We start from the raw sequence: 68,977 nt of genomic DNA on the forward strand, positions 1-68,977 counted from the left end.
GAGCGGAACTAGAAATGAAACCTAACTCGGAGTAGCAAAATTTCTCTTACAATTTTATATTTATGCTAGGATTTCATATTCAAAAATTTTTGGTAGTAAAAAATGTCAACCTTATGAGATCAATAATAAAGACAAGTTTAAGGGTTTTTTGTACAGTTCAAACATTTATCTTGATTCTACTACTCCACATAGATCACACGTTTGTTTACCGATTCTTGAACACGATTTACAAATTATTTACACTATAGTTAGTTTATAATGTTTTCCACTAATGCATGACTATTTCAACAAACGCAAATGTTTGTCTCCATCGATTCTATGCTTTGTCTATTCTTCCGGATTTCCTAATTAAGCCTCTCCCTTTACATCTTCAATTCCCCATGTGTAAGAATTAGAATCATTAGTTTATAACTTTAAACATTTAATTTAGGGGGTGTTTGGTTGACATAATTGAAACCGATTTGATCCATTCCAATGTTTGGTTGGAACATTTTAGAATGAGTTAGATACCCAATGGATTCTAACTCCATTTCAACCCTTTGGAATCCCATACCCACCTCCTTCCCATGGATTCAAACTAAATATCTTTCATGTTTATTTTTCCAATGAACCAACAAGTTTAGAAAGGTGTGGAGTTGGAACCCCATACTTCTATGGTTTCTCATTCCAATCCATTCCATTCTTAAGCAGCGAACCAAACGACAAATGATTTCATCTGAACCTGACAAATAGGTCAACTGGATGGATTTGGGTCAGGTTAGTTCATGTCCGGTTGATTTTGGGTTTGCAAGATTTCGAATCAGTTATTTTCATTTTAACTATTACCAAGTTATTTGTAGATAATAATTAGTATGCAACAATAAACATTCGGATGAAGTTTTGTTAGGTTGGGTCCATTCGTGTTTGGATGATTGGTCGGATCATTTAGGTCGACTCAATTGTGGCAGATCTAGTTTTCTCACATTGGGTTCGTTTGGTTCAACAAGTCGGAATGAGATGGAATGGACTTTGATAGTATGGTGGTATGGGATTCGAAATCCACACTTGCCTAATCTTGTTTGGTTCACCATAAGTTATAGAAGGGGGAAATTGAGTTTGAATTCAAGCAGGGAGGCTGGGTATGAGATTCCAGGGGTTGAGGTGGTGTTAGAATTTATTTGATATCTAACTCTATTTGAAATCTTCCCAACCAAACAATGGAATGGATCAAATCCGCTCCATTCCATTCCAATATACACAACCAAACACCTTAGATCTGATAAAATTGACCTACTCCACACTTATGACTTGACAAAATTAACCCGCCTGAATGACTCAATACGAATAACCCAACCTGTACCTTAACCGACAATCGAACTAAGGATCCGCGATTGACAGACGACCTGAATCATATGATCCAACCTGGATATTTATTGTTACAAACTAGCCTTTATCTCCAAATATCTTGATAATAACATGCTCAAAATAGGCTCGTATCCGAAATGACCATTAACAACTTCATTTGATCTGAATTCTTGCAAATTCAAATTCAAAAATGACGCGACCCGATCTTGACATGCCGACCTATTAACCAGGTCTATCCACACTCACCAAATACTTTGACTAGCGACTTCAAATTAACCATACCTCATCCAATCCTACCCAAATACTATACCAATATACTGAGCACCATCCTTAAATAATTTGATAACACACTCTAAACGACTCGAATCTCAAACATCCAAATGAGATCTAACCAAAATTCTTACAAAGGCAATACTTATAATCCAATTCAATTCAATCCAATCTAACCCGACCTGATTAACCCGCTTACCATAATTACCCCCCAAAAAAGGCCAATGGACAAAACTGAAAAAAGATTGGGAGAACAACACAATAAAAAGTGGACCAAAACTAAACAAAGTCCAAGAAAGAAACCATATAAAGACGGGCTTGGACCATAAATGATGAAAGTTTGGGTTGACCTTAATAGTACAACAAATCATAACCCTAATATCCTCTAACCCTAAACCTCCCCCCTATAACTTCCACCACCACCACTCAACCTTTCTCTACCTTCTTCACCTCTCCTTTTTTATTTCCTTCAAAAAATATATTTTTTTTTTCTTAATTTCTATCATTTTTGTTCATCTAATCCACAAACACTCTCGGAGTTTCAGTATATGATATACTCCCTCCGTTTGGTTTTATTCCATACGTTTGCTTAATATATGTGAGGCGTATTTTAATGAAACGTATGAAATAAACCCAACGAAGGCAGTGATAATCAGTTAATCACTTTCACAATCTCTTTTTTTTTTTTTTTTAAAAGAAACTTTTAATTAATGATTTCTCGATGATGATTCAATATAGATGACGAGTCGGATTATCCATTCTTTTTTAATTATGACGACGAAACGAGGCATTTGTCTGAGAGAAATCTTTCAATTTTTTTTTCAATGATTTTCTTTAATTTGTTTATATTTTCAGTTAATCTTTTTATCTTTAATCTATTTTCCCTGATTTTGTAAAAGCTAATACACACTCTGTCTCAATGCTTTATTTGCTTTTTTTTTTTTTAATTGACGGTGGATATTTTAATTAAATGTAAATAAATGATTCAGACAATGTGTAATATTTTTGGGTTTTGCTAACATTATTGTTTAAGATGGACATACCTGTCTAAAATGTCGATAGTCTAGCAACAAACTTATAATCATCTATCCAACTACGACTCGTTTTAATCTTAAGATGGATATATCCGTTTAGTAGTTAGTGACTTGAGTGCTAATCATGGTAGTAGAATATGGATTGCAAAAAGTTAGATCAAGGTTATTAGCTTGAAGGAGAAGCAAAATAAAAATGCAGCAATGATGAGAAAATTTAACAAATTTCATATGAAATGAGAGCTTAATGCTATCAATGATTACCTTTCAAGCACTTTTGAGCTGCATTTTTTTTTCTCTGTTTTTTTCACCCTGAATGATTTATGATTTGTCAATTTTATGATTTTTATCCAACTTTGCAATATTTTTTCACTTTTATAATTATATATCTCACGTGCTTTTTCTGTAATCATATTGATATCATGAGTTGAACATGGTTTCAATAATCAGTTTTCATTTGATTGATTACCTACCTTAATATTTGCTTATCTTTGTGTAATGAATATGTTTATCGCAAATTCTTGTTTAAGATTGTAATGTTCCGACTTAAACTCAAAACGAGTTTGTTAGATGAGACAAAAAGGAGGATGCTTAGGTACAAAAGTTGTCCTATTATACAAGTATTGGCATACTGACTTGTTTTCATCTTAAAACGGATACAACCGTCTGTTCTGAGATGTACATGACGAAATAAAAACAGAATATTGTCGTTATTTATTTGAATCGAATAGAAGATTAAGACGGACCGGAAATATGCAATGAATGAAGAGTAGTTTACATGATGTAGAAGAGCATAGCCCAAACAGGGTAAACCAGTAGGAGTAATAACCCAATTGTATTGGAAATTCCATGTCTTTATGTGAAGGAGTTTCGAATTCCACCAGTTGCTCTGATATGCTCTTGTAGAAGGTAGCACCTATTATTAACAGGACTGCAACTCCTGCCCAGCTTTCCTTCATTCTGTACGCAATGAAATCTGGTGCTGCCACGAGCAGAAGTATCATAGACCCGGGGATTTCAAGCCAATCTGCGCGTTTTTAGTGTGATTAGTCAATAATGAAGCCTGAATGCAACGTTAGTACAATGAGTTTTGTATGAGACGATCTCATATCAGTTGTCTGCGCGTTTTTAGTGTTATTAGTCAATAATGAAGCCTGAATGCTACCTGGGAAGTGGCGGGGCATGAATAGCCGCAACTTCCCCACATCACCTCTGTTGCAAAATCATAGCAAACATTCAGGAATGAAGCAGATTACAAGTCTGTATTAATGTGAACGATCTATATAATGAAATTGTTCTGGTTTTGCGGAATTAAAGAGGAATAAGATCAACCTGAAAACATGGAAGAACGAATTGGGAAGACTGAGGAATATGTAAGGTACCAAAAGCGATGTAAGCATGTTGCTTCTCCAATTTGTTCGGTCTAGGATCAGCAAGTAACTGCAGGAACATCAATACAAACCCATTGAGCTGTATATTACAAGTGATGTAAGCAAATGCATGTATTAGATGCGATTGGTTTTGTTGAGATTCAATGTAAGAAGTCGTAAAATGTGATGGGGATCAAATGACCGCGCAAAACATAAACTCTAAAAGAAACCGTTAGTCTTGTATGAGACTGTTTTTGTTGTAAAATTGTGTGAAGTCTCACATAGCAGCAATAAAGGCAAGCCACTTAAAAAGATGACCAGCAAACCCCATTCGGCCAAGCCTAGCCGCGTCATGAATAAGTGTCGCGACAGCAATTCGCAGTTCATTCATGTCAGCATCTATCAAATTAGCCAAAGCTAAATGATCAGACAAAACTTCAACTCCTCTAACCATTTATCTTTTTTCTTGTGATTTTCAATGTTCACAAAGATACCAAGAACAATTTGTCGCGAAAAAAGAGATAAATTGTGTAATAATTGGAGTAAAGGAATCACAAAACCATGAAAGTTGAAGTACAAGAATGATGCTACTTAATAGTTCACCATAACCTTAAAATAGTCAACACATGTTGCTTATATACATTGGCGAAACATCAATAGTAGTGAATTATAATATAGGACGATCTCATATTAAAAAAAAAAGGATATTAATATACTCTTGTTTTGGTCATGTAGTAAAAAAAAGGCTCGAGAAAAAAAAACAGCATACGGTCTTGTACTCCGTCAACAATATCCTTGTACATTTCTTATCAGTAATGTAGCCACATAAGTTCCTCTCGTATAAATTTTTGTAAAACATTATTGACCCGAAAACTGTAATGACTCATTAACTAGGCCATTTTCGATTAGGGATGATCATCTTTGTTTCAAACATGGCTAAATGTAATGGCGAATAAACCCAAAGCCATGCACGTCAAATTAGTACATTCACCACGCTTTCTTCTCCTTCGTCTCAATATCACAGGGTGGCCTCATTTCCATTTTAAAAGTACATCAGAAAAAAAGTTAATTGTTGCCTTACAATTAAGCTGGACTGATATGAGCCATGACCCGAACCGTATTCAAGCCAAATGATATTTTAGAATAACCAAAAGCAAGCAATGTTTTAATATTCTGGAATTCTCAGAAATGTCATACAAGTTCATTTCTTACATCTGAAGGTACTCAAGAAGCAGGGCTTCCATCAACATCTGGTTTAGGATCAAGTGCAGGTTTTTTACTGGGGCTTGATTCTACACCAGCCGTGTTCATATTCACACGCTTTACTCCTCGGCCCACAACACCAAGATGCGTGACCCCAGAGCTTCCATTGGTGTGACCGGTAGAGACGGTGGAAGAATCAAAACTTGTGTTGTTAGTAGCAACACCCATACGTGAAGAACTTGCTGCAGCCTGTTCGTTCGCCTTTGATTTAGCAGCCACCAATCCTAGGATATCCGACAGGATGGATGATGGGTTGGACACCAGCTGCTGCAGATCTTCAAGCTGGATACAGATCTAACATTAGCTTAGAAGCCTCACAAGACTTGAAAAAAAATTAAAACAGATTTGCAGCTCTACAGCTAAAATATTGGCAGATAGAAAAGAGCAGCCCCCCGCTACCAGTCTACAACCAGACATAAACGAGTACATGACCTGACAAATGGGTCATCGGGTTGGGTCATTACGGGTTTGAGTTATTCAGAGTGTGCGGTTAACCGACAAGTTTACGTGCAGATCCATTAGGGTCATTTTCTGGTCAGTTAGTCCAGATCATTGGGTTTGAGTCATTATGGGTTGAGTTATTTAGAGTGCGGTTACCAAACAATTTCTAGTGCAGCTTCATTAGGATCGTTTTGTGGTCAGTAGTTTCAGATCCGGGATATTAAAATTCTGTTTAATATCATTTAGGTTAGTTGCAATTCAGGTCTTTTTAGGCGCAAGTCGACTCAGGCTTCTTGTCGGATTTGGTTCCGGTCAATTTTCCTAGATCTACTCATGGGATAGGTGGGGGAGAGGTTCTTGTCAATTTTGCTAGACTACTCATGGGAAGGGTGGGGGAGAGGAGAGAAACTAGAGGCACTTGCCTTCTTCTCCAGGTCACCAGAAAGGCTCGTCAGTGTTTCAATCTCTGCTTGTATGTCAGAAGTTGAATTATCAGACTGAGAAACAACTGTAGAGTGGCCCCCATCTTGAACTGTTTCAGAAGCAGCTGAGGTAGTCGTACAAGCTGATGCGCTTTTCATTTCATCCATCAGGCGCTGCATCCTTAACTTGCAGACAGATACAGCCTTCTGGCAGTATGGAATAGCTTCTTCAGCCTTTGACCCAACTTCTAGACAAAGGCAAATGCGGAAGTTTCTGACATTTATAGTTAAGGTGATACTTAAAACAAAACCATCAAGGGGATACTCTAATGTCTAACCAGTGCAGAAAGAAGGTATTCTAGCATATCAGTCAGTTCAGGTCTGAAAGAGCAAGAGATAATACCAAAGCCAGATGGATTTTGCCCAGAAATGATGAAAATCACTTAAATCATTTGAGACCATAAATGCAGATTTTTTTTTAATTCGCTGATGGAGTGATGGCACTTGCCAGATAAAAACGCGAAGAATGCCAAATTAAAAGATTTTCGCCCTATTTTCAATCAACGGGGTCAGCTAATCACACTATTATTTGGGTTTAAGAATATGATGAAATAACGGAACATGACCCATTTAAGTGTCTGGTTTTTATATAACGAAGCAGAAGTCAATATATAAAATTCTCTGCACAGTTTTCAACAAGGGTCATCCCAAAATAGCTTCTCCCTATCAACAAGAGAGATCTGCGAACATAAGGATGACCCACCCCACCCTCACCCCCACCTTATTTATCCATAGACTCGAGTCTTTGAGGCGCAACTGCACAAGGGTAGACAAGTGGAGTTTTTGTTGCAATTAAAGGATACAATTCAGCAATGCGGCGGCTATCTGGTTCAACCAAGCTCTCTAAAATTGAAAGTGCTTTCTGATAATCACTGAGTGATGTTTCAATATCCTCTGCAGAGATAACCAAATCATAATGTCAGGCCTATGGAACTTGAATAGAAGACAAACATGACAGCAAGTAGCCAAAAAGGGAAAGAAATAGACACAGTAATATCTCAACCTCTTTCAAGAGAAACTTCTGCTAAAGCTGACAATATGTCAACCATGTCCATCGTGTCCTTGGAATGCTTTTCTGAAATTGCCCTTGCAAGATCAAGCATTTTCCAAGCGAGGTCTAAGTCAGACTCATCTTCCTCATCTTCGCCAGGTTCTTCCGTGTCACTCTCATCATCTTTTTCATCCTCTGATTTGCTCGGAACTATTACAGGATGTAAATAACTTGTCACAATTAAACATCCCAACATAATGTTTCTGCAATTCGCTAGCTACTTCTCTTTTATTTTAAAACATTGCAAAGTGCTCAATGCTCCACTTGCTTAAAGGGAAAATCTCAAACTGACGTGTATTTTTAAAACATCAATTCAACTCTTCACCACTAAGCCCTCAGAAACCAACGACAGTTCTAGTTTTGAATAAAATAGTGTCAGAAACCAAAATACAATATTAGTTGTCATTAGCCGCCTGCCCATATCCAGCTGAACGAATAAAGTTACTAAAACGTTTGTATAGATACAGAGACATGTTGTAATGTCAGTAAAATTACCATCCTCGGTGCTCGGCTGCTGACTTGAACTTGCACGTTCATCAACTTTACTTGATACAGAAGCAATAGAAGATGAGCGTTCAACGGTGTTTTTTGCAGATTCAATTTTAACAGAGCCCTGCTGAGATTCAGCATCCTTCTTTGGCATTGCTCCCAAAGGATCTGCCTCTTCTTGTGCTTTGCCCAGCAATGCAAGACCGAATTTATAATACAATTTCACACACTCAGGTGCAAGCTCACCATAATGGGCAACCCTGAAACTCAAATGTAATGCAAATACATTGAACAGCCAGCAGGAAAGAAGCAAACTTATACTTTATAAGTACTACTCCATATCTTGCACAATGTACACTATGTACAGCATTACAAGAAGGAAAGTAAATATGAACGATAAATCCAAGTGTAGAAACTGGTATAACAGACATCCTCCTGAGCAAGGTAGATGAACACTCATCTTACGCTTGACTATGTAACAAAGCAAAATAAGTTTGTTTTCGAAGAGGAGAGAATGCAGGATAATTTATTTATTTTTTTGACAAGAAAAATGTAGGATAAATTGTGGTGCTGGTACATTCACATATATAAAGCTTGCCAAATAAAAAAACCGTTTTCAGATTGCTTCAAGCTTCAACATTGTAATTTTTCTCCCAAATTACACGTTGAATAGCCTGAAACAAATAATGTTAAAAAATCCCATCTTTTAATATGTTCCAATATATCAGAGTGAAAAGCAAGACGGTACAAAGTGCTCAACTGCTCATTGCAATCATTCTCATCCAAGGGAAGGCGCAAGAATCTTAAATCCCATGAACACTGAAGTAGAAAAATGCTTCATCTAAAGACCTACCTCTCATAAATCAGCAAATATTACTTGCACCAAAAATTACACTCTTGAATAGGACCTGTATTTAAATCATGGTTACCAGATTCGCTATGAATACGCCCTTACTGATTCGTGATTCGCTCTTATAGAATGTGTGCTACACGTATTTTCAGTAAGCGACAAGATAGAATTCGCTCTTAACAATTCGCTATTCGTAGGGTACCCGAGCGAATCCGGTAACCTTGATTTAAATAGACAATAGTCAACTATAACACCTAAATTCGGAAAACCAACTCTCCTAATTCCATTCTTCTTAAGAACACCCTATTAAAATGTTTCTACTAGACCGAACTAGTAAATTACCACCAAATACAATCAATTCTAATGCCTCATTTTGGAAACCTACTCCTTCCCGCTCAATCCGATTAGTATATGCTTCTAGTAGAAATAGTAAATTCCGAGAATCATCAGGTCCAATTAATTCTAATGCCTCATTTCGGCAACCTGCTCTTTCCCACTTAATTCGATTAGCATGCTTCTAGTAGACTAAAATAGTAAATTACCATAAAATACAATCAATTCCAATGCCTCATTTCAGAAACCTGCTCTTTCCCACTTAATTCGATTAGCATGCTTCTAGTAGACTAAAATAGTAAATTACCATAAAATACAATCAATTCCAATGCCTCATTTCGGAAAACCTGCTCTTTCCCGCTTACTTCGGATCGTCTTAGCATACATTCTGCCTACGTTAACACATTCAACCAAAACCCTAATTCTTTCAAAATCCTAATTCTTTCAAAACCCTAACCTACAATCACTATCAATAAACAAACTAAACACTATCCCTAACTAATCCCCTACAACTTTTATCTATCATTCAAAACCCTAATCAATCAATTAATACCACGATTAACAAAGAAATTAAAAGTAAGCATAAAGTTGAAACCTGATTTCCAGAGCTCGACTGAAAAGCTCAGAAGCCTCCGGAAAATCGTCATCTTTGAGAGCTTCGTTGCCTTTCACTATCAACTCCTCGGAAAACTGCAGCGAGTTTTCGTCGGCGGCGGTGGGAACTTCGGAAGTTTCAGGGATTGGGACAGCAGGTTCGGAAATCGTCGGTACAATTGAATCGATTGTGGCGTCGTTTGTTGTCATTTCCAACTGTTCGACGTTGCTAGGGTTTTCTCCACTTTCCGCCATTAATTCTCCCAAGTTTTTTTGAGCTGAGAGTGTGTTTGTGTAATTGTCTCTCTGTGTGTGTGCAGGACTTTGTTTGTTTATGTTTGATTTGGGCGTTTTACTAGTTCAATTCAAAATAGAGATGAGCAGAGCTGTTTTGAACTTAAAATGGATTATACGGTCTTATTTAAATTGTTTTAATTTTAAAATTAATATGCCTATTTTAAGAGAAATCGGTTATTTAATTTTTAACTACTTTTATTTTTCTTAGATAAACCAATTGGCTGAAAACGGTTTCATTAGAACCCGAAAATAGTGGCTGAAACCAATTTCATTATAACCCCAAAATTGGTTTATGAGCATTAAAAAAGTTCGTAATTTCAAAATCTTCTATTTTTAATTTCAATTTATCGCATTAATAGAATAAATAAATGACATTCCATGGTCGTGTCTCAAGCGTAGTTTTATAAGCAAAATCCAAGTTCTTTAAAGTGCTGCAAATGAACTTGCCAATTCGGCACGTTATATATCACTTCAGCTTTGATAAAATCTTACTTCATACACATAAACACATTAGACTGTAATGTACGTAGTGGTAGACTGGTAGACATTGTTTCAATCCCGGGTTCACTTTCGCCCTGGGCGCTACAAAGACGACTGCAAGTAGAAAAATGCTCTATTGTTGACGTATACCCCACCGCTATTATATGTGCAAATTATGCTCTCATATTACTGCGTAGATAGAAAAATCAAGTACTGGCTGAGTTATTGAATAACGTTGCCCAACAAACTGTTTGTTGAAGGCGAGCTCTGTTCACTGAACCAACCATCATTATTGACCGATACTGGTGAACCATCTTTCCCCTCTTCAAGGGAAGCAAGACGGTCCATTGGTTTTTGCTGAACAATAAGTCTCTGGCTTCCTAACCCCTTTTTTGCTGATATTCCACTTAGCGACCGTTCACTACCATTAAACGGGGAGGAACATGAAGATGCTACTGATGACCCCATGTATATGTTCTCTTCTATGGAAGCCCACCCACTTAACCTATTTTGCTCAAGCTCGTGGGCCACTTCCATCATTGACGGTCTCATATCCCGATGATAAGCAAGGCACCTGAAAGCAAGTTCTGCCACTTTGTGAACAGATGCAAGGGTCCATGCATCCCGGTGTATCTCTATAAACGGATCAATTATTTCGTCTATACGCCCTTTACCTATCCTATCAACGGCCAGAGCCGCTAAATTCACCTCTAGATGAGGCCGACTGAAATCCACCACTCTCATTGCAGTTATTATCTCGACTAGGACTACTCCAAAGCTGTAAACATCACTTTTATCAGAAAGATGAAAGTTTTGATGATATTGAGGATCAACGTATCCTGGAGTCCCCTGAGGAGCGGTTGAGATATGCGACATTTCTACCAATCCTAGTCGGGAAAGACCGAAATCTGCCACCTTTGACCGGTAGTCAAAATCCAAGAGTATATTGCTTGATTTTATGTCCCTGTGGAAAATGGGAGGATTCATGGAAGAGTGGAGATATGAAATGGCTTGGGCAGTTTCAGATGCAATGGTAAGACGGACAGTCCACGGGAGCCCGTTTCCCCTCTCTCTGTGAAGATGTTGGGAAAGGGTTCCATTAGCCATGTATTCATACACCAGGATTTGCTCACCGTTCTCTATGCAGCAACCAAGAAGACGGACTAGGTTCGGATGACTAACAGAAGACAACAGCTTGATCTCGTTCATGACTTGGTCAATACTATCTGTATCCTGATGTTTAAGCTTTTTTACGGCGACATACTCGTTGTTGTGAAATTTCCCAGCATAAACAGTGCCATAGGCACCAGTCCCTAACCGCTGTTTTTCAGAAAAGCCGCTAGTGGCTCTCTCAATTTCTCTGTAAGGGTACATGGGAACTGTAGAGTTTCCAGCAGCTTCAAAAAGAAGCCGCCTTGTACTCACTTGATTTCTCATATAAGTAGTCCGCCGTCTACAGAGGTAGCAAATAGCAGCTAGAATTATTGTTGAACTTGCACCAGCAACAATCCCTATGAATATTTCAGCAAATGCATTTCAGTGTCTCAGTGAGCCACTCAAATTAAGAAAACAAATATTGAGAAAGACAGACTACCTCCGACGAGAATAGCAGTTTTGTATCCTCCAACAGCATCGTAAGCATATGCAGGAATTTTAGCATTGGAATCTGAAGCTGTTCAAAGAATAAGAGAAAATTATCAGGCAGCACAGATTATTGAGCATTTGCAGACAAAAGTTAACTAATGAAGTCATATGATCTGAAATTCTGAATCATGGACAGAATAAAAAGGGTGGAAACCAGGTCAGAATAGAAAGGGCGGAAACCAGGTCACTGTTCTACGCGTAGGTGAAACTTTCATGATTACAGCCGGTTTGGGCTGACAAAAAAATATCTCCTGCAGTCAACATCTGTATGACTTGCAGTGATTGCAGACGGGTTTCTACGGGACCAAAATGTTCTTCCAAAATGTTCAACCAACTGTTTCATAATACTCAGTACTTAGTCTATCAATTGTTTACTCCGTTTTCCCTTATCCATCGCCGCTTCCCTTGACTACTGCTAGATGACAGACAGACTAATATTCGCGCGAGATTTCAGGATTACTCATGGCAGACGTAACCTCTTTTTGCAAATCAAAAAGCAAATCATATGGCAATGCCAAATTGTCAATGACAACTTGGGATTAATCAATTAAACAATGCAAGCCGACGGAGACCGAATTCACACATTTCAATTCTTCATTATTCTAAATGCAATTTTAGTCAATTAATTCTTATTCAATTAGGTAGTAAGACTAAATCTTCCATCAAATTCAAACCTAATTTCCTCCATTTTGTCCTTTCTCATAACAACTACACTACTTAACCTAACTATCAAAATTAAAACAAAATATGACAACTCATGAAATAATTTGGATCCGTTTCACAATTAAAACACGTACAAGGACGTTTACGTGACAATTTGTATAAATGAAAAGTTTTAGAAAAGCACAAACCGTTATGACAACCTCCACCATCTACGAACCCATCACCAGAAAACCCGGGATTACACCGGCACTGAAACCCGTCTGACCCCACACGGTTACAAACCGCATTGGGGTCACACTTACACGTACCAATGACCCACCACATGACCTGAACCGTCTTAAACTCGATCGAAACATCACCATCACCACCACCACCAATACCATCATCACTAACAACAACAATTGAAGATAACAAATACACACACCCATTTTTCGCAACATCGTCATAACTCAAAATACTACTACTCCCATTTCCACCACCATTATTTACACCAAAACATTTTACGTTAACAATACTGTTATTATGTTTACGGTGACAATTCTCAACACCAAATCTCTTTTCCACCAAATTCGGCGAAACCAAACACCCTCCACCATTAAACGACGTCGTTTTACCACTACAATTCCGCATTAATAACCCGTTTTGCGAAGTTAACGCGTAATTCTCCCCGAAAAACCGTCCCAATTCCGTAATAGAACGATTGCATTTCGCCGGGAAATTAAGCGAAATTGTTTCCCACGTTATGTTGCGTATAGTATACCCTTTGAACTCCATTGTTCCGTTTGTCAAACAAGTCAACGGAAACTCGCATTGACCGGAGAATCCGAATGGATAGCTCACTGTCAAAGCACCGCACGTTCGCACGCAATTGCGCGTGGTATTATCAGTAATTGCTTCTGTTCGCCATTGAAATGGCGGCAGAAAGTATAGTAAAAGTAGAAAGATCGTTAAAGCCGACATGGAAAATGGTCGTCTTAAACTTCAAGACATAGTTTAAGACGGTTTTAAATGAGATTTTGTAACGTTCACATGTAATGAATGAAGAAAAAATGTTGTTTTGAAAACCGAAGAGGTATTAGTTTAGTGGTTAAGACAGACCTATTGTGATAATAGGTCACGGGTTCAATCCCCCTCGGAAGCCCTGCCTATATACTCCGTATTATACTGGTTTTACCGGTCAATAAAAAGGTCAGGTCGTCTACTGAAGTGTCATTAGCCTAGTGGTTAAGAGTTAAACAGAGGTATTGTAATAATGGGTCATGGGTTCGATTCCTCTCCCTAACTGACCTTATGGCTCAACAATAGAGGTCGTCTTAAATGTAAAACTTAAGACGGTCCCGAATGAGATATTGTAATGTTTATGTGTGGTGAAGGAAAGTGTAGGTGGGGGTGTCTTATATGGGGAGGACTAGGAGGAGGAGGTATTGTTGAGAAAACCAACTGTAACATTAAATGGTAGTCATGAGAAAATAAGGGTGGTGTTAATGAATGCAATTATGGGTGTGCGCCCAAATCTGTGGGGGAACATTTGTGGACAAGTGTTTTTATTTTGTGAAATTGACGGGTTTAGGTTATCTTCTTTCTGGTTTAATTTTAGCAGTTCAACTCGACTTTATTTCGTTCAGTTTAGTTTTAACTTCGGTCAGTTCTGTTAAGCTCATCTCTTCACAAAATTGACTCATATTTTAATTTCATTCACTTTAGCTCAATTCCATTCAATTTAGTTCAATTCAGCTCAATTTCATTTAATTCGGTTTGTTTCAACAAAAAAAAACAGGGCCTTAATTGAATTTTTGGTTTGATTTTTTAGGTTTGTGGTGAAGGAATTGGGTGATTGAAGGAAGAAGGGAAAGTAGTCAAGTAGGAGAGGGTGATAAAGAGAGGAAAATGGAGAATTAATAGACGCACAATAGTGGCCTAGTGGGGGTGGATGTTTGGGTTAATAACATGATCCAACGCGATGCTCGACCCGTAAACGTTCCTCACTTTACTCCTTCCATTTCGGTAGAGATGGAAGTAGGTCGTGCTGGATCGTGCCTCGTATCGATCCACCGTGCATGGAGGAGAAAATGGCATGACACAGACACGTAAAAGTGGGGTCACGTACTCACGTGTTGTCTCGTATTGTGCCAGTGAAATGAAATGGCGACTAAACACGGCCCATGAAATGGCGACTAAACACGTATTCACTTCAGCCTTAATTCTTTATATTTTGAGCGTACCTTAGCGTGTCGTGTCCAGATGGACCGTGTCGTACCTCAGCTAGGCACGGACTTCTTTCCCAAACTTCACCGAGGCAAGACCCATAGCGTGCCATGGCATGCTAACCCCGTGTCATGATAAAATGGGACATCAGCCATACTGGAACATGCCAGCTTAACGGACCCGCATACCCACTTTCATCTGACATTCCGGTTAATTGTTGGCATATGAAGTATTTTCTAAGAGGATAACATTGTAGCAACTTGTTTGATGACAACCCCAAAATTGGTCTATAGTGAAAGTCCAATTAGAAATTTTATTCGGCTTATATACCCAGATCACACAACTTAAAGTTCATGGGCTTGAAGTAAGCCCAACCTTATTTTGACATACTTATGGAGTCATGGGTTTGAAGTAATAACCAAGTTGCTATTTAACTCCACTAATCTCAATTACAAGTTACAAGTTTCAACCATCAATAATAAAACCGTTTATGAATTACCTCACTCTTATACTTCCTCTAATTCTTGATAACCCTCCCTACCTTCTTTTACGTCAATTTACAATAATTTCACTATTTCTATTTTTGTTAAGTGTTTGTGTGATCCAAATTTAATTATATGGTAGGATAGTGTGTTTGTGTGATCCAAATTCAATTGTATGGTGGGTTAATGTGTTTTCTTAAATTTTGTGCATAAAGGAATAAGGAAAATGGGAAAGATTATTAAGAACACAAATTCTCACTTTAGACGGACATTATCCGTCTAAAGCTGTAGACGGATAGTATGTCTCTCACAAAATGAGAGTGAATAGTGCAAGTGGGTGGGAAATGGATACCCTCACTTGCCCTCCCACTTGCATTTTGTGAGAGAACCACTATCCATCTACAGATTTAGACGGATAGTGTCCATTTACAATAAGACGGATTGTATTAAGAATTGGAGGGAGTATTATTTAATAATTTTCACTTGACTTGCCCAACAAGTCGGACTAGTTTCACTTGACTTGCCCAATAAGTTGCAAATTAATTAAACCAAGAACACATTTTTACTCCAAACACCAAAATACAATCACCTACCTCATCCCTGACATCATCTACCCCTGATCTCCAATTAATTTGCTCCAATCCACGCCCCTTCATGCTTAAAGAAACAGTCCATGCATGATACATTATCCTCTATTATTAATTATATTCGTTCACTATATATACATTATTACTACCACTCCCCTTAACATATATCACCATATCCATTATCCCATATATTAACGTAATTGCTAAATCCCGCACTAATTATAATCATGAGCAATAATTCAGCTGAATTAGTGTTTATTCCGTCCCCAGGAGTGGGTCATTTAATTTCCACCGTGCAATTAGCCAAACTTTTACTTGAAACAAATCAATCTCTTTCCATTACTATCCTCGTTATAAAACTTCCAATTCATGCTTCCAAATTAGATGCTTTTGTTGAGTCAGAGTCACGTAACAACCCGTATTCGACCAGACTCGTATTTGTAACTCTCCCGACCCCAACCAATTCCCTTGAACCGACTTCACCCGCTTTCTTCACTGCGGTCATTGACCTTCATAAGCCGCTAGTCAAGGAGTTGGTTGATGAACGGGTTAGGGTCGGGTCCCCGAAGCCGGCCGGGTTTGTTCTTGACATGTTTTGCACCACTTTTGTGGATATTGCTGAGGAGCTAGGTGTGCCTTCCTATCTTTACTTTACTTCTGGGGCTCCGCTCTTGAACTTCGTGTTTTGGGCTCAGACATATGCTGAGAATCACGGGCTTCAGGCCCGTGATTTAGCGGTTAAGTTCAGTGAATCGAATAGTTCATTTACCGTATCTGGGTTCAAAAACCCGGTTATGAGTAAATATATTCCCGAAGTTTGTAAAGATGAATTTGGGAGTGAGATGATTCTTAATTTTGCAAGGCAGTTTAGAAGAATGAAGGGTATTTTGGTCAATTCGTACATGGAGCTCGAATCGTCTACTATCCAATCATTGCAAAATAGCGAGGACAAAACAATTCCACCTGTTTACCTGGTGGGTCCCATTATGGATCTCAAAAGTGGTGGTGGGACCCAGGATAAGGAGAAAGAGTCAATTATAAAGTGGCTGGATGATCAACCTGAATCCTCGGTGGTGTTCCTTTGCTTTGGGAGCCTGGGAAGCTTTGACGAGGAACAAGTCAAGGAAATCGCCAACGGTCTAGATCGATCTGGCCATCGATTTCTATGGGCCCTACGAAGGCCGATAACCCCAGGAAAGCCGGGGTCCCTTAGCGATAATGAGCCCTTTTTAGAGGCCCTTCCAGAAGGGTTTCTCGACCACACGGCCCAGAGAGGGAAGATTATAGGGTGGGCCCCACAAGTCGAGGTATTGTCCCACCCTGCAGTAGGTGGATTTGTGTCGCATTGTGGGTGGAACTCGACACTGGAAAGTCTGTGGTTTAATGTCCCTATTGGCGCATGGCCAATGTATGCTGAACAACAACTAAATGCCTTCGCGTTAGTCAAAGAGCTGGAATTGGCGGTTGAGATACGAATGGATTATAGTAGGGATTTCATACTTGGAAAAGCTGAATTTATAGTGAAAGCTACAGAGATTGAAGAGGGGATTAAGAAATTGATGAGTATGGATAATAAGAAAATAAGAGGAAATGTGAAGGAAATGAGTGATAAAGCTAGGAAAGCATTAGAAAATGGAGGATCTTCTTATAATTCATTGGGTTCTTTTATAAAAGATGTCTTAAGCAACGTTGCTTAAACAATAATGCAGTGAACGGAGAACGAGTTTATGGGATTTTTTTTTGAACATGTAATCACGGTGCTTAGCTTGTGTCAAAGGGTGTTTTAGTTGTGAGTTGTGACTAATTGCTTTGACATCTTGTCTTATTTGAGCTTTACATTATCACATTGCTTACTCTTCTTAGTTCTTATTATGCGACTACTTTCTACGTCCCGGTCAATTATTATTGTTTTTTTGATTTTTGCCCAAAGACCAAATAAAAGAAAGGATGTTAATTATAAGATGATAAGTGAAACAATAAATTGAAAGTAAAGAAACCTTTAAAAGTTAAAATAGATCAGTTTTTTCCAAACATTATGACGAGGTTTAATCTCCGAGTAAGATTACAAGATATCTACATGAAATAAAATCCCTCTCAAATATTGGTAAAAACAAATGTAATTTATCAAACGTACGAACATAATATTGTATTTGCTCGTTATTGATCGGGTTGGATGTCGAAATACGTGCGAAAAAGATGGTGTTCTTCTTTGTATATTATTTGTCCCACATTGAAAAATAATGTGGGTGTGGTGAATATACTACGTATAAATAGTAAAATTGTCCCACATCGGAAAATTACTATAAGGTGAGTTGATCCTCTGATTATAAATAAGAGTCATCCTTGGAACTTAGATAACAAACCAAAACCTTTGAGTTAAGTATAGTCTTAGAAAGCTCTTAAGAGTTTGTATTATTATCTTCACAATAGTGAAATTTATTATTATTTGTCTTCTCCCAAATCAAAAACTTTTGATAACAACACGCCTCAATTACAACAATAACAAACAAATATTAACCACATAAATATTTATAAAGAATAAACAAACATTAATCACGTAAATATTTATAAAGAAGATTACATATTAGTGATCTTAACAAACGATATTGTAATATGTTTATTTTAAGACAATCGATAATATAATAACTTTATTTAAGACAAAATCACAATTTAAAATAAAATGATGCTATATATACCTAAATTGGTTATTAATATGTCATCAATAATTATACACTCTACTAAAATATAAAATTAATAAATTCTAATAAAATTATTAATAAATAATATTTGGTCATATTATTAAATATAACTACTATTAGCTATAATGAATAGCAATTGTCCGTATATGGGATTCGGGTTGGATGTCAAACTAGGTGCGAAAAAGATGGTGTACTTCTTAGTCTGTTATTTGTCCCACATTGAAAAATAATGCAGGTGTGGTGAACATACTACATATAAATAGTAAAATTGTCCCACATTAAAAGATTAACATCCTATAAAATAAGTTTAAAGTTGAAGATCCAGTAAGTTCAAAACTCTAGTTAATTCATACTTGGTTTCTAATAAGTTTAGATTATATAAATTCAGTTCAAATCATAGAAGTTAATTCAAAAAGAAAAAAAGAAAAAATAGATCTCGTAAGTTCAATTAAAAAAATTAAGATTTTATAAATTTAATTCAAATAAATTACTCCCTCTTCCTCTGTCCCGGTAATTTGTTGTCCTATATTATTTTTGGGTGTCTCGATTAATTGTTGACCCTTTTATTTTAAAAATAAATTTGATGAACAATTTAATTATTTACACTCAATTTAATCCACTTGTCATTTGGTTTTGGCCCCTTTTTTTTCTTGATCTTTGTGCAAAAATTAAAGGAAAACAATTAATCGGGACGAGACGGAGGGAGTAGGAAAAAGTAAATCCAAAAGTACATGCCCTTACTCTATCCCCACCGAGCACGAACACATCTTAGCTTGCTTGTCCAAGAATAAAACAATCATGCATCCACCTCACCCCTGACATCATCTACTGCATGCAATCCAATCAAAAGTTGCTTCATTCCATGCAACTTCATGCATGAAACAATCCATGCATGCATGAATGCATCCACTATATATACTACTATACCACTGCCCTAACATATATCCATCAACCAAGCAAATTCCAAATATTAACAACGTAAAATAATCCTTTCATCGTATAATCTTCTTCCACAAATTTAATCATAATCATGAACAATAATCCTACTGAATTAGTATTTTTTCCGGCACCCGGTGTGGGCCACCTAATTTCAACCGTGCAATTAGCCAAACTCATCCTTGAAACAAATCAATCTATTTCCATTTCTATCCTTTTGTTTACACTTCCCGTCCATTCTTCCAAATTAACTGCCTTTGTTGAGTCAGAGTCACGTAACAACCCGTACTCGACCAGACTCGTATTCATATCTTTCCCTACCCTAACAAACATGCCTGACCCGTCTTCACCTGATCTCTTCAGAACAGTCATTGACCTCTATAAGCCGCTTGTCAAAGAGATGTTTGATAACCGGGTCAAGGCCGGGTCGTCCAAACCGGCCGGGTTTGTTCTTGACATGTTTTGCACCACATACGTGGATGTTGCTGATGAGCTAGGCGTACCTTCTTATCTTTACTGTACTTCTGGGGCTTCGACCTTGAACTTTATGTTTTGGGCCCAGAAATGGGCTGAGGATCAAGGACTCCAGGCCCGTGATTTAGCAGTCAAGATCAGTGACCCGAATGGTTCATATATCGTACCCGGGTTTAAGTATCCGATTGCAGCTAAGAATATTCCGGCTGTTTTTAAAGATGAGTATTGGGGTGAAATACTTATTAATTTTACAAGGCAGTTTAGAAGAATGAAGGGTATTCTGGTCAATTCGTATGTGGAGCTCGAATCGGTTGCTATCCAATCATTGCAAAATAGTGAAGACATAACTATCCCACCCGTTTACCCGGTGGGTCCCATAATGGATCTTAAAAGTGGAGGTGGGACCAAGGATAAGGAAAAAGAGTCAATTATGAAGTGGCTTGATAGTCAACCTGAATCCTCGGTGGTGTTCCTTTGCTTTGGGAGTATGGGAAGCTTCGGTGAGGAGCAAGTTACGGAAATTGCAAACGCCTTAGATCAATCCGGCCATCGGTTTCTGTGGGCCCTACGAAAACCGCCATCCTCGGAAAAGTCGGAGTCCCGTAGTGACAGCGGGACCTTCTTAGAGGCCCTTCCTGAGGGGTTTCTTGACCGCACGGCCAAGAGAGGGAAGGTTATAGGGTGGGCCCCACAGGTCGATGTGTTAGCCCACCCAGCAGTAGGTGGATTTGTGTCGCACTGTGGGTGGAACTCGACACTGGAGAGTCTATGGCATAATGTCCCAATTGGCACGTGGCCCATGTATGCTGAACAGCAGTTGAATGCCTTCGAGTTAGTTAAAGAGCTGGAATTGGCGGTTGAGATACGAATGGATTATAGTAGGGATTTAAAACTTGGAAAAGATAATTTTATAGTGAAAGCTATAGAGATTGAAGAGGGGATTAAGAAATTGATGAGTATGGATAATAAGAAAATAAGAGGAAATGTGAAGGAAATGAGTGACAAAGCTAGGAAAGCATTACAAAATGGAGGATCTTCTTATAATTCATTGGGTTCTTTTATTAAAGATGTCTTGAACAACTACTCTTGAATAATGCAGTGAAGGGAGAACGAGCATGCTCTACTTGTTGGCTACTAATATCATTTACTGTTTTTTTTTTAATTGTTTACATTGTTTGTGTCAAAGAGTGTTTAGTTAACTACTCGTATTTGAGGTTTTACACTATGCTTTGAATCTTGTATTATTTTGTGACTTCTATTTATATATACACTCATTCCTTCATAAACGTTTCTTATTTCATATTCTTTTTTCAACTTTCACTATCAAAATAATAACGGTAAAAAATCATGTATTATCCCTCAGATTTACCACTTTGCATGTAATTCTTGTCCTTGTTAACAAAATAAAACTTTGACCGCTGACTAAAACTCTTCACGAGGATTTATAAATAAACAATAAATATAGTGAGACAAAATTTTTTTTCAACTTTCACTATCAAAATAATAACGGTAAAAAATCACGTATTATCCCTGAGATTTACCACTGATGGGGCATATTCTGCACCGCTGACCAAGTCAACATATTGAGCAAGGTCAAAGATATCCACAAAGAAGTCAACGGCTTAGGCGGCCCTAGCCGATCTGACCCATCGGCTGTCGGCTGGTCTCGGATGGCAACTTGCCGGTACCGGGCACATACCCGCGTACTCACATCCAAGACCCTCGGTGGTGAGTCTACGGGGCCCGCCGGCTCGCCATAGGTCCCTCGGCCGAGGGGTAGATCGGTCTTTCCACCTGCTTAGCCACTTGGCTACTACGTGACAAAAGGTGAAAGTTTATAAATACTCCTCAACCTTCATTGAGGAAAGGATCCACATCTTAACCTAAAAAACACTATTCATCTGGTATAATCTTCCTTATCTCTCTACAATATACATTTAGCCAAGGAACAACTTATCCCCTAAGTTACCGACTTGAGCGTCGGAGTGAGTACGCTGGCACAAAGCCAAGCCCTCGCCTTCGTTCATTGTTGCAAGAGAGGCCGAGAGGAACGATAAAGACAAGAAGGATTCAAACAAGGACATCATTCTACAAGCTACGGTGGCAACGAATATCTCGCTCTGAATTACACCCGGAATAATTGGCGCTGTCGTGGGGGAAAACGCTACTAGAAGCTAGTCACATTCATTCCCAAACAAAAAAAAAAACAACAAAAGCCCACCCAAAAAGCTAAGATGTCAAAACAACAAGACGTAGCAAAACCGAAAATGGTCCGGACCTAATTAGTAATACGCCCGCTCACACATCACGCCGACAAGAGCGGCGGAAACCGTCCAAGAGACCAGGGCCCAAAATGTGACTCCGAGAAATTTGAACGGAGCACTGGGAGAAGCTGACCCGGCCAAGTCGCCGGGGGAGCCCAAAGTGGGCGTGGTAGACCTAAGTCCTTCCCGCTCATGGGAGGACAGCGTCCCCGCAAAGCACGAACGAGGCTTACCCCAAAGGAGCCGAGGAGGAGTCCGACTCAGCAGAGTTGGAGAAGAAGTCCGAGTCGAAGAAGGAGTCCTTCCCGCTACGAGGAGAGGAGCCGGATTAGGAATGCGAGGAGCCGATCGCCGCGTGTCGTTCGACACGTGGTCGATGACGACCCCTCAACGCCTACGTCCTAGAAGTCCAAGTGCCAACTAAGCTCAAGTTGCCACCCCTATCATACAAAGGAGATAGTGACCCACCCGACCACGCCGAGGCTTTCGAGTCTTACATGTCGGTATGGGAGCAGCCCGATGAGGTCAGTGCGAGTTTTCCCAACAACTCTGCATGGGATGGCTCAAAGTTGGTACAAAGGGCTTCCCGACGGCTCGGTATACTATTACGCCGACCTAAGAGACGCCTTTCTAGCCCAGGACTCTTGCAACAAGAGAAGGGCCGTGGAGACATCGGACCTCCTAACTATCAAACAGGAGGGGGCGAGTCTCTACGAAGCTATGTGAAGAGGTTCGATGGAAAGGTCCAGCAGATTCGAGAAATTAATCCCGAATCGCGGCCTTGTGGCGATGAAGGGCCTCCCGAGGGGAGACTTAAAAAATGAGCTCATCAAGTGCGGAGGCCCGAGCTTGGATGCCGCCAGGAGGATGGCCGACCAGGCCATCAAGGTAGAAGACTATCACAAGACATGGGTAGGCCCCAGCGAGGCCAAGCCCTCCGAAAAGAAGAGCCACCGGAGGACAACCGGATGAAAGACGCCGTGACAACAACGGGTCACGGTCCGATGAAAGACGCCGTGAGAATAATAGGTCACGGTCGGACAAGTCTGCCAGAAACAGACTCGACGGCGCGCGGGTGGAGTTCGGGAACGTACCACCAGAGGCGGTATAGTGATAAAACCCCTCTCGTCGTATCGGCCCGCCGAGGTCTTCGCCCGAGCAAAAACGAGGGCCGAAGTGGGAGACCCCCAAGCCAAAAAGTGACGGTGACACGAGCCGATCTTTGTGAGTACCACGGCCACACCGCCATTTAACCAACGATCGCTGGCATCAAGAATGCCATTGAAGAGCAGATCCGGAAGGGGAGCCTCGGCAAGTACGTTGCCAAAGGCCAAAAGACGACGCCGACGATTCGGGTAAGAAATCCGTCTTTGAACGGATAGGAGTGATCCATGTAGTCATCGGGGGCAACGAGAACGGAGGGTCCGCTCATGGGCACAAACGGCACCGAACGAGCTATATCGGCCATCAACTTTGTGCCCAACACAAATGATCCCCGCCTCCAACATCCCCCGATATAACCATTGGAAGGAAGGACTACGAAGGAGTCATCGCTCCTCACAGCGACCCACTTGTAGTCAATTTGGACATATCCAACCACCTGGTCAAGAGGTGCCCGATTGACACGGCGCGTACACGGACATCATGTTCGGGAGTGCTTCCTCGGCCTCGGCACGAAAGTCAAGGACTTGAGCCCCGCACCAACCCACTATACGACTTCTCTGGGCCTACCTGGTACCACCGGGATCAATCGGACTCCGGTGACATTCGGCGAAAAGAATGCGGCTAAAAATGTCCTAGCCGAGTTCGTGGTCATCGACGGCTCGTCCGCCTACAACGTTCTCATAGGCCGAGTCACCCTGAGTGAGGCAGACGCAGTGATGTCCATCCGGGCCCTAACACTAATGTATGTCTCGGACCGGGGGGAAGCGCATAAGCTTGTCTCCAAAGACGAGAATGACGAGGTGGTCAACGTCCGGATAGCCGCCGGAGGATGCAACATGCAATCTCTCAAAGTGGCAAAGAAATCGAGAAAAGGGAAAAGTCTATCCTTACAACAGGAGGGCGACCTCATGGATGTAACTAGCGGTGACCGATCGGGAAGGTGTGCCTTTGACAAACCATTAGGACTCGGTAATCTCGGAAAACTCTATGTAGCGGCGGAGGTGTCCAAAACAATTTGTGGGCACCCCGACGCATGTTTTTACCTAATGAAAAATCGTCCAAGTCTTCCATCGAATGTTCAATTTGCCCTTAGTCACTAGGAAGCGCGACGACGCCGTCTCACGCCGTCATACCGACAAGAGCGGCGATCTCCATGAAGAAATAGGCGCCGTCGCAGCCACCCCCAGCATGAAGACGCCACTAGCGATCACCCCAAGAGGTTTGACGCCGTCGCAGTCACTCCAAGTGGTAGACGCCACTACCAGCTCCATGAAGAAATAGGCGCCGTCGCAGTCACCCCAAGTAGTAGACGCCACGGCAGCCACCCCAAGAGGTTTGACGCCGTCGCAGTCACTCCAAGTGGTAGACGCCACGGCCTCCATGAAGAAATAGGCGCCGTCGCAGATCACCCCAAGTAGTAGACGCCACGCGAGTCACCCCAAGAGGTTTGACGCCGTCGCAGCTCACTCCAAGTGGTAGACGCCACGGCGCAATAACAAGAAGCATGCTGGCTCACACCGTCACACACCGACAAGAGCGGCAATCACCACCGAAGCGCACACATCGATGGTAACGACCAGCGCAGGTGATACTCGCAAAGCGTTCAAAATGCCTCAAGAAGCGTTAACACGATTGAGATACGCACTCTAGACCGCCTCGGCCAAGCCGAGGCAGAAACAAAAGAGACACTCAATTAATAACGTAAGGAGACAACCCAGACGAAGACATAGACGCTAAAGTACAATTGAGACGCTCAAATACTAGCGCAAGAAAAAGAAGTGAGGTAAAAACCTCGGCCAGGCCGGAGGCGGAAGAAACGAACTCTTATTAAAAATGTTCAACGAATTACAAGAAATTACAAGGATAAGCCAAAAGACAAAAGGTTACGATATCATCTCCCTATGTCCGTTGTTGCTCGCCATCGCCAGCGGTAGCAAAGACCTTCTTCGATGAGTAACCCAACAGGTTCCCTTAGCGGCCTCGGCCTTCGCCCCCTTAGCCTCGGCGGCCTCAATCGCCCTTGCCCAATCGGCTTCCTCCTTGGCCGCTTTAGCCTTCTCGGCAAGAAGAGCTGCCGCCTCCTCGGCCGCCTCTTGCTCTATCTTCACCCTCACCGCCTCCTTGGCCTTCTCCTCCACAACCTTCTCCTTAGCTTCGAGCTTGTCGTCAAACAACTCGTCGAATTTGCTCCACGGAAAGGAACCTTCAAGAGGGAAAAGCTCCTCAATTGTTTCCCCCGCGCTTTGCTGGTCGGATCCCGGAATTCGAGCACATGTCGGGAGCATTTTGGTTTGGAGCATCTCAATGTCGTCCTCCTTTTGCCTCGATGATGGCCTCCTTGCTCCGAATCACCTTCCCCGGATCTCAAACCGTCCCCCCGAATTCATTCCTCTGCTGGAAATAGAGGTCGGCGTGCCTCGAACGAGGTCACACTTCGCCAAAGCACTTTTCAACTTCGGCCGCAGCGAGTCTCGGCCTTGACTCTCTCAAAGAGGACCTCCTTTTCGGCGTCCTCCCCCCGAGTTTTCTCTCGACAAGAGCGCCTCCTCGGCCTCCCCCCTAAGCCTCTCGCTCATTGAGAAGATCCGGCCGCCTTCGCGCCACCTTCCTAGTGGCATTAAGCTCAAAAGCGGATTGAGCCACGGCCTTCTCCCGCTCCATGATACGAGCACCGGTCGGCTCGTTCCACCTCGCCGATCTCTTGATCAACCTCGCGCTTTCCGCTACAAGCCGAGAGGGGAAGCCTTCTGGGATGAAGAGTCAATGGCGACGTTATGATCACCACTGCGGTCGGGAAAGGGAAACCTTCGGGATGAAGAGTCAATGGCGACGTTATGATCACCACTGCGCGGTTTCTCCTCCACCGGTCGCTCAACAAGAGCGGCGGCCGACAAAGAATGATCTACAAAATTTAAAGTAAGCGTCGTATCAACATACATAGACATGCGGAGAGCTCTGTCCCCGCAGCGCCTAATGAACCGGCTAAGTCTGAGGCACGGGATAGATCAATACCGTGCTTGGCCTTCTTGGCCGAAGGGCGCATTTCCTCGTCCAGCCGTGGCGAAGCAACGCGGTAAAGGCTGTCGCTTTCTTTTTACGGACAAGGGAGACCCCTCCTCCTCATCGGAATCATCCCCATTGGAGATGTAAACGATCTCCACCGTCTCCTTCGAACGGGGGGATGGAAGGCGGAGCCGATGTCGACGCCATCACCGCCGAAGGTTTTGTTTTTCGCGTATGGCGCGGCATGTTACTAACAACCTTCGCCAGGCCTCCACCGCATTCAAGCTTTTCAAGCACCGGTCCATAAGATCATTCGGCGACGTCCTACGGTCATGGGTCAGAGCCTTGGGATGCAAGTTAGCAACGGTTTTGTCTTTGTGCAGCCCCATTCTCCGGAGGATATCCTCAGACAAATCCGGTCCAAAGTAGTCTGCGAAAGAAATAAAAGCAAGAATTAAGTAGAAGAAATAAATCGAAGTTCGAAAAACAGGAACATTAAGAGCGGTGATGGGCCTCATACCGACCCCACTCACTCTGTGCTAGGGCCGGTATGAGGCCGACATGGCAGAGCGGCTCATCCTGAAGAATGATCTGCGTTGGGGGAATCCATTTTTTCGGCACCCCACCCTTGTCCGCCTCAAAAGCCTCATCGCGCTTTCTCATCCTCTTTAAGAAGGACCTTGCTGGCATCCATCTTGAGCTTCTTCCGGTGACCCATCCGTCATGCTCCGCCTTAGTCTCACACCGCAAATTCACTTGGTGCTTTGAAAGGAGAGGGGGCGGATAGTCATCCTACCTTAACATATAACCACCGATCTCTCCAATCTTTGCAAGAAGTAAGTTTGTCAACAGAGACATAACCTTTCTCCGTGTGCACACCGTACCAACCGACGCGCCGAGATTGACGGCTGGAGATAATGAAGCCGGCGGAATAAATTCACCGTCGGGCCTCCCCTTGAAGAGACAAAGCCACACAAAGCCGACTATCGTCCTCATGGCCAACGGATGCGGTTGGGCCACACGACGTTCATAGCTTTAATGATGGCCATGACGTACTCATTCGGCGGAAACCGAGCCCGTACTCCAAGTGTCGCATGTATACGCCGGTATGGCCCGGCGGAGGGCAACAGACGGCCTGACCCTCCTCAGGGATAACAATCTTGTATCCCCTGCCAAAAAAGAAATGGCCCTCGAAAAATGTCTCACCGGAACAACTAGCCAACTTATGGGTCCAAGCTCGGTCAACGAGTACCTTACGACGTCACCGTGATCCATAACGCATCGCCTCCCCTCTTTGGGACGAGCCTCTTCAAAGATCATCGCCAAAATCGTCTCGCGTCATCATCGACATCAGAGTCATCCTCTCATTCCTCCAAAATTCGAGGATCGACTTCGGGAGAAGGAGACCTAGGGCCCCCGTGCCTTATCGGGAGGGCGTCCAACTTCTCCTCCTCATCAAGACGCGACGGGGAACCCCCTCGCGTCGGTTTGCTAGGCCCGGCATCGGCAGAAGACATGTTTACAATAATAACTTACAGAGTTAAGAAATTGGAAAGTTTGTTTGTTTACCTTGAAGAAAAACACCAGCCGGAGTAACAACTCTGAAAATTAGAAGACAATGAAACCCTTGAAAGTTTAGAGAAGAAAATTTTGGAGAATGAAATTGGTGGCCAATTTCACGGATAACTGCCCTATTTATAGGAAAAGCCCATGAAGAAGGACCAATCAGAGAACAGCCCATGAAGCGTCAACCAATCAGCATGCAGACACGTGTCGGACATGCAACCACGGGATGTCAATCGTTGCAACAGTCGAACGTCAATCAATGCAACAGTGACCAAGCGTCTTCAACACGCCCATTCGTATCTCTCCGCCTATTCACCTTCCTCAACAAATTCCCAAGCATCTGTTCTCCGCCGGCCACATGATCAACCAAGCTAAGTAGCGCCGGCCGGGGGCAATCAAAAACAATCGGCACTCTCAACCCTGGTCTCGGCCAGCGTCACTTTCTTTTCCACATCGGATGCCCTTTACGCATCCATGCGGAGGGGGGATATGGTACGGCCTAAGAATACCAGGCCGAGGTGAAAGAAGCCGCCGCAGAAGAAGCCGATACAGAAAATTTTTTACAAATTACTTGCGCAGAATATACGCTCAAACGTACATCGGAGCCCATACCACGGCATAGACTACGGCTGGGGCAAATTGATGGGGCATATTCTGCACCGCCGACCAAGTCAACATATTGAGCAAGGTCAAAGATATCCACAAAGAAGTCAACGGCTTAGCGAGCCTAGCCGATCGGCCCATCGGCTGTCGGCTGGGTCTCGGCATGACAACTTGCCCGGGGGCACATACCCGCGTACTCACATCCAAGACCCCTCGGCGGTGAGTCTACAGGGCCCGCCGGCCTGCCATAGGTCCCTCGGCCGAGGGGTAGATCAGTCTTTCCACCTGCTAGCCACTTGGCCACTACGTGACAAAAGGTGAAAGTCTATAAATACTCCTCAACCTTCATTGAGGAAAGGATCCACATCTTAACCTAAAAACACTATTCATCCTGTATAATCTTCCTTATCTCTCTACAATATACATTTAGCCAAGGAACAACTTATCCCCTAAGTTACTGACTTGAGCGTCGGAGTGAGTACGCTTGGCACAAAGCCAAGCCCTCAGTTCGTTCATTGTTGCAGGAGAGGCCGAGAGGAACGATAAAGACAAGAAGGATTCAAACAAGGACATCATTCTACAAGCAACGGGTGGCAACGAATATCTGCTCTGGAATTACACCCGGAACAACCACTTTGCGTGTAATTCTTGTCCTTGTTAATAAAAAAAAAACCATGACCGCTGATGACTAAAACTCTTAACAAGGATCGAGGAGCTTCAAAAACGGATTTTTTTTTCAAAGCAAAATCACATTTCCAAATTTATAAACAATAAATATAGCAGTGAGACAAAATTTTCTAATGCAAAAAGAGAGTATATATCATGTGTAAGATAACAAATCTCAAAAGTACTACATAATTTTCCGATTAAGAACCTTTTCATTTTAATCGGATGTAATTGACCGTGTTATAATTCAAGCTAAACTAAATCAAATTAAATACAGTTAATTACACTACCCAAGTTACAATATCAGTACGTAACTTTTCCTTAGTAGTCTTGCATAAGTAGACAACGACTCTATTCCCAGCCTAATCTTGTGTTTTATTTTAGTCGTATGAAACATGAAAAGCTTCTTCTTTTAGACAGATGGTCACTTAACTAGTCAAAACGAAGTCGTAGTTTGCCTGTGAATTTTAAATTCTCATGTATCAACAAAAATTATGTTTTTTTATTTCACTGCCCCAAGATAGACTCCTTACCACGTAAGCCATGACTTCAATACAAACCATTATATTTTACGAAAATACACGTGGTATCTCTTAACTTTGACACTTCAATTAATTAATAAAACTTGTAAATTCAGTGACCAAATATTGGAGCCTCATCCCCTGAGGATCGGAGACTCATCTCCTAGGGAAGGTTGGTGTCTCGTAGAGACAACGAGACGGGAACTGCTGGGACTGCCGCCTCCACAACTCCATCACCATCACCATTCGGATGATATTGCCGCTTTGAGCCTAACCCGCACGGTTTTGTATTTTGCCTCATTTCTAAAAGGCCTCATACTAATGAAATTGTGGGTCTCTTATAAAAGTTATAATCTAGCTAGGTAGAACTTTTCTTTTATTAATTTCAATGTGGAATTTGGGTTGGCCACCCCAACAGGAACTTCTTGAAGTGTTTCTTGATCACACGAACCAAAGAGGGAATATTATAGGGGCGGCCCCAATGGTCGAATATACTCGCTCCTATTTTAGATAAACCTCCCTATTCATGGGTGACACTAAAATTAATGAGAGGGATTAAAATAAGGTAAAGTATTATAGTGGGGTTTGGTAATTGGAGAGAGTGAAGGTATTGTGGGGTATTATTGTGGGTGAGTTGATTAAAATAAGTATTGTTGTGGGGTGAGGTGGAGTATTGTTGTGGGGTAAGGTGATTAAAATAAGTATAAAATTTTACTAAATAAGAAAATAGGGAAGATATTGTGAATAGATGAAAAACGAAAGAGGAAAGTTTATGTAGAATATGAGGGAGTATATTGTATTGTACTTTCTCCATTCAATTTCACTTTATTTCTTTCTATTTTGTACACTATTTACAAGCGAACATTTAATTTTAATTTTCTCTCAATAAAAAAGTAACAATAAGTAAAATATTTTCACGTTGGTGATCGAGTCTGTGGTTTAATGTCCGTACACAAGAATTTGGCTTTTGCGCAACAATGTTTGTCTTTGTCCCAAGACTCGTTTCCCACGCGAGCCATGATCCACGACTTCAACAAAACCACAACTTGCACTGTTGTTCTTGTATAACTAGACACTACAGTTGTGTACATGGAATTGAAGTGACCAACCAAGTTTCACTTATCGTATTTTCTTAGATTCAATTCATTCAAACCATTCAACAATTTTTTTTTTTAAAAAAAAAAAACAGATCCAATGACCAAAACGGAGCTAGTAATTGTGCCTACACCAGGGATGGGGCATTTGCTCTCGACGGTCGAGTTCGCTAAGCTCATTGTTCGAACCAACCTGAACATCTCAATTGTAGTCCTAATCTACCACATTGAAATCAACGAGTCAACCAAAATTCAATCCTACATTGACTCACAGTCACTCGAAGTCGACCCGACCCAAATCGTCTTTATTACTTTACCACCTCTCTCCAACCCACCTGATTCCTCTGACCCCAACTTTCTTGGCACCGTAATCCTGCGTCAGAATTCCCTTGTCAAGAAAGCGGTCCAGGACCGCCATTCCAAACCCGCTGCCTTCGTCCTTGATCTTATCAATGTTTCCATGATTGATATTGCTAAGGAATTACACATTCCTTCTTATATTTACTTCACTTCAGGGGCTAACTTCTTACACACCATGTTACATTTCCAAGAGATTGCGGATGAACAAGGGATTGCTGACGTCACCGGGTTGATGGATGATCCGGATAGCGTTTCGGATATACCCGGGTTTATAAACCCGGTACCTACTAAGGTTTTACCTTGGATGTTGCTTGATAAGGATGGTGTGTGGGCTTCTAAAATGATTGATCTTGCTAGAAGGTTTAGAGAAGCCAAGGGTATTCTTGTCAATTCATTTGCGGAATTAGAGTCTTCCGCTATCCATGTTTTACAAAGCCAAGAAAACGTTCCTACAATTTATCCTGTGGGGCCAATTCTATCGTTAGAGGGCCGTGGCGATTCAAAATCGTCTAATAATGATGAAGAGAGTATCATTAGTTGGTTAGACGGTCAACCGAAATCCTCTGTAGTATTCCTATGCTTCGGGAGCATGGGTTGTTTTGACACGGAACAAGTAAAGGAGATAGCGGACGGTCTAGACCGTTCGGGTCATCGTTTCTTATGGTCACTTCGAAAACCGGTCCTAGTCAGCAGAAACGGTGGTTTACCAAGTGAGCATATGATATTCGATGATGCCTTACCCGAAGGCTTTATAGACCGGACGGCTCATAAAGGGAAAATTATCCCATGGGCTCCACAAGTCGCGGTGCTAGCCCACCAAGCAATAGGCGGGTTTGTGTCGCATTGTGGTTGGAATTCGATACTTGAGAGCATTTGGTTCGGTGTCCCATTGGCTACATGGCCAATGTACGCGGAGCAACAATTAAACGCGTTTACGCTAGTTAAGGAGCTAGGATTAGCAGTGGAGATTAAAATAGATTATAGATGGGATATGAAAAAACAAAAGGGGAATTATTTGGTGAAGGCAGAGGAAGTAGAGGCTGGTGTTAGGAAGCTCATGAGCATGGACAACGAAATGAGGGCGAAAGTGAGGGAGATGAATGAGTTGAGCAGGAAAGTATTGCAAGCCAATGGCGGATCTTCTCACGAATCGTTGATTCGTTTCTTCGCAGATATCAACGAAGATATAATCCTTTCATCCTAATTATTTATTTCTCTTTGATTAAATGAGGTTGAAATGTAAACTTATTACGAAAATCTAGCGCTTATTATTTCAAACTAAAATTAGAAATTCTATGTCCGCTTCATTACATTTTGTTTATTCTCTGATTTCTAGTTGTCCTTTACAACTACTCCGTAATTTTGGAAAGTCGCTGTTTGAGACAACGGCTTGCTATGTTCTTTTAATAATTGATCCGTGTTAAGTCGATGTTCAGCACAATGACTTAGCTAAAAACCCAAGAAAAAAGCAAAAAATGATGACGTGTACCTATATTTTACAAATAAAAAAGACAGTACATAATCCATTTTCGTATTTTCTATGGGAGTATAAGCCAGGGTTATAGTTGGTAAAAAATCAATTTCAATTTTATTTGAAATAATAATTATTATTGAATTACGGAGTAGATGTGAATTTTAGGTGACCTTTTTTTTTTTCGGTAGTAAATCAAGTCCAAGCTTTGTTGATGTTGAAACAAAAAAAAATCCCCTTTTGTTATTGAAAGTGGCCGAGTGGTTATTTTAATTAGTTATTAATGTCATTTTTTATACTCTGTCAACTAGAAAATGTCATTTTTTCACAAAAAAAAAATAGAAAATATCATTTGTTTATATTCCTATGTTGAAAAGGTAAAACAATGACCCCTATAATCAAAACAACAAAATTAACATTTCCTCCAAAAAGACAAAAAATACGCTAATATATTAAGAAAAATTCTTAGATAACTTCATTTAACTATTTATCAAATACTCCCTTCGTCCCGGTCAATTGTTATCTATTTCCTTTTTGGTGTATATCACTCATTTGTTATCTATTTCTACTTTTGGTAAATTTAGGCAAGTGGACAAGTGGGGTATGTGATATGGGCAAGTGGACATGTGAGATAGCTCCTTTAGTTATCATTATTTTTCTCTTCTTTTTCTCATTTTTTTGGTCTTTGTGCCACCTGAATAGATAACAAATGACCGAGACGGAGGGAGTAAGGTTTTACAATACAATTATGGATCATCACAAAGCGAGAAAGTGTATCATGTTATCGTACATTCGCCTCATTCCTGACATCATCTACTGCCCTACCATTCATCCTTGAGAAAGAGAAACATTCCATGCAATCGTGCGCGCATCCTCCTCCCTTAAGTTTGCATACAACCACTATATATACTACGAGTATAATCTTTTCATTTATCTAATAATCCTACACACTAATTACTAATACGGGTATAATCATGAGCAATAATCCAGCTGAGCTAGTGTTTATTCCCGCCCCAGGAGTGGGCCACCTAATTTCCACCGTGCAATTAGCCAAATTGTTACTCGAAACAAATAAATCTATTTCCATTACTATCCTTGTAATAACCCTTCCAACCCATTCGTCTAAACTTAAAGCCTACATCGACTCAGAATCACGTAACAATCCGTACCCAAACCGACTCGTGTTTGTATCTCTCCCGACCCTAACTAACCCGCCGAACCCCTCTTCACCCGACTTCTTCATGACGGTCGTTGACCTACACAAGCCGATGGTCGAAGAGGTATTCAATGAGCGGGTCAAGGTCGGGTTGCCCAAGCCAATAGGGTTTGTTCTTGACATCTTTTGCACCAAATTCGCGGATATTGCCGATGAGCTACGTGTGCCTTCTTATGTTTACTGTACTTCTGGAGCTTCGTTCTTGAATTTTGTGTTTTGGGCTCAGTCATGGGCCAAGGGACATGGGCTCAATACCCGTGATTTTTCCATGAAGATTAGTGATCCGGCGGGTTCTTTTATCGTACCTGGGTTTAAAAACCCGGTTACGAGTAAAAATATTCCCGCGGTTTTTAAATATGAGTGGGGGAGTGACATGATTCTTAATTTCGGGAGGCAGTTTAGAAGAATGAAGGGTATTTTGGTCAATTCGTACGTGGAGCTTGAATCGTTTGCTTTTCAATCGTTGCATAATAGTAAGGACAAAACTATCCCACCCGTTTACCCGGTGGGTCCCATTATGGAGCTTAAAAGTGGAGGTGGGTCCCATGATAAGGATAAGGAGTCGATCACGAAGTGGCTGGATGATCAACCTGAATCCTCGGTGGTGTTCCTTTGTTTTGGGAGTATGGGAAGCTTTGGTGAGGAACAGGTTAAGGAAATAGCCAACGGTCTTGAACGATCTGGTCATCGATTTTTGTGGGCCCTTCGAAGGCCGCCAACACCTAGCAACCCTGGGGCCCCTAGCGACAACGAGACCTTCTTAGAGGCCCTTCCTGTAGGGTTTCTAGATCGCATAGCCAAGAGAGGTAAGATTATAGGGTGGGCACCACAAGTCGATGTGTTGGCCCACCGTGCAGTTGGTGGATTTGTGTCACATTGTGGATGGAACTCGACATTGGAGAGTATGTGGTTTAATGTCCCCATTGGTGCGTGGCCAATGTATGCTGAACAACAATTGAATGCCTTCGAGTTGGTTAAGGAGCTTGAACTTGCCGTGGAGATACGAATGGATTATAGTATGGATTGGATGACCGGAGAAGCCAAATTTGTAGTGAAAGCTATGGAGATTGAAGAGGGAATTAAGAAATTGATGAGTATGGATGAGAAGATGAAGGTAAATGTGAAGAACATAAGTGACAAAGCTAGAAAAGCTTTAGAAAATGGAGGATCATCTTATCATTGGTTGGGTTGTTTTATCAAAGATGTCTTGAGCAATGTCGCTTAAACATAGCTCTCGAGAACGAGCTTACCCTGCCAAAATTACTGACTGATTTTTAAATCTTTTATCACATTGCTTGTGTGCAAAGGTGTTTGGTTAACAATTGAATTGATGGAAAAAAAAGGAAAGAGGGAAGAAAATCCGACTACCATGAAAAAGGGAAATAAAGATGGAAGAAATGAGCGACTAAGAGGGAGTATTAAATAGTCCCTATAAGTCTCTCATTTCTTCCCTATTTCCTTTTTCATTCAAGTCAACTTTTATTCCATCTTTCCCTTTTTGGATGTGAGCTTAGTGTTTTGTGTGGTTCAAATTTAATTGCATGCATGTGGGGTTGCGTGTTTTGTGTGATCCAAATTCATTTTCTTAAATCTTGTGCACAAAAAAAAAGGGAAGAAATGAGAAACTCGCAGGGAGTGTATATAACTGAAACCTAGTGATATATACTAAGAACTTATTTTCTCATTTATTTCCTTAAATACAACCCATTAAGAACATTCGAGCGACTTAATAGAATTCATCTTTTACAATATACTAAGATTTAATGATTATCATTTATCGCTTTCTTATTGGAGAGTAAATCACAGTAGGTCTTCCAATGTTGTCAGGATCGGGATTCTACTTTGAATCGAAGAGGGGTGGTAGGATCGAATCGCAGGATCGAATCGTAGGATCGTAAGATCCTACAAATAGCTTGGATAAACAAGTTTATGTAAACAATTTGGTATAATTTGTGTTGTATAATGTTAAAAGTTTATTTAATGACATGAAAGTCTTAATAATCATATAAGTATATTACATATACCTTTAATTTAGAATTGTAAGTATAGAAGAACAACCACCTCACAAATTTGTAATACAAATAAACATTTTACGATCCCACCATCAATCCTACACGATCTTGTACGATCCTATGCGATCTTACCTGATCCTGACCGATCATGTACCGATCCTACCACCAAAACGATCCTACGAGGATTTGAATCGTTTTCCACTTTTTGGATCGTAGGATCGTACAATCCTACGATCCGAATCGCGATTTTAGCAAGTCTTCTTATATATATTTTATTTGACCCGTTACAAATTTGTAACTAATATTGTCAGTCACAAATTTCTGAAATTTGTGTCTTATTTTATCAACTGCGTGTCAAACCGGTCCATTTTCTCTCCATTTCCCAAAAAGAAATGGAGAGGCAAGTTTCTATCAATGGTCCGGATTGTATTTTAGCAAAATTTAACGATTCTAAATTTACGCATAAAAATAAAGAAAAAATAGAAGTGAAATGGAAATTTATTATTTATAGAAATTATATAAGAGAAAATGGAAAGAAAGAATTAGGAGAATCCATTTTAGTGCCAAACTGCCAATCAATACAGAGCAGATCCTCTGTCCCATTTTATGTCTCATCTTGTGTGCCATCACCTCTCCTAATGACACATTAGCACTTTGATATACTCCCTCCTATTCCGAATAAGTGTCCCATTTGGACAATGACACGAAAATTAAGGAATATAGTTAAAATAATGGAAAGTATTGTATAGGGGTAAGAATATATGAGTTAAATAATGAAAAGTATTGAATATGATGGGTTATGGGTGGTTGGGGTGGTAAATAAAAAAAAGAGCTAAGGGTAGGAAAGTAAAAACCATGTCCAAATATGGCAAATGAGACAGTTATGTGAATAGACGGAAATAGCAAATGGGACAGTTATTTAGAATAGAAGGGAGTATAATATTACCATTTTTATTATTTCAAGTGTGATGTGTCAAGATTTTAAAGGAATGGGACACGAGATGAGACATAAAAGTAAAAAAAGGTGATCTTTACTGCAATCAATAGTGGGTAACATGAACGGAACTACTACGCACTACGCAAGTGGCTATTGTCCTTTTTCGCCAAATAACTATACTTTCAAAGCGTCTTGTTTGTGACGGGCTAATCCCGTCACAAACTGAAGACTTCTCACAAAAAAGGAGAGGGGACAAGGTAAGGCACCCTCTATGTGCTTCCCACTCACCTCTCAATGGCTATTTTGTGAGAGGAAACGGTATCCGTCACAAGCTTGTGACGAATATCGCCCGTCTTCAATGAGATTTTGTGCTATCCTTTAACAAACCACAACTTGCACCTTTCCATTATCTAACATACTATTTTCCATAGTACTATCAGCCTACTTATGATAGGCAAATGACCAAGTTTCATTAAATCACCTTTCCAAAAACAATTCAAATTACAATTGGTCTCCCTTGTGACGGGTTACCATTTGTGGCGGATATTTTGTGAGATAAAATGGTAACAAAATGGGTTAGTGGAGAAAGGAGACCACATGAATAGTGTTGCAGAGAGAAAAAAAGTGGGTACATTGTGAGGTAAAGTGGTATCCGTCACAAGCTTGTGACGGATATGTCATGTCTTCAATATGAGAATTTGTGTTCAAATTAAATGACAAAAACTGAGCTAATATTTGTGCCTACACCGGCGATGGGCCATTTGCTCTCAACAGTTGAGTTCGCTAAACTCATTGTTCGAACTAACCCTAACATTTCAATTATATTCCTAATTTACCACTTTGTTATCAACGAACCTACACAAATTAACTCTTACATTGAGTCCCAGTCACGTGAACTCGACCCTGACCAAATCGACTTCATTACTCTACCACCCCTCTCAAACCCACCTGATCCCGCCCTTTACCTAACTTTCATCCACCTCCAAAATCCTTTAATCAGGAAAGCGGTCCAAGACCGTCCATCAAAACCGGCCGCATTTGTCCTCGACCTTATGAATGCATCCATGATTGATATTGCTAACGAGTTACGCATCCCTTCTTATATTTACTTCACTGCTGGTGCTAACTTGTTACACACCATGTTACATTTCCAAGAGGTTGCGGATGAACAAGGAATTGTTGACGTCACCTTGTTAACGGATGACCCGGAAAGCGAGCTGGATCTACCCGGGTTTACGAACCCGGTACCTAATAAGGTCTTGCCTTCGGTGTTTATTGATAAGGACAGTATTTGGCCTAAAAAAATCATTGATCACGTAAGAAGATTTAGAGAAGCCAAGGGTATTCTTGTCAATTCATTTACGGAATTGGGAGCTAACACCATCGATGTCTTACAAAGACAAGAACACGTTCCTACAATTTATCCTGTTGGGCCGATTTTATCGTTAGACGATTCTAAACCGTCTAATGATGAAGAGTTTATAGTAAATTGGTTAGACGGTCAGCCAAAGGCTTCAGTAGTGTTCTTATGCTTCGGGAGCATGGGATTTTTTAATGCGGAACAAGTGAAGGAAATAGCAGAGGGCCTAGACCGGTCTGGTTATCGGTTCATATGGTCACTTAGAAAACCGGCAGAAGTTGGTACAGTTGCCGGTTTACCAAGTGAGCATATGATATTCGATGAGGCCTTGCCCGACGGCTTTATAGACCGGACGGGCCATAAAGGGAAAATAATCCCATGGGCTCCCCAAGTAGTGGTCCTAGCCCACCAAGCAATAGGTGGGTTTGTGTCACATTGTGGGTGGAACTCGATACTAGAGAGTATATGGTTCGGGGTCCCATTGGCTACATGGCCTATGTACTCGGAGCAACAATTGAACGCGTTTACGCTAGTTAAGGAGTTAGGATTATCAGTGGAGATAAAAATGGATTATAGATGGGATTTGAGGAAACAAAAGGGGAATTATTTGGTGAAGGCAAAGGAAGTAGAGATTGGTGTTAAGAAAGTCATGAATATGGACGAAAAAATGAAGAGTAAAGTGCATGAGATGAGTCAAAAGAGTAGGAAAGTTTTGCAAGCCAATGACGGATCTTCGCACGATTCCTTGACTCGTTTCATCGCAGAAATTAACCAAGATACTCGTTTATCTTGATTTGTGTTAATTATTGAATGTACTCAGTTGTTTTCACTTTCTAATAAAATAAATTATCACTCGTAGAATTTTTACCCACTTGATTATTAATTATTAGACTTATTTTATACATTATGTTTCTTTTTATAAAGCGTCTTGCTTATGACGGGCTAATTCCGTCACAAGCTGAAGACCTCCCTCACAAAAAAGGAAAGGGGACAAGGTGGAGCACCCCCATGTGCTTCCCCACTCTCCTCTCATGGGTATTTTGTGAGAGGAACCGGTATCCGTCGTCACAAGCTTGTGACGGATATCGTCGTCTTCAATGAGATATTGTGTTCTTTTTATCATCGTCATCCTTTTACGATTTACTTTTCCATCTGTATATTTATAAACGACGGTGTAAGCCTTTATCTTCTACTCCGTAGTTAATGACATGTCTTATACATAATTAACCAAAAATGGTTTTTAGAGCAACTCTTAATAATAATGTATCATTTTTTAGTTTTTTAAGAAACGACCTTATTGGAGATATTAGAATGATGATATATGACAAAACTATGTACCCAAATTCAAAAATAATCACAAATGCCCCAAGTTCGTTGTCTAACCAATCAATCAATAATATTTTAATTTCGGAAGATATTTGTAAGACGACATTAGGTGCGGGATACCACCAGCACCAGCCCACATATATGGACCATGAAAAGCTACACTTGATCCCCAAGACTACTAACTTCCGCACAAATGCACAATGCTAGCCTTGATCCCCAAGACTACTTCCGTACGTAAGCCATGACTTCAACAAACCACCACATCTGCTAACCCTTATATATACCGGTATATACCACACTCTAGAACTCCAAATCTACAATACTCTTATCTTCTTGGTTTCGAAATATTTAACATACGTTTGTCAAAAAAAAAAAAAAAAAAAAAAAAAAAAAATTAACATATCCAATGGCCAACACTGAGCTAGTAATTGTCCCAACACCAGGGATGGGACATTTACTCTCAATAGTCGAGTTTGCGAAGCTCATTGTCCAAACTAACCCGAATATCTCAATCGTAGTCCTAATCTACCACGTTACACTCATCGAACCCAAAAAAATTGAATCCTACATTGAGTCCCAATCACGTGAACTCGACTCAAACCAAATCGAATTCATTACTCTACCACCTCCCTCAAACCCACCCGACCCTACCGACCCGGCATTCTACGGTAATGTAATCCAACTCCAACATCCACTAGTTAAAAAAGCGGTCCAGGACCGTCAATCCAAACCCGCTGCATTCATTCTCGACCTTATGAATGCTTCCATGATTGATGTCGCAAACGAGTTAGACATCCCTTCTTATATTTACTTCACCTCCGGGGCTAACTTCTTAGACGCCATGTTACATTTCCAACGGATTGCGGATGAACAAGGGATTGGTAGCGTCACCGGGTTGATGGATGATCCGGAAAGTGTTTCGGATTTACCCGGGTTTATGAACCCGGTTCCTGCTAAGGTCTTGCCTTGGCTGTTAGTTGAGAAGGACAGTGTTTGGCCTCCATTATTCTTTGATATTGCTAGAAAGTATAGAGAAGCTAAGGGTATTTTCGTCAATTCATTTACAGAGTTGGAGTCTTTCACTATTCAAGCTTTTCAAAACCAAGATAATGTTCCTCCAATTTATCCCGTGGGCCCTCTATTATCGCTAGAGAGCCATGGCGATTCTAAATCGTCTAATGATGAGGACGACATTATTAATTGGTTAGACGGTCAACCAAAATCCTCGGTAGTGTTCCTATGCTTCGGGAGCATGGGGTCCTTTGATGCGGAACAAGTAAAGGAGATAGCAGACGGTTTAGATCGGTCAGGTCATCGGTTTTTGTGGTCGCTTCGAAAACCAGTCGAGATTGGGACATTCGGTCTTGCACCAAGTGAGAACATGATATTCGAGGATGCCTTACCCGAAGGCTTTATAGACCGGACGGCCCATAGAGGGAAAATAATTCCATGGGCTCCCCAAACCGCGGTTCTGGCCCACCAAGCAATAGGCGGGTTTGTGTCACACTGTGGGTGGAACTCGATACTTGAGAGTATTTGGTTCGGAGTCCCACTAGGTGCATGGCCGATGTACTCGGAACAACAATTAAACGCGTTTACGCTAGTTAAGGAACTAGGATTAGCAGTGGAGATTAAGTTAGATTATCGATGGAATTTTAAGAAAGCGAATTGTTTGGTGAAAGCAGAGGAAGTCGAGACTGGTGTTAGGAAGCTTATGAATATGGACGACGACATGAGGGGGAAAGTGAGGGAGATGAGTGAGTTGAGTCGGAAAGTTTTGCAAACCGATGATGGATCTTCTCGGGTTTGGTTGACCCGATTCATTGCAGAGATCACTGAACAGTGAAGATATTAATTATCTTGACCTTTTCATTAATGAAGCCATGAAAGTAGTTATTTTCATTTTCTTACAAGATTTTCGGAATCTTTTTCTATTATTTTTATGTACTAATGTACTCAAATGAGTTGAATAATGTTTTTAATAAGTTGAATAATGTTTTTCCAATGAGATATTTTGCCGATTTTTTTTTCTTTAAAAAGGGAGTACAAAAGAATATGAGTATTGTATAATCCCGGAGTATATTTACTAGACACACAAAGATCAACAATGCATCAACTTGAGGTGATAATTCCTACCCACCTGCACACTTGTATTAGATTAATAAGATGTTTAGGATAAGAACATCATAAATCTAAATATCTAACATAATAATTTGATGCATAATCTTGCTTTTATCAGGAAAATAACATTAGTTCAGAATTATATTTAGACCGTTTCCAACAAACTAAAAATGATTAATTCATGCATTGATCGAGATCACGTGGAGAACTGAAAATAAAATTCATCATGTAGAATAAAGCACGTTAATTTCCAAAAATCTGATTTTGAATTTTTATCATTAAAGAAAGTTCTTCAAATTTGTTCCCTTGTGCTTAGGCTCAACAAATGATTTGCTATCATCTGTAATTCCAAACAAAAATGCTGATTCCTTAGCACAAAAGACCGAACAATAGTTCTCAATTGATAATGAGTTTTTTTATTCATTTCATACCGTTCCACTAAAGCCCACAACAAAGCCACGTAGCGTTCTTTCTCGAAATTGACATTAAGTCACGGAATTGTGAACCCTCCATTGTAGCTAGTTTTACACTTTAATTTCATCATTAAAGTAAAACTAACTCCAATGGAGAGTTCACAATTACACGGCTTAATGTCATTTGTCTAGGGCTTCAGTGAAACGTATGACGTGGATACAAACTCATTTTCAATTGGGAATAATCGTTTGGTGCGTTGTGCCGAGGAAGCATCATTTTTGCTTGGAATTAAAGACGCTATTAAATCTTTTACGACAACCGGTATTTTTGCTTTACCCATTAGAGTAATCAAGACTATAGTACCAGCACTGATAGAGTTTAGAGAAAATATAAGAAAACGATTTTTATCATTGAGAGTTGGATGATAAACATTGATGTGAAATGTACATTATATACTTGAGGTGTAAAGCTAATTCTATCCTAAACCTAGCACATTAGCCGTAATACATGGCTCTAAATTAGGAATGAAATCACCTAATAATATTTGACTAAATCAAAAGATTACTAATTAGCTAACTAATTACAAAACATTAGCCGAGTAATCCTCCTAAGATCAAGGCATTAATGACTAAATATATGCTAAAATATATTTACCAAAAATACAAATAAAAGAATATATCCTAGGATATTCTAATAATTACAAATTACAAATGCTATAACAAGAAGATTTTATTGATACTATACATTGAAGATAATATCTTAAGTAGTACTTCTCATTGTAAAATCGTCAACTACGTGTATAATTTAGTAAAATCCGTGTATGAAATAAAAAATCGTAAAATCAAACTTGAACAACTTGTCTTTCGATTAATCTGAATGACGTATTTATTATACAACTTCATATATACAAACGGGCTTAAATTAAACTTATTATATTATCCTCTTTCGATCCTGGTCAATAGTACAATGTAGTCCACTTGTTTTACCATTTATCCTGCCATGATGTGCCCATACTATTAACGGATATCCCTTATCCCTCACAAAGTTACACTTAGGGGTCGTTTGGTTGCCCACTAAATTACACAGGAACTTTAATTCATGTGAATTGCAAAATGGGTAGGTTGTTTGGTTACCCCAATTCACATGAATTGAAACTTCCCATGAATTCCAATTCCTCCATAATGGAGGAAGTTGCTTACCTAGATCCCTCTAGGTAAGTGGGAATGCCTACATGAATTACAATGCCTACATGTAACCAAACAACATTTTCTAATTCACATGAATTCTAAAATCATGTGATATGACACTTCATAGGCATTGTAAGTTCCCGTATGTAACCAAACGACTCCTTAATAATCTGCTAAAAAAATACTCGTACAGACGTACATCATTCATTCATGAACTGAATTTACTTCGACAGAAAACAATGATAATAGAAGAGGATACAGAAATTCGGGTGTTAAATGAAATATCTTCAATGATATTTCACGTACTCCAAACTCCGTCCTCGATCACATTCCCATTCGCGACTAACTTCAGTCGCCCGATTTTTTATTCAGTCGCTAATTTGGCGACTATTTTCATCAGTCGCCATTTTAAGTCGCCCGAAACAGGAATTCTTGTAGTGGCAAATTCAGTCGGATGATAATAGATTTTAGATTAATGGTCAATTGTTACAGTAAAGTTGGTACTTGATATATTTGTAGCTCTTTAATCAAACTACCTAATGAAAAAGGTGCATTACATCATCAAATCCCTACATTCAGGAGTTTAAGATGCACAACTTCCTTGAATTTAAATTAAACCGAAACACAAGAAGAATAAAATGAAACGCGAAAATCTCAGCAATGAAATGCTTGAAGGACTGCAACAAGGACTACTTGGTGTAGATATGAACGCCAACAGCAATCAATAAAATGGTGATGAGACAGAAGTAAATGACAGTATGGACTAAAATCGACACGCCACTAGTCTGCATGTTTCCGAACTCAATCACCCTGTTCTTCCCGGGCAGCTGGAAGAGCAATCCAGGCGTCAACAGGATGAACAAAACCAACGTCATTATCACCGGGCCCCAATCTGCCATTTTTATCTCTTCTGGTTGATATATTGTTGAAAGGATGAATAGTAGTCGGGAGGTCGGAAAGAAGTATTCGGACCGCCATTATATAGAAATGCTGGTAGACAAGTACAGGTGAGTGTTCAGACAAAAGGAAGTGTTGAGTTTATGGATTCAAGTACCTAAGAGGGGGAGGGGGTGAATTAGGTACCCTTTTTAAAATTTTAACTTCAACTTTATTGGATTAAAGTAAGTTAAGTGAACAAAAGAGATTTGAGGATACTTTGAATAATATTGAAAGATTGAACAAGTATCACAATGAATGTTTGCTGAAGTATGAAAGCAACAATTGTTCTGACTGTATCTATTTGTCTCAGTTTGTGGAGTATTACTGCAGACCAAATACGACAGTATGGTGAACTGTTACTTCTAAGTTTAAGCGAAACAAAACAAACAAAGTTACAATGAATGTTTGCTGAAGTATGAAAGCAACAATCGTTAATCTATCTATTTGTCTCGGTTGTGGAGTATTATCATGAGACCAAATACGACGGATGGTGAATCACATTTACTTCTAAGTTTAAGCGAAACAAAACAAACAAACAAAGTAAATAAGCAAATGGAAATAAAGAGATAAACAATGAACACGAGATTTTTGAATTGGTTCGGCAAGAAACTCAAGTGCCTACGTCCAATCTACTTTTTATTACTTTCCTTTAGTGATCTACTCCGAAAACTAAAAGACCCTTGTAATAAAAGACGCCAACCTACTCCGGTTGCAAAGCTAGTACAAGAACTACTCCGTTCTATGACAAGCTAACTCGCAATCTACTCCGATTGCCAAGAGTTAAAGGACTACTCCGTCCTAGAACTCAATACGCACAACCTACTCCGGTTGCCAACTCACAACCTACTCCGGTTGTCAAGAGTATAAGACTACTCCGTCCTAAACTCTTCTAACACACTTAAAATGTAAAGGATCAAGTTTCCACTAACACATTCTTAACAAAGAATAGAGGTGGACAACTTTTACAAGATCAACACTTTTAAGCAAGAGAGTTTAGTATAGAGAAGCAACAGTGGCCACGACTGTAGAAACTGAAAGACACTTGAAGACTTTTAAAGGATTTTGCAAACAAACACAATTTTAAAGCTTTGAAAATGATTTGCAAAGTTGGAAGAATTAATTCAGAAAAGTCTTGAGAGATAATGAAGGAGGGACTCGGTATTTATAGAGGAGGTGAGTGAAGGGGGTTGCTAGGGTTTTGAAGGGTCAAAGGCTTTGCATGTGAGGAGCAATAGTAGCCACCCAAACACTTGCACCAAAGAGGATTCTTTTGCAAAGGTGAGAATAGAGAAAGAAGGTTTGAAAGATAACCTTAAATGCTCATGTAATTTCAGAAAACAAAGGATGTGAGACAAGTCACACAAAGACAAGTTAACACCAATATGGCAAAAAGCAACTTTTGTTTTCTTAAAAACCAAGGGATTGAATTTGCACAAAGAGGAAACATTTTGAATAATTCAAACCACTCTTTATTGGATACTACCTCCTTAATAAAAATCTGATTTTTATCTTTGTAAAATGATAATCACGTGAAAGCATTTGAAAGATAAAAGGGACTTCAAGTTTCTCGAGTTGTGGCATAATCCAAACAAATTGTTTTTTGCGTGTAAAAGCAACAATCGTGCGGACTGCTTTCTATTACTCTAGTATACTTAACTTTCTCGCTTGTACATTAGATGACACACGACTAATTACAATGGATGATTAACAACTTCAACACTTCTTAATCCAAGCTTGATTACATCATTAATCCTGAAAAGGTAAACTAAGAATACACAAATCAAATGGGCATGTTATCATCAACATAAGGAACCCAACAAATTCCCCCTTTGATGATGACAAGCCCCAAACGAATGTATAAGCAATGTAAACACCTTAATTCAAGAGTTTTAACAAGTAAGATCAAATGATAGAGAAGGGACAATATTACCTTACCAAGGGCAAAAGCTAGAATCAAACTATCAAGACAATTTTACATTGCCCCAAACAAGAATCAAGCTAAGAAGGTTAGACAAGCCATTAGTTTAATTAATAAGCAAAGAGATTCAAAGCATGAGTTTACCTTTTCCCCCTCTTGACATCATCAAAAGGATAGGGATGTCACAAGCATTAGAGTGCAGATTTTTCACAAGAAAACACAAAAAGACACATGGAAGTGTGACAAGGTAACAAGGTCAACATTAACAAGGATTAAGCATAAGTTAATCAAAGTTCAACAAAGCTAAATAGAGTTTAAAGTACACCACCAATTGTTCAAAATAACAAGTAATAAAACATAGTCTTAGAAAGGCACAACCAAGGGTGGAACAAAAGGTGTAAGGCAAAAGACAAGTTTAGGGTGCAGAAGTTTGGTCATCATTTTTGAGGATAATGAAGAGGATTGAAAAAAGGTTGAGGTTTGACAATGAAGTTCGGAGTCACAGTCATCTCTACTGTTGCATTGGACTTTGTATATTGAAACCACCAAGGTATGCACCAAATAAGTTCTCAACATTTGATGAAAGAACATCAACTTCTCATATTATCCTTAGTACACGACATGTGATGGGGGATCATCAACTTCTTATATTTTGCTCTCATTTCATGAAGATTCTTGACAAAAATTGATCTTGACCATAGCAACAGTGGCATACACTGTGACTTCCTTTCTACTTTGACCTTTGAGCATAGCAACAGTCGTATACACTGTTGCTTTCCTTTCTACTTCCCCCAATTTTCGCCTTACTACTTTCTTCAAGAAATTCATCCTCAATGCTTCTATATGTTTTCCAATAATTACAATCACTTTGACATTTCGCATATTGCCTTCCCATTTTTTTTTTTTTTTTTTTTTTTTTTTTTTTTTTTTTTTTAACCAACTTCGATTTCCAATTTCATCTATCTCCGTTTTTCTAACCAACTTCAATTTTCAATTTCATCTATCTTTGTTTTTCTAACCAACTTTCCAATCATCTCTTGATGCATATGTAGAACAAGTAGTTGTTTGGTTCTTTGTTTCACATAGACCTTTGCAACATAAGTGAATTGAATGTGAAGGGGTGGGGTCTTTGGGTATTGAAAATGAGAGATTTTAAGCAATTTGAAGAGTATAGGAGACATCCATTTGAAAGTGGTTGAAAGGGTTAGTATACGGATTGAAGGATGTTTTGACCATGGTGGGTTAGGATAGGTGAGATATGAGGGAGTTGGATTTGGGAGATGGAAGGTTAGTGGGTTTAGGTAGTTTGGACGGGTAGGTGTAGATGGTGGGTTGTTAAATGATGTTTAATGGCCCATTAAATGATGTAGGAGAGGTGGTTGGCCCGACTTAAACAAATTCAATTACTCGAAATAAAAACGCAAGGTAGCATATAATAAACGTAAATTTAGATATGAGGTTGAGTGATTACCGACTCACAAATACGGTGTCAATTTTTGGTCTAATCATGAATTCAATGCACTTAGAACACTTAATAACATATATCCAAATTTAATTTAATCAATTAAGGAATTGTGTAAAATTCACACAAAAATCACATGCTATTAATTAACCCAATTTCTAATCTAAATTTCTCAAAATGTTCTCTTGCAAGTGGTTTAGTAAAAATATCGGCAATTTGATTTTCGGTCTTGCAAAAGATAAGTTTAACATGTCCTTTTTCCACATGATCACGAATAAAATGGTGACGAATATCAATATGCTTGGTTTTAGAGTGTTGAATAGGATTTTTTGAAATATTTATTGCACTCGTATTATCACACATTAAAGGAATGGAGTCAAAAATAATACCAAAATCCAAGAGTTGTTGTTTTACCCAAAGGAGTTGAGAACAACAATGTGCCGCACTAACGTACTCACTTTCGGCCGTAGAAAGAGCTACCGTGTTTTGTTTCTTTGAGGCCCAAGAAATCAAGCAAGGACCCAAGAACGTTGCAATTCCGGAGGTACTCTTTCTATCTACCGTGCACCCCGCATAGTCCGCATCCGAAAAGCCTATAAGATCAAAAGGACAATATAAGGGGTACCATAGGTAAAGATTTTGTGTTCCAATCAAATACCGAAGAATTCGTTTAACGGCTTTGAAATGTGATTCTTTCGGATTTGCTTGGAATCTAGCACATAAGCATACACTAAAGAGGATGTCGGGACGACTTGCGGTCAAGTAGAGAAGTGAGCCTATCATACCTCTATACACCTTATCACTAACATTCTTACCGAGTTCATCTTTGTCCAATTTGGACCCGGCTACCATAGGTGTATCATGAGGCTTACCATTAGTCATCCCAAATTTCTTAAGCATTTCTTTGATGTACTTTTGTTGATGGATCATGATTCCATCCTTTGATTGCTTAATTTGGAGCCCAAGGAAAAATCCTAGCTCACCCATCATGCTCATTTCAAACTCCGATTTCATTAGTTCCGAAAAATATAAGTAAAGGAGTTCATTTGTTGCACCAAATATAATGTCATCAACATATACTTGTACAACCAACAGTTAAATCTGATGCTTCAAGAACAATGTTTTGTCAACGGAGCCTCTTTTAAAACCATTTTCAATAAGGAATTTAGACAATCTATCATACCAACATCTTGGTGCTTGTTTTAAACCATAAAGAGCTTTGTCTAATTTGAAAACATGGTTAGGCAAATCATTGTTCTCAAAACCCGGTGGTTGCTCTACAAAGACATCTTCTTCCAAATATCCATTTAAGAAAGCGGTTTTGACATCCATTTGGAAGAGTTTAATGCCTTTGTGAGCCGCAAAAGCTATAAGCAATCGTATGGCCTCAAGTCTAGCTACCGGTGCATAGGTTTCATCGTAATCAATACCCTCTTGTTGGTTATAACCTTGCACCACTAGTCTAGCCTTGTTCCTTACGATTTCTCCCGAGTCATCAAGCTTGTTGCGAAAGACCCACCTAGTACCAATGACGGTACGATTAGGCGGTCTAGGGACTAAGTGCCATACCTCATTTCTTTTGAATTGATTGAGCTCATCTTGCATGGCAAGCACCCAATCTGCATCGATCAAGGCGATCACATTTGAAGGCTCAATTTGAGATAGGAAGGCATTATGAGCACAATACTCATTGAGGTGAGCGGATTTGTTGACGGATGATCTTGTTCGAATTCCCGAGTTGAGATCACTTGTGAGATTGGTGAGTGGATGAGAGCTTTGATGTTTCCACTTTTTTGGAACAATGGTTTCTTGTTCCCCTCACCGCATCATCCACGTGATGTTTCCATTGGCCTGGAAGGTTCTTCATCCTCACTGTTTTGGTTTTCTTCAGTTCTGGAGGTAGAAGCAACAGTCGTTGGGTCTGTTGCTTCCAGAGAGGAATCAGAAGTACTACGTGTTCCCCCTGAGTTGTTGCTTTCCTTTGATGGCGACAGTCTCTGTGTCTGTTGCAATTCAGTGCTGGGAGCTTCTTCATCCGTGAACACGAAGTCTTTTCGAACAAGACCAATCTCAAATTCATCGTCCTCATCCTCATCATCATCATCCATGTTTTGTACCTGTCCAAGCACACTAGATTCATCAAAAATGACATGGATGCTTTCTTCAATTAACAAGGTTCGTTTATTGTAGACTTTATAGGCCTTGCTATGATCGGAGTATCCGATAAATACTCCTTCATCACTACGTGGATCGAACTTACCCAAGTTATTTTTACCATTGTTGTGAACAAAACATTTGCTTCCAAAACATCTAAAATATGAAATGTTGGGTTTTCTTCCACGTAATGATTCATAGGGAGTTTTATTTAAAATACTCCTTATCATGACACGATTATAAATGTAGCAAGCGGTATTTACCGCTTCGGCCCAAAAGTTCTTAGGCAACTTACTAGTTAATAACATTGTTCTAGCCATTCCTTCAAGGGTTCTATTCATCCTTTCAACCACACCATTTTGTTGTGGGGTTCTAGGAGCCGAGAAGTTATGGTCTACACCATTGTCATCACAATAAGCACCAAATGATGAGTTTTCGAATTCGGTTCCATGATCGGTTCTCATTGAAACAAGTTTTAAACCAAGTTTATTTTGAATTTTTCTTAGCCAAATTAGAAACTCATCAAATGTCTCATCCTTAGAGCTTAGGAAGAGTGCCCAAACAAACCTAGAGTAATCATCAACAATGACACACACATAACGACTACCACCTCTACTTCTAGTTCTCATTGGTCCACACAAGTCGATATGTAAAAGTTGCAAAGGTTGAGATGTACTCATAATTCTTTTGGATTTGAAGGAACTTTTAACATGTTTACCTCTAGCACATTCATCACATACTTTATCAATTTCAAATTTTATATTAGGAATGCCTTCAACCAAATCAAGTCTTTTAAGGGTATTAAGAGTTTTTGTACTAACATGACCAAACCTTTTATGCCATAACCAAGGATCATTGTTCATTACACTCATGCAAGACATGGTGTGACCGGATAGAGAGTTCAAATTAGTTAAGTAAACATCTTTGACACGTCTTCCTTCGAGTATTAGTTCATTAGTAGTGGCATCAAAAATTCGACACATATTAGCATGAAATTCAACAACATTACCCTTATCACAAAGTTGAGATATACTAAGGAGATTATGTTTCAAACCTTTGACAAGCCGCACATTGTCGACACAAAGTAAGGATGACTTACCAACTTTTCCAATACCAATTACTTCACCTTTCTTGTTGTCACCAAACCTTACCGTGCCACCATCATACGCTTTAAGTGAGAGGAATTGGCTTCTATCACCCGTCATGTGACGAGAGCATCCACTATCCAAGTACCAATTGCGGCCGCCTCTCACCAAGCCCTACACAAGATTAGTTTTTGAGTTTAGGAACCCAAATGAATTTGGGTCCCTTTTTGTGATCAACATAACTTGTGGTGTCTTTCTTAATGTTCATTTCATTTAATGCTTTGGTGTTCTTTTCAATGTCATCAAAACGTTTTGTACATCCATTAAAAACATGACCATTGTCACCACAATAATTGCAAATGATGTATTCGGGAAGACCTACATACTTCCTTCCTCTAAAATCGTTTATAGGCTTCTGGATGCAACATCGATCTGACTGCTCCATTTGAACCCCAAACCAGCGCTTTATCGCATTTCTCGGTTTGATTCGTGAGGAAGTTTAACACGGTTTGACTTCCTTCCCATTTTTCAGTGATGTTCTTAGCATTAACAAGCTCATTGCTCAAGTCATGGACACGTGAAAGAAGATGCAAATTCTTTTCTTTTTCTCTTTTGAGTTCATCATTGTTGACACTTTCAATGGACAATCTTTTCTCAACAATGAAGTCATGGGTGTGATTGTTGAGTTTAGACACGAGATAAATGATTCTTTCTTTGGACTCTTCATACTTAGATGTCATCTTGTCGAGTCTTTGGTTTAGATCAACGATTTCATCGGATCTAAGATGAGGAGAAGAGCTAGAAGAGCTACATTCGGGCATACCTTTTTGAAAGAAGGTAAGCCTTTCATGGAGGTCTTCTATTTCATTCTTGAGACAAACAACCTCACTCTTAAGACACTCATTTTCATTTTCCAACCATTCACCTTTTCTTTTAAACTTGTCTAAATCGTGGTCGAAAAACGAGTCTTGGAGACTGTTTCTCTTAAGTCAACAACTTCAACTACAAGGTCATAGATCTCATTTTCAAGATCGTCTTTGTCCTTCAAAAGATCATCACGTTCCTTGGTTAGAGAGGAAACTTGCATCACCAAGGTAGTGTTGACATTTTCAAGGTCAGAGACGTCCGTGGGTGTCGACCTAAGACGCTCTAGTTCTTTAGTCAAATGCTTGTTTAACTTGTTGACTCTTTTGACTTCATTATATGCCTCAGAAGTGACAGTAACGCAGTCTGTTGCTTTTAGTTCATTTTTCAGATTAAAATTCTCTTGAGCAATTTCCTCAATCTCATTTTGCATTATATCAAGCTTATTAGTTTGAGACCGACACTTATCAAGAAGTTGATCAAGAAGCTTACATACTTTCTCTTTGGAGTAAGTTCTAGCCTTGGCCTTTAGATGATTTACCTCGTTGTCGGAATCGGAGTCGGAATCGTCGGGGTTAACCATGAGGCATCTTAAGTGTTCAAATTTTGAGGTTTTTGAGACTTTTTCTTTATCATGATTTGCAAGACACATTTTAGCCTCAAGTTCCTCCTCGATGAGTTCCTCATCTTCCTCGGAGTCGGACATTCCCCATATAGCACTCATGACTCTATGTTTATAGTCTTTTTTAACCTTTTCTCTTCTTTCCTTAGATTTGATTTCCTCCCACTTGGGACATTCTTTAATTTGATGAGTTTTATCACCACATTTAAAGCATCCCACGGTGGAAGTAGGTCGTCTCTTAGGAAAGCGTTTTTTCGAGTAATTATTAGTGAACTTTTTGTTACCTTGTCCATTTATCAACCCGGCTAAGTTTCTTGTGAACATAGCAAACTCGTCTTCCTCCTCATCTTCTTCATCACTTGGAGAAGATGTGAGGGCGAGACTCTTTCCCTTTGATGACTCACTAGAATGCTTATCGAGGTTGAACTCGTGAGCCATTAGTGATCCCATTAGTTCATGAAGAGATAGGGTTGACAAGTCTTTAGCTTCCTCTATGGCGGTGACTTTAGGTTGCCATTTAGGAGTTAGACTACGAAGGATTTTTCGAATGATGTCCTCGGACTCGAAATTCCTTCCTAGACTTTGAAGCTCATTAATAATACAAGAGAAACGAGAAGAAAAATTATTTAAAGACTCGTCCTTTGACATTCTAAACATTTCATATTGTTGCATGAGAAGATCAATACGGTGTTTTCTTACTTGGGACGTCCCTTCATAAGCAAGTACAAGGGAATCCCAAATAGATTTTGCCGTAGGACACCCGGAGATTCGACTAACTTCCCCCTCACCAACACAACGTTGAAGAATCGACATTGCTTTGGAATTCTTTTCGGCAAGCTTGAAGTCGTTCTCATTGTAATTTCTTTCCTCTTTTGTCTTGGTGAAACCGTTAAGAATATCGGTTTCCTCAATGGCAAGAGGTCCATTTTGGATGATGTTCCAACATTGATAATCGATACTTTTGATGTAATGTTCCATTTTGAGTTTCCACCAACCAAAATTCGAACCGGTAAAGACCGGGATCTTGGAGTGTTTCTCGGAATCCATTACCCACGAATCAAACTCTAAGGGGATTAGCCTCTATCAAGAGCACGAGGCTCTGATACCAATTGTTGAGTTTATGGATTCAAGTACCTAAGAGGGGGAGGGGGTGAATTAGGTACCCTTTTTAAAATTTTAACTTCAACTTTATTGGATTAAAGTAAGTTAAGTGAACAAAAGAGATTTGAGGATACTTTGAATAATATTGAAAGATTGAACAAGTATCACAATGAATGTTTGCTGAAGTATGAAAGCAACAATTGTTCTGACTGTATCTATTTGTCTCGGTTTGTGGAGTATTATCTGCAGACCAAATACGACAAAGATGGTGAATCACATTACTTCTAAGTTTAAGCGAAACAAAACAAACAAAGTTACAATGAATGTTTGCTGAAGTATGAAAGCAACAATCGTTCTGACTGTATCTATTTGTCTCAGTTTGTGGAGTATTACTGCAGACCAAATACGACAGTATGGTGAACTGTTACTTCTAAGTTTAAGCGAAACAAAACAAACAAACAAAGTAAATAAGCAGCGGAAATAAAGAGATAAACAATGAACACGAGATTTTTGAATTGGTTCGGCAAGAAACTCAAGTGCCTACGTCCAATCTACTTTTTATTACTTTCCTTTAGTGATCTACTCCGAAAACTAAAAGACCCTTGTAATAAAAGACGCCAACCTACTCCGGTTGCAAAGCTAGTACAAGAACTACTCCGTTCTATGACAAGCTAACTCGCAATCTACTCCGATTGCCAAGAGTTAAAGGACTACTCCGTCCTAGAACTCAATACGCACAACCTACTCCGGTTGCCAACTCACAACCTACTCCGGTTGTCAAGAGTATAAGACTACTCCGTCCTAAACTCTTCTAACACACTTAAAATGTAAAGGATCAAGTTTCCACTAACACATTCTTAACAAAGAATAGAGGTGGACAACTTTTACAAGATCAACACTTTTAAGCAAGAGAGTTTAGTATAGAGAAGCAACAGTGGCCACGACTGTAGAAACTGAAAGACACTTGAAGACTTTTAAAGGATTTTGCAAACAAACACAATTTTAAAGCTTTGAAAATGATTTGCAAAGTTGGAAGAATTAATTCAGAAAAGTCTTGAGAGATAATGAAGGAGGGACTCGGTATTTATAGAGGAGGTGAGTGAAGGGGGTTGCTAGGGTTTTGAAGGGTCAAAGGCTTTGCATGTGAGGAGCAATAGTAGCCACCCAAACACTTGCACCAAAGAGGAGTCTTTTGCAAAGGTGAGAATAGAGAAAGAAGGTTTGAAAGATAACCTTAAATGCTCATGTAATTTCAGAAAACAAAGGATGTGAGACAAGTCACACAAAGACAAGTTAACACCAATATGGCAAAAAGCAACTTTTGTTTTCTTAAAAACCAAGGGATTGAATTTGCACAAAGAGGAAACATTTTGAATAATTCAAACCACTCTTTATTGGATACTACCTCCTTAATAAAAATCTGATTTTTATCTTTGTAAAATGATAATCACGTGAAAGCATTTGAAAGATAAAAGGGACTTCAAGTTTCTCGAGTTGTGGCATAATCCAAATAATTTGTTTTGCGTGTAAAAGCAACAAATGTCGATCTGGATTTATTTCTATTACTCTAGTATACTTAACTTTCTCGCTTGTACATTAGATGACACACGACTAATTACAATGGATGATTAACAACTTCAACACTTCTTAATCCAAGCTTGATTACATCATTAATCCTGAAAAGGTAAACTAAGAATACACAAATCAAATGGGCATGTTATCATCAACATAAGGAACCCAACAGGAAGACTCTCTAAGGAAGGTAACCCAAGAATGGAAGGAAACAGTTGTTCATCAAAGTCATTGCTTACTTGAGTTGAGGGTTAACTGTTCAGCTTTTAGTATTCTGAGTGCAACTTCTCAAGGCTTTGCTTTTCTTTTACTTGTAGCTTTGTGGGTGAGATTGGTATCTTATTTTTTGGGCTGGAATTAGGTGTTCATTCATCTAAGTATTGGGCTTGGGCCTATACAACAAGGCCAACATATTTGGTGGTCCACGATTCGAGATCTTAGGCCCAAGCCCAAAAGATACGCAAAACGAGGAAGAAAATGAACAAAACATGGCCGTATTAATGAATCGTTAATTCTTATATGAGACGGTTTTATGCCAGTTTTATTGCAAGCCCTCTCATATTCGAGGTGGTTATTTTTCATATTTTGTACGAGTAGTTTTTTTTTTCTCCTTTTGGTTAGTTTTATCGTGATTTAAATATTGTCTCAAATTATCTTAATGTGAGACTGTTTTATAGGAGACTTGTAAGAAAAACTCGAATTTTTTTCGAAAATTCAAACTACTATTTCTAAATTTACAAATTTGAGCAAGAGCAAGATTGCATACCGGCCACAAGGCCACAAGCTACATCCTTCAATTCTATAGTTTACTCCTTTACACTTTGCATCTTGCTTTTTCCATCCATCAATAGCTAAAGAAAAGCAATCACTCTAAGGAAATTTTCGAAAATTCTAGTTAACTTTTCAGACTTTTCTCTAATTTATCTTATGCCATTATTTGTTCGCTCGCGCTGAACTTTTTTACCACCTAATTGTAAATCGATACTCCGTTAAATAAGGGCATATGTTGAAGGGACTTAACTAGGAAATATTGATAATAAATATCGCACTAAGAAAAAGGAAAAAGAAAACGCGACTTTTCAATTCAATTTTCCATAATTCATTGTCAAAGTTTCCATTTAAGCTATTGCGTCCAAATTAAAGGTTACATGTTAGAAAAAACGATAGTGTATTATGAATAGCAAAATAGTAAAAGCATGCAGAAGCTTGATCCATGTAAAGCAAAACCACTAAGTAATAAACACACATATACCTTTCTTGATCCCTTTCTCTCGCTTTTGCAATATTCTCACACTTTAATTCCCTTTATTTGCTCCTCTTTTGCTTCGCAAGCTTATCTTCCTTACTTACCTTCTTGTCCCTAAATCCTTCGTCACCAAGGAATAACCCTTCACTCTTTCGCCTACAAATTCCGAAAAATCATTCCCATTTTAGTAACCACTACTAGTACTTGAGTCACACAAAGTGCTTTCGAAACCAAGTTAAGGTTAGTCCTTATTTTCCTACACAAGTAAAAGCGAGTAAGATAGTTAATCAAGAAAAGACCGATGGTAGTTGATTGGGGGCCGGTAGTGGTGGCGGTGGTGTTGTTCATCTTATTGTCGCCGGGACTATTGTTTCAACTCCCGGCGAGGACGAGGGTGATGGAATTTGGTAACATGTATACAAGTGGTATATCTATTTTGGTACATGCTGTCATTTATTTTTGCATTCTTACTATACTCACTATTGCCATTGGTATCCACATTCGTACCGGTTAGCTTTTTTTTTTTTTTTTTTTTTTTCATTAGCCTTAATAATTTGTGCTTAAGGCCCATGATTAACTCATCTAGATGTCTTGTTGTATTCGTAATTTTGTCTTTTTTAATCGAATTCTAATTTCACATTGTTAAACTGCTAAGTTACAGAGTTGTAGAGTTTTATGGATGTTCTGCTAAAATGATTAGTTTGGACAATACTTTGATGAACGACTATTTTGGCGAATACTTTGGTAGAAATGTCTATTTTGGTAAAAGACCCGAGTTTATGCATCAAATTATCAAATTATTGCAATGAAACGATTACACAATTATACTAGTTCGACCTGACCCAACCTAAACGTACAACCTGAAATTGACTCGAAATCTGACCTAACCCGAATAATAACAAGACATTGACCTTTGTAACCATGACACTTTGGCATTAAAAGAAAATTTAACAATTATCAGTTTTCCTTTATTTTTAATATACCGAGATTTGGTATTACCCGGTGGCGCATTAACTCACGTCAAAACAACATTCTCATCGATTTCTGCAATGAACCGGATCAATGAATCTCGAGAATATCCTTTATCGGTTTGCAAAACTTTCCTACTCTTTTCACTCATCTCACGCACCTTCCGCTTCATTTCGTCATCCATACTCATGAGTTTTCGAACACCATCCTCTACTTCCTCTGCCTTCACCAAATAATTCCCCTTTTGTTTCATAAAATCCCACCTAAAATCTACTTTAATCTCCACGGCTAATCCTAACTCTTTAACTAGTGTAAACGCGTTCAGTTGTTGCTCCGAGTATATAGGCCATGTAGCAAGTGGGACCCCAAACCATATGCTCTCAAGTATCGAATTCCAACCACAATGCGACACAAATCCACCTATTGCTTGGTTGGCTAGCACCGCGACTTGAGGGGCCCATGGGATTATTTTCCCTCTATGAGCCGTCCGGTCTATAAAGCCTTCGGGTAAGGCATCATCGAATATCATATGCTCACTTGGTAAACCACCGGAAATGCCAACTTGGACCGGTTTTCGAAGCGACCATAAGAACCGATGACCCGATCGGTCTACGCCGTCCGCTATTTCCTTAACTTGTTCCGCATTAAATGATCCCCCGCTCCCGAAACATAGGAACACTACTGAGGCCTTCGGTTGGCCGTCTAACCAATTAATGATACATTCTTCGTCATTTGACGGTTTACAATCGCCACGGTTCTCTAACGTTAAAATCGGCCCAACCGGATAAATTGTAGGAATATTATCTTGGTTTTGTAGTGATAGAATAGTGAAAGACTCCAATTCCATAAATGAATTTACAAGAATACCCTTGGCTTCTCTAAACTTTCTTGCAAGATTAAAGAATGATGAAGGCCAAACATTGTCCTTATCAAGAAACACCAAAGGCAAGACCTTAGTAGGTACCGGGTTCATAAACCCGGGTAAATCCGAAACACTTTCCGGATCATCCGTCAACCCGGTGACAGCATCAATCCCTTGTTCATCCGCAACACGTTGGAAATGTAACATGATGTGTAAGAAGTTAGCCCCGGAAGTGAAGTAAATATAAGAAGGGATGTCTAACTCGTTTGCGACATCAATCATGGAAGCGTTCAGAAGATCAAGGACAAAAGCGGCGGGTTTGGATTCACGGTCCTGGACCGCTTTTTTTACTAGAGGATGCTGGGCCTGGATTACATTACCATGAAAGGTGGGGTCAGTGGGGTCAGGTGGGTTCGAGGGTGGTGGCAGAGTAATGAAGGTGAATTGGTTCGAGTCGAGTTCACGTGACTGTGAGTCAATGTAGGATTGAATTTTGGTGAATTCTTGGACGCCGTGGTAGATTAAGACTAGAATTGAGATGTCGGGATTAATTTGAACAATGAGTTTAGCGAACTCGACCGTTGAGAGCAAATGGCCCATCCCTGGTGTAGGGACAAACACTAGCTCAGTTTTTGTCATTGAATTTGTTTTCGAAAAGGCGGTTGAATTTTTTGAAGGTACAATACAACAAGTATATACGGAGTATTAGTGTATTGTGTTTGATCAGTAGACGGATGGAAGACGTAAATATATACAGAGTACTCCGTATGTGATTGGCACAACGCACAAGTTAATAAGTATATACTATTGTATTACGTTATATCAGTAGTAAGACGTAAATATAGACGAAGTATTCCGTATGTGATTGGCACAACACGCTAGACGCTAGTTATGGTTCGATGTCTTGCTGAAGTCATGGCTTACGTGTATACGCAGGGAAGGAGACTTGGGGACAAAGGGGAACATTATTTATATTAGGTCATGAAAAGGGACATCAACAGGCACTTGTTTAGTACTTACATTCTTTACTTAAATATGTTTGAAGTCATGGCTTATTTGCTTGATTATCTTGACTGAAATCGGAATCTACGTGATCACTTGACCGGTAGTCGTGAAAATTGTTTCAATTGAATTGGTAGATATATAAGACTGGCTATAAAACGAACCTTCGCCTCACATTGCACCTTTTTTTTTTTTATAAGGTGAGAAAACTAGATCCATTATTGAACAAAGTGGAAAAAGTACAAAGAATTTAATAAGAAAATGAAAACTAATACATTTACTAATCACTATTCCCGTTAATTTCTGCGATGAACCGGGTCAATGAATCACGAGAAGATCCGTTATCCGTTTGCAAAACTTTCCGACTCAACTCACTTATCTCACGCACCTTCCCCTTCATTTCGTCGTCCATACTCATGAGTTTCCTAACACCGTCCTCTACTTCCTCCGCCTTCACTAAATAATTCCCCTTTTGTTTCTTGAAATCCCATCTATAATCTATTTTAATCTCCACTGCTAATCCTAGTTCCTTAACTAGCGTAAACGCGTTCAATTGTTGCTCCGAGTACATCGGCCAAGTCGCTAGTGGGACCCCGAACCATATGCTCTCGAGTGTCGAGTTCCACCCACAATGCGACACAAATCCACCTATTGCTTGGTGGGCTAGGACCGCGACTTGTGGAGCCCATGGGATTATTTTCCCTCTGTGAGCCGTCCGGTCTATAAAGCCATCCGGTAAGGCATCATCGAATATCATGTGCTCACTTGGTAAAGCACCGAATGTGCCAACTTGAACCGGTTTCCGAAGAGACCATAAAAACCGATGACCTGAACGGTCTAGACCGTCCGCTATCTCCTTTACTTGTTCCGCGTCAAAACAACCCATGCTTCCGAAGCATAGGAATACTACAGAGGATTTCGGTTGACCGTCTAACCAACTTATGATACTCTCTTCGTCACTCATATTTAGTGACGAAGTATCATTATTAGACGATTTAGAATCGCCACGTTTCTCTAACGATAAAATTGGTCCCACTGGATAAATTGTAGGAATGTTATCTTGATTTTGCAGTTCTTGAATAATGGAAGACTCTAACTCGATAAATGAATTGACGAGAATACCCTTGGCTTCTCTAAACCTTCTAGCAAGATTAAGGATTAAAGAAGGCCAAATACTGTCCTTATCAAGAAACACCCAAGGCCAGACCTTAGTAGGAACCCGGTTCCTAAAACCGGGTACCTGCAGCTCGTTATCGAGGTCACCCATCAACTCGATGATGTCATCGGTCCCTTGTTCATCCGCAACCGCTTGAAAATGTAACATGGTGTATAAGAGGTTAGCCCCAGCAGTGAAGAAAATATAAGAAGGGATGTGTAACTCGTTAGCGATATCAATCATCGAAACATTCATAAGGTCGAGGACAAACGCGGCCGGTTTTGATGGACGGTCCTGGACCGCTTTTTTTACAAGAGGATTCTGGAGCTGGACCGCAGTCTTAAAAAAGGCTGGGTCGGAAGGGTCTGGTGGGTTTACGAGAGGTGGTAGAGTAATGAAGACGATTTGGTCCGGATTGACTTCATTTGATTGTGAGTCAATGTATGATTGGATTTTTGTGAATTCGTGGAGTATACTATGGTAGACTAGGACTAGAATTGAGATTTCCGGGTTAGATCGAACAATGAGCTTAGCGAACTCAACCGTTGAGAGCAAATGGCCCATCCCTGGTGTCGGGACGAAGACTAACTCAGTTTTGGTCATTGCAATTGTTTTTGAAACGATTGTTGAATTTTTTGATAGTACAATACTATGTTAGTATACTACTGAATACTGATGTGTATTATATCAGTAGAGCGACGGAAGACGTAAATATATAGTACGGACTACGGAGTACTCCACGCGCATGTGATTGGCACGAGTTGTGGTTTGTTGAAGTCATTGCTTACGTGGTTAAGGAGACTTGGGGACAAAGGAAACATTCTTGGGTAAAAAACAGACAATAGGCACTTTCCTAGTACTTACGAATTCATGTTTCATTCTGTGATTGGCCAGGCTCGTAAACAAATCGAGCTTATGTATATTTTTTCTGAGTTTATTTAAAGTTATATTTTTATTGTGTAAATGGATAAAATAGATACTATATAATAAAGCTCGTATTCTTTAAAATAGAACTTGGATTACTTTATTACAAAGCTTAGATACAACTGGTGGTATAATCCATAAATTTCATGTCTTCATCGCCTTGCGCCTATAGCCTAAGATAGTTTGTTATTAAGGTTCTCGGCGTAAATTCTAGGCTCCTGGCCAATAGACCTGGCAAAATGGGTCAGACCCGAATGACCCGACCCGAAAAGGCTGACCCGAGACCCGAAAATGACCCGAACTTGCTTGACCCGAATATGATCCGAAACCCGAATTGACCCGACCGACCTGCATCCGACCCGAACATTGTCTGACCCAATATTGACCCGACCCGAGGTGACCCAATCCGAAAAGACCCGACTCATAACTTACCTGATCCAAATGACTTGAAGTGACCCGAAATGACCCGAAACGACTAGTACTAACTCATATATTAATACTATATATATCAAAAGAAAGTTTCATTGGTTACAATAATCCCTAATAAATGGTTAAATTTGCAAAATAGCCTTTTTTAATCAAAATAGTACTCCCTCTTATTCGGGGTTTTCTTCCCCTTTGATGTGGGCACAAGATTTTAGGAGATGATTAAAGAATGAATAAAGGAAGATGGTGGGGTTTGTGGATTGGAGAGAGGAATGAATAATTAGGAATTAAATAAGTAATTGTGAGTTAGGTGGGTTTTGGTGATAGGAGAGATTGATGAATAAAATAAGAGTAAAAGTTGGGTGGGGTTTGGTAATAAGAGAGAGGGATGAATAAAATAAGAGTAAAAATTTCCAAAATAAGAAAGGGGTAGAAAACCTGAATAATCCGTTTAAGGAAATAGGGAAGAAAATAGTGAATAGGAGGGAGTATTAACTTAAGTGCTTAGCCATTAACTCAAAAGCAACCCGACCCAAAATGACCTATACCCGAAAATGACCCGACCAAAATGACCCGACAACGGTCACCCAAATTGACCGAAACCCGAAAGTGACCCGATCCGACCCAACCCGACCCGAAATATGTGGCAGACCCGAAATGACCCGACCCAAACTGACCCGACCCGTACCCGACCCGAGTGACCCGTTTTGCCAGGTCAATAAGTAAGGACTTAGTGTTGGCAAACAAAGGGCTCTGACGGGAAGTACATGTAGTTTTTGCGAAAGGGCTTACGAGATGTAATTTCTACAAGACGATATATTCTAATCAAAATGTCGTCTCTTGTATACATGACATGAACCACACTACTGGAGTACATACCGGGAATTGTTCTCATTTACAGTTGGAGTACAGGCAAAAATGTCTTTCTTAATTTGTAGACTAGTCGTCGGAGTCCCCTGGACTCATCAACAAGTTATACTCAAAGACTAGGTAAAAGCATTAACTTTGTCGACAGCTTGCTAATTGATGTTACTCCCGAATTATTCTCTTAATTAATCGTTTTGATTAGGATAAGCTTAACAACTCTAATTCGTCCACCTAGTCCTAGATTACGTGCGTTCTACAAATATGTTGCTTTCCATATCACCATCACCTGAGTCAAGAACAAGTATTGGACTATTGGTTAAGCTTCCACGGCTAGTCATTTGTTCGAGGTAAGAAAAAGAATGTTCAAGGAGGGATTATTTGCTCAGTTCCTCCTATGGACATTCCTGGCAATCCTCTTACACGCCGAAGCCACCACCTCCTCGGTTGTGAAGCGTGGTTGCCCTGCAAAATGCGGCAATTTAACTGTTCCATATCCATTTGGTATCGGTCTAGACGGAGCATGCTCAATTGGACCCGGGTATGATATAAATTGCAACACCTCCTATGACCCACCTAAGGCATTCATAGGAAATGGTGAAATCCTTGATATTTCTCTAACAGACGCTGAGATACGCGCGAGAATGTTTATTGCTTCCAAGTGCTACCGAAATGGGGATTTACTGTCTCCCAAATCTGACGAAGATCAGACTGTAATAATGCATATTCCTAACTTACCGTTTGTGCTTTCCAACACGCTTTCTTAGGAGAGCACGATAAGTACACGTTTAATTTCTCAGACCTTTCGGACCCTGGATTCAAGAAACGGACTCTACAGAATGTCCCTACCGTGCTTGATTGGACTGTTGGCGGTAATTTAACCTGTGAACAAGCGCAGAAGAATACGTCCAGTTATGCCTGCAAACATAATTCTATATGTATAGACTATAATGTTTCCACAGAAGGATATCGTTGCAACTGCCAACAAGGTTACGAGGGTAATCCATATCTCGGATGTACAGGTCAGTCTTTACCTCCAAGTTTTATTTTTACTGTATTATTATACAGAGACCGACTTTTCATAATTTTTTCCCTGTTTTGCAGACATAGACGAATGTGCAGGTCCAAATAATCCTTGCTCCCATAAATGTCGAAATGTACCTGGTAGTCAGATATGTTTTTGCAGAAAAGGTTACCATGGCGATGGTTACAAGAACGGTTCTGGTTGTACCCTTGGTGGAACCGTCTTAGCTATGTGGCTCAGTATAGGTAATTTACTAATTTTTCTATTCAATATGACCTGAAAGTGACAGGCTCGAAGTCTATTAGGCATGCACTCAGGTCAAGAATGCTCCACAAGATTTTGCTCTTGGGGAGGCTTGAACCTGGGTTTCATGTGAATTTCACCCAAGTTTTAACCACTAGACTCCACCCTTGCGGGCTAATCAATTTTACTGCTAACATAGTTATGCAAAATGGTTGTCGGAATTTTGAAATGCAGGCCTAGTTACGTTATTTTTACTGTCGTTTGTGTCATTCGCGTGGATATATAGTATAATCAAGAGACACAAGCTAATGAAACAGCGAGCGAAATTCTTTCAACAAAATGGAGGATTGCTTCTGAAACAACAAACACAAGGAGATAGTAGCACAGGTCAGGAGTCGTACACAAGGACATTTTCTCCGAAGGAACTAAAGATAGCGACAGACAATTACAATGAAGATCGAATCTTAGGTAGAGGTGGGTATGGAATGGTATACAAAGGCATTTTAAAAGATGGTCGTGTAGTCGCCATCAAAAAGTCAAGAGTCTCAGATCAAACTCAAATCGAGCAATTCATAAATGAAGTGGTGATCCTCACTCAAATCAACCATAGAAATGTGGTGAAACTATTCGGCTGTTGTCTTGAGACTGAAGTGCCTCTTTTGGTGTACGAGTACATCTCACATGGAACTCTTTACGAGCACATCCATACCATAGATGGTACGTCCTGGCTTAACTGGCCAAATTGCATCAGGGTGGCCTCAGAAGCTGCGGATGCATTTGCCTATCTTCATCATGACGCGTCTATACCCATCATTCACAGGGACATTAAATCTGGTAATATATTATTAGACGAAAATAACACAACTAAAATTGCTGACTTTGGTGCCTCGAGACTAATACCCATCGGCCAAGCGGAGGTGACGACATTGGTCCAAGGTACTATCGGCTATTTAGATCCCGAGTACCTCCTAACAAGCCAACTTACTGATAAAAGCGATGTTTACAGTTTTGGGGTTGTTCTTACTGAGCTCTTAACTAAAAACAGGCCGACATCTCCTGAGCGAAATTTGTCAATTTACTTTGTCTTAGCGATGAAAAAAGGCAAGTTATTAGAAGTAGTCGATCCTCGATTCCTGCAAGAAGCAAGCCAAGAGCAGCTCTACACTATGGCTAACCTTATACAGAGATGCCTTAGTGTAAGAGGTGATGATAGGCCTACTATGAAGGAAGTAGCAATCGAGTTGCAAGGGTTGAAGAGCCAAATTAAGCACTTATTAGGCAGCAAAGATGTTCGTCCTTCTGAATCGTCTACTGGTTATAATCCAAGTACTGCAGAATTTTCAGGGCAGTACAGTCAACAAAGGGATATGATAATAGAAATGAATCATCCTCGTTGATGATCCAAAAGCAGGCCTCCTATTGACATCACCATCAAAAAACCAGCAATGTCGTAAATGTCGATTTCCCGTGTCTGTACTTGTTTGAGGTGGTAATGCATTTATTTGTACCATAACAAACTTCTCTGTAATGTTTTAATGTGGTTTGGAATAATTTGCAAAATGTTTTCTAGACCATGTACTGTAAGCTGACCATTTGGAATGACATATGTTTATGTAATTATGTGTAATGTGTGCAATCTACGCCGTCCGTTCCTATCATTTGTTTACCTTTGCTTTTGGTACGAAGACCAAGAAGAGATGAAGGACCATTTGTGGTTATTGTCGACCAGGTCTAGGGGAGATCAAATTTCTCATTAGAAGCATCGCTAATATAGAAATGTAAACAAACTAGTTTTAAACCCGTGAAATTCACGGTCTGTTTTAAAATTTATTGATACTTACTCTATTTTTTTATCTTCGCATTTGCTTTTTGAAGGCCAAAGTTTCTGAACTTGGTAAATATGTTGAAAATAAAATATTTACTTATTATCAAACTAGCATAGATCCCGTGCAATGTATGCACGATATTTATAGAATTTTATTATTTACTCCGTAGTACTCCCTCCTATTCTATATGATCTTCCACATTGGTTTTGGACCAATATTTAGTGGATTGGTAGTATATGGATGAAAATGAAAATATGAGAGAGAATGTGGGGTTACATGTTATATTAACCACAAATGATAGACAAATAAGGAAAGTGGAAGATCTTTGTGAATTTTCCGCTCTAGGAAATGTGGAAGATGTTAGTGAATAAGAGAGAGTATATTATTTATTGATTGTAAATTGAGAATTCATTATTTTTTTAACGTTTTCGTTATTGTTTTTTATTTGAGAAAAAAAATTATAACAATAAAAAATTAGGTTTAATATTTTTTAAGTCAAGGATAGAGGGATGGAAAATTTGATGTAAAAAGTATTATAATGAGTAAAAATCGTATTGCGAAAATAAACTCCGTATTGTTTTATATAGCATGTCTTTTCGCTACGGATTATCCTAGAAAGAACGAATTTTTTAAAGGCAAATCCTAAATATGAAATTACATCAAAGTAGGAAAGTAAATAAAAGATTATATTAAAATAAGGGAAGTGTTTTAGGCGGGAAATCTTTGAGTTTTCCTATTCATTTAGTATATAGGAGATTATCTTTTGCTAAATATTTTTTTCGACAAAAAAAAACAAATAGAAGTTGGAAAAAATGGTCAAAGTTCTGTCTTAGAAACCATACTAAAGCAAATGAGAAGATAAAAAAATTGGAGGAATTATTAAATAACACGAATAACAGTTTTGCAATTAGTGTTGTACTTTGTACAATAATTAAAAAAAAATAGAATTTAAAGTTTGATCTTTTCCATTAACAAATTAAACGTTATTGGTCTATATACTATTATGTAGATTATCAAATTAAAGTGGTGTAATTTAGGTAAGTCTATTCCGATCGGGTTGATTTTACCAAGTCTGATGGGCCATATGGAAGTTCAAATCCAATTCATCGTTACCATGTTTGGACTAATCGTGGAAAAAGAATGTGGGTATTATTTCAGAGGTGACAAGACAAGTAATCGGGCCCACTACTTGTGCGATATTTGCTTCTATTTGACAAAATGGTGGGCCGTGGACCGTGGTCTGTGGACGTCAGGAGTTCTTTGATATACAAACGTGATTATACCACGTTTATAGACTTTATTTATACCTACGGGCTACGAAAGGTCTTGTTCTTTGAACTGAAAGTGTCTGAGTAAATATAATTGAGTTGAACTGAACAGAATTGAAGGAAAGAGTTAATTTGCGAATAGAAAAGCTGAATTAAACTGAACTGAATAAAGCTGAGTTGAACTGAACTGAATAAAGCTGAAATAAACTGAAATTTAGTCCAAAAGAACAGGGCCTAAGACTAATTATTTGAACAATAGGTCTCTCTTAAGACCAAATATATATCCGGTCTTAAGAATAAAACGGTCAAGTAATATATTATTTGTGTGGATAAGACAAAGATTTTGTTTTTCCGTATGCATTATGCATTTATCTTATTCATCTCACATAGGTATACTTGACTCCTCTTAATATTAAGATGAATATTTTCGTTTTAAAGGAGAATTTGTGTTATTTGAAACATACCCGATTTTAGTAAGTCTTTTTGATATAAAATGAGTAAATGACGACCTAATCAGGCGTCATGTCGGATTCGGGACTTAGTTTGGTTACTTGGAGGGTGATGCACACACAACCACAACCGCTTTACCTAACTATACCATCTATCTATTAATATTTAATACAAAAGGTTTCGCTTGTAACTTCTCACAACCCGTCTCCCATTTACTTTTTCACTTATAGCTTATAAAAGATCACAAGTTTCTGACAAAAAAGTCCGTCAAAAATGAAAATTTGTGCTATCAATATCACCAAGACCAACATAGCCGGCATTAGTTACAACATGAGTCATGACACTAACTTTGATTAATCAATAATTAACCTTGCACACTTTGTAAGAAATTTTGATGACATTGACATAATAATATGATTCTTTTTTTTTTTTTTTGATGAACATAATAATATGATTCTTAATTAATTTAGAGTATGTTTAAGTGGACTTGTTTGATTTTCACCATCTAAAGGAGGAGTACTACATAAAAGATGAGTCATGGATAGTGACAATTGAGAGAAAGTGTATAAGATTAAGCCGCCCAACTATGTTGGAATTTTTATTTTACCTAAAAAAAAATCATGTACACCTAAGCTTTCATAATTTTTCAATGATACATATCCTCTTCACATTGTGCTTGGGATGTCCTATGATTTGATTTTTCTGCATATCATACCATCTTTTTCTTGTTTACATCAAAAATTTGTGTAATTTGCTTAAATACGATACTCCATATAACATTACATAAAATTATTGAAAAAAAAAATCATTTTTCTTATAGTTTTATTAAAATTATTATATTTTAGGTATATAAAAAAAACCTAATTTTATTACATTTTCTCATAATTTTAATAATTTTTAAAATTATTTACACTTTTTAAAAATTTTGTTTTTGTTAAATTCGCTCACTTCAGACATTAACAAGTTACACAAAATTATGAAAAAAATATTTAGTACTCCTAATTAGATTTTGTTATTCTTTTTTTTTTTTTGTTATTCTTTTTTTTTTTGTTATTCTTTTTTTTTTTTATAAATTGGTAATTAGATTTTAGTTGAGCAACCTCAACAATATTTTGACATAAACAAAGATAAGCGAGCAAATAAATCATATATGGACATATCGTATGTACCATATCAGTTGACGAAAGTTACCATTTAAATAAATAAACGGTAAATAAATAACAAATTCTCTTAAATTTTAAAGAGATCAAGAACGTTGGACAAGACAAAATCATAAAGTGTTGGGAACTAAACACTGAATTGAGAGGTGAGTTGAATTGAATGAAACTGAAATAAGTTGAATGAAGCTAAATGAGGAGTTTACTCCGTATTTGAATAAAGTTAACTAAACTGAACTAAACTAAATAGAACCGAACTTAGCTGAAATGAGTTGAAATTAAGCCAAAAAGAACCAGGCCAAATAGTTTATCCCATCTATTCAATCATTCAAGTGAAATATTAGGTAACCGTTTTAATTTTAAGACGAATAAATAAACGGAGTTTTAAAACAATTGGAATTTTGCAATTGAAATTCAATCATCACAAATGTCTTTCAACCATAGCTGTCGATTTAAAAATGCACAATATTAATCATAAACTAACGAGTATCACAACCAGCTCATCACAATCACATTCCTCCCCTCCACTCCCTCGTGCTCTTTTTAAATCTCTACAGAGACAGATTTGGCATA

General features: G+C 39.3%; 14 protein-coding genes, 1 non-coding gene and 1 pseudogene across 15 annotated transcripts in view; 10 read left to right on the top strand and 6 right to left on the bottom strand.

Moving 5' to 3' along the window:
- The first annotated feature begins 2,330 nt into the window (after positions 1-2,330).
- On the top strand, positions 2,331-2,418 carry LOC141625775 (small nucleolar RNA SNOR75). The gene has a single exon (XR_012535535.1). It is a non-coding gene; the product is annotated as a small nucleolar RNA SNOR75 (small nucleolar RNA).
- Positions 2,419-2,943: 525 nt separating this feature from the next.
- LOC141622295 (cold-regulated 413 plasma membrane protein 2-like) lies at positions 2,944-4,469 on the bottom strand (annotated as a pseudogene).
- A 666-nt stretch (positions 4,470-5,135) lies between these two features.
- Positions 5,136-9,878, bottom strand: LOC141622174 (uncharacterized). The gene is made up of 6 exons (XM_074438233.1): positions 9,520-9,878; positions 7,748-8,001; positions 7,205-7,402; positions 7,005-7,095; positions 6,142-6,415; positions 5,136-5,560 (listed from the first exon to the last, which is right to left on the bottom strand). Exons 1-6 carry the CDS (start codon positions 9,771-9,773, stop codon positions 5,240-5,242), a joined length of 1,392 nt encoding a protein of 463 aa, XP_074294334.1. The 5' UTR covers positions 9,774-9,878; the 3' UTR covers positions 5,136-5,239.
- A 538-nt stretch (positions 9,879-10,416) lies between these two features.
- Positions 10,417-13,996, bottom strand: LOC141622173 (wall-associated receptor kinase-like 14). The gene is made up of 3 exons (XM_074438232.1): positions 12,791-13,996; positions 11,890-11,967; positions 10,417-11,806 (listed from the first exon to the last, which is right to left on the bottom strand). Exons 1-3 carry the CDS (start codon positions 13,560-13,562, stop codon positions 10,518-10,520), a joined length of 2,139 nt encoding a protein of 712 aa, XP_074294333.1. The 5' UTR covers positions 13,563-13,996; the 3' UTR covers positions 10,417-10,517.
- A 1,851-nt stretch (positions 13,997-15,847) lies between these two features.
- On the top strand, positions 15,848-17,714 carry LOC141621127 (anthocyanidin 3-O-glucosyltransferase 2-like). Its single transcript, XM_074437824.1, has one exon. It carries the CDS (start codon positions 16,104-16,106, stop codon positions 17,571-17,573), a length of 1,470 nt encoding a protein of 489 aa, XP_074293925.1. The 5' UTR covers positions 15,848-16,103; the 3' UTR covers positions 17,574-17,714.
- Positions 17,715-18,968: 1,254 nt separating this feature from the next.
- On the top strand, positions 18,969-21,170 carry LOC141621129 (anthocyanidin 3-O-glucosyltransferase 2-like). The gene has a single exon (XM_074437826.1). It carries the CDS (start codon positions 19,606-19,608, stop codon positions 21,073-21,075), a length of 1,470 nt encoding a protein of 489 aa, XP_074293927.1. The 5' UTR covers positions 18,969-19,605; the 3' UTR covers positions 21,076-21,170.
- Positions 21,171-30,893: 9,723 nt separating this feature from the next.
- Positions 30,894-32,775, top strand: LOC141621128 (anthocyanidin 3-O-glucosyltransferase 2-like). The gene has a single exon (XM_074437825.1). The coding sequence runs from the start codon at positions 30,967-30,969 to the stop codon at positions 32,428-32,430; it is 1,464 nt and encodes a 487-aa protein (XP_074293926.1). The 5' UTR covers positions 30,894-30,966; the 3' UTR covers positions 32,431-32,775.
- Positions 32,776-33,520: 745 nt separating this feature from the next.
- Positions 33,521-35,259, top strand: LOC141621131 (anthocyanidin 3-O-glucosyltransferase 2-like). Its single transcript, XM_074437827.1, has one exon. The coding sequence runs from the start codon at positions 33,672-33,674 to the stop codon at positions 35,136-35,138; it is 1,467 nt and encodes a 488-aa protein (XP_074293928.1). The 5' UTR covers positions 33,521-33,671; the 3' UTR covers positions 35,139-35,259.
- Positions 35,260-37,573: 2,314 nt separating this feature from the next.
- On the top strand, positions 37,574-39,050 carry LOC141622177 (UDP-glycosyltransferase 71A16-like). Its single transcript, XM_074438235.1, has one exon. The coding sequence runs from the start codon at positions 37,576-37,578 to the stop codon at positions 39,013-39,015; it is 1,440 nt and encodes a 479-aa protein (XP_074294336.1). The 5' UTR covers positions 37,574-37,575; the 3' UTR covers positions 39,016-39,050.
- Positions 39,051-39,762: 712 nt separating this feature from the next.
- LOC141622178 (anthocyanidin 3-O-glucosyltransferase 2-like) lies at positions 39,763-41,553 on the top strand. The gene has a single exon (XM_074438236.1). It carries the CDS (start codon positions 39,955-39,957, stop codon positions 41,392-41,394), a length of 1,440 nt encoding a protein of 479 aa, XP_074294337.1. The 5' UTR covers positions 39,763-39,954; the 3' UTR covers positions 41,395-41,553.
- Positions 41,554-43,725: 2,172 nt separating this feature from the next.
- On the bottom strand, positions 43,726-44,263 carry LOC141621132 (uncharacterized). The gene has a single exon (XM_074437828.1). The coding sequence runs from the start codon at positions 44,167-44,169 to the stop codon at positions 43,960-43,962; it is 210 nt and encodes a 69-aa protein (XP_074293929.1). The 5' UTR covers positions 44,170-44,263; the 3' UTR covers positions 43,726-43,959.
- Positions 44,264-56,211: 11,948 nt separating this feature from the next.
- On the top strand, positions 56,212-56,913 carry LOC141621133 (uncharacterized). Its single transcript, XM_074437829.1, has one exon. It carries the CDS (start codon positions 56,535-56,537, stop codon positions 56,745-56,747), a length of 213 nt encoding a protein of 70 aa, XP_074293930.1. The 5' UTR covers positions 56,212-56,534; the 3' UTR covers positions 56,748-56,913.
- A 327-nt stretch (positions 56,914-57,240) lies between these two features.
- Positions 57,241-59,166, bottom strand: LOC141622180 (anthocyanidin 3-O-glucosyltransferase 2-like). Its single transcript, XM_074438238.1, has one exon. The coding sequence runs from the start codon at positions 58,701-58,703 to the stop codon at positions 57,249-57,251; it is 1,455 nt and encodes a 484-aa protein (XP_074294339.1). The 5' UTR covers positions 58,704-59,166; the 3' UTR covers positions 57,241-57,248.
- A 54-nt stretch (positions 59,167-59,220) lies between these two features.
- LOC141622181 (UDP-glycosyltransferase 71A16-like) lies at positions 59,221-60,868 on the bottom strand. The gene has a single exon (XM_074438239.1). The coding sequence runs from the start codon at positions 60,823-60,825 to the stop codon at positions 59,347-59,349; it is 1,479 nt and encodes a 492-aa protein (XP_074294340.1). The 5' UTR covers positions 60,826-60,868; the 3' UTR covers positions 59,221-59,346.
- Positions 60,869-62,798: 1,930 nt separating this feature from the next.
- Positions 62,799-65,138, top strand: LOC141622341 (putative wall-associated receptor kinase-like 16). Its single transcript, XM_074438388.1, has 4 exons — positions 62,799-63,149; positions 63,191-63,458; positions 63,541-63,705; positions 63,938-65,138. The coding sequence occupies exons 1-4, from the start codon at positions 62,799-62,801 to the stop codon at positions 65,098-65,100; spliced, it is 1,947 nt and encodes a 648-aa protein (XP_074294489.1). The 3' UTR covers positions 65,101-65,138.
- Positions 65,139-68,840: 3,702 nt separating this feature from the next.
- The window catches only part of LOC141622183 (protein NUCLEAR FUSION DEFECTIVE 4-like), a 3,826-nt gene continuing 3,689 nt past the window's right edge, over positions 68,841-68,977 (top strand). The window contains exon 1 of the mRNA XM_074438240.1: positions 68,841-68,977. This exon is cut by the window's right edge and continues 461 nt beyond it. The gene's annotated coding sequence lies outside the window, so the exon portion shown is untranslated.

The sequence above is a fragment of the Silene latifolia genome, chromosome X, assembly GCF_048544455.1.
Source record: "Silene latifolia isolate original U9 population chromosome X, ASM4854445v1, whole genome shotgun sequence".
NCBI classification, from domain to species: domain Eukaryota; kingdom Viridiplantae; phylum Streptophyta; class Magnoliopsida; order Caryophyllales; family Caryophyllaceae; genus Silene; species Silene latifolia.

Excerpts from the sequence above, each read along its gene's own strand:
- LOC141621131 (XM_074437827.1), top strand. The coding sequence starts at position 33,672 with ATGAGCAATAATCCAGCTGAGCTAGTGTTTATTCCCGCCCCAGGAGTG.
- LOC141621128 (XM_074437825.1), top strand. The coding sequence starts at position 30,967 with ATGACCAAAACGGAGCTAGTAATTGTGCCTACACCAGGGATGGGGCAT.
- LOC141622177 (XM_074438235.1), top strand. The coding sequence starts at position 37,576 with ATGACAAAAACTGAGCTAATATTTGTGCCTACACCGGCGATGGGCCAT.
- LOC141621132 (XM_074437828.1), bottom strand. The coding sequence starts at position 44,169 with ATGGCAGATTGGGGCCCGGTGATAATGACGTTGGTTTTGTTCATCCTG.
- LOC141622178 (XM_074438236.1), top strand. The coding sequence starts at position 39,955 with ATGGCCAACACTGAGCTAGTAATTGTCCCAACACCAGGGATGGGACAT.
- LOC141621127 (XM_074437824.1), top strand. The coding sequence starts at position 16,104 with ATGAGCAATAATTCAGCTGAATTAGTGTTTATTCCGTCCCCAGGAGTG.
- LOC141622341 (XM_074438388.1), top strand. The coding sequence starts at position 62,799 with ATGTTCAAGGAGGGATTATTTGCTCAGTTCCTCCTATGGACATTCCTG. Across the intron at positions 63,150-63,190 it reads AATCTGACGAAGATCAGACT|CACGCTTTCTTAGGAGAGCA; the intron begins GTAATAATGCAT and ends TGTGCTTTCCAA. Across the intron at positions 63,459-63,540 it reads TCCATATCTCGGATGTACAG|ACATAGACGAATGTGCAGGT; the intron begins GTCAGTCTTTAC and ends CCTGTTTTGCAG.
- LOC141622173 (XM_074438232.1), bottom strand. The coding sequence starts at position 13,562 with ATGTCGGCTTTAACGATCTTTCTACTTTTACTATACTTTCTGCCGCCA. Across the intron at positions 11,968-12,790 it reads TGGTGGAGGTTGTCATAACG|CTTCAGATTCCAATGCTAAA; the intron begins GTTTGTGCTTTT and ends TTCTTTGAACAG. Across the intron at positions 11,807-11,889 it reads AACTGCTATTCTCGTCGGAG|GGATTGTTGCTGGTGCAAGT; the intron begins GTAGTCTGTCTT and ends AAATATTCATAG.
- LOC141621133 (XM_074437829.1), top strand. The coding sequence starts at position 56,535 with ATGGTAGTTGATTGGGGGCCGGTAGTGGTGGCGGTGGTGTTGTTCATC.
- LOC141621129 (XM_074437826.1), top strand. The coding sequence starts at position 19,606 with ATGAACAATAATCCTACTGAATTAGTATTTTTTCCGGCACCCGGTGTG.
- LOC141622180 (XM_074438238.1), bottom strand. The coding sequence starts at position 58,703 with ATGACAAAAACTGAGCTAGTGTTTGTCCCTACACCAGGGATGGGCCAT.
- LOC141622181 (XM_074438239.1), bottom strand. The coding sequence starts at position 60,825 with ATGACCAAAACTGAGTTAGTCTTCGTCCCGACACCAGGGATGGGCCAT.
- LOC141622174 (XM_074438233.1), bottom strand. The coding sequence starts at position 9,773 with ATGGCGGAAAGTGGAGAAAACCCTAGCAACGTCGAACAGTTGGAAATG. Across the intron at positions 6,416-7,004 it reads AGCCGCCGCATTGCTGAATT|AAACTTCCGCATTTGCCTTT; the intron begins GTATCCTTTAAT and ends TATAAATGTCAG. Across the intron at positions 5,561-6,141 it reads CTGGTGACCTGGAGAAGAAG|CTTGAAGATCTGCAGCAGCT; the intron begins GCAAGTGCCTCT and ends ATCTGTATCCAG.